The sequence below is a fragment of the Harpia harpyja genome, chromosome 6 (assembly GCF_026419915.1).
Source record: "Harpia harpyja isolate bHarHar1 chromosome 6, bHarHar1 primary haplotype, whole genome shotgun sequence".
NCBI classification, from domain to species: domain Eukaryota; kingdom Metazoa; phylum Chordata; class Aves; order Accipitriformes; family Accipitridae; genus Harpia; species Harpia harpyja.
Genome location: NC_068945.1, coordinates 19,112,831 through 19,184,919, shown reverse-complemented (window position 1 = coordinate 19,184,919; position 72,089 = coordinate 19,112,831). Strand labels below are relative to the sequence as shown.

At 39.8% G+C, this 72,089-nt stretch overlaps 1 protein-coding gene across 1 annotated transcript; it reads left to right on the top strand.

Annotated features, from left to right (window-relative positions):
* The first annotated feature begins 27,132 nt into the window (after window positions 1-27,132).
* Window positions 27,133-71,799, top strand: PKP2 (plakophilin 2). Its single transcript, XM_052790378.1, has 13 exons — window positions 27,133-27,406; window positions 34,862-34,974; window positions 37,517-38,211; window positions 44,150-44,288; window positions 47,315-47,522; window positions 52,756-52,933; window positions 61,298-61,415; window positions 62,885-63,046; window positions 63,896-64,069; window positions 64,670-64,823; window positions 67,123-67,312; window positions 68,288-68,375; window positions 69,963-71,799. Exons 1-13 carry the CDS (start codon window positions 27,193-27,195, stop codon window positions 70,029-70,031), a joined length of 2,502 nt encoding a protein of 833 aa, XP_052646338.1. The 5' UTR covers window positions 27,133-27,192; the 3' UTR covers window positions 70,032-71,799.
* Window positions 71,800-72,089: the final 290 nt, after the last annotated feature.

Here is a 72,089-nt window from a genome sequence, read left to right as displayed (position 1 = left end):
TATATTCTCTTCCCCACATTATTAAATGGATCCTGAGTCTAAGATTGCTGTAAAACTATTATTGTGTCAGTGGTTCTAGGAAAAAAAGATGAAATAGCATTTAAAATTTTATCGCTGTATTTGAAAAATATCTCATAAAATATGCAGCAGCCTCTCTTTCACTTTCAATATTTAGATGGCTTCGGAAAGACATTATTAAATCTTTAAAAGACTTGTGAAATAGTGACTTCAGCTGAAACAGCTTACAGGAATGTGTGTGATCATCCACATTCCAGCATCCATCTGCCTTACAATCTCTGCCAGGGCACTTAACCTCTTTGAAATAGTTTCTCCCCATCCCTGATGAAGAGATAACATATGCTAAAAATCTGGAGGAGAAAGGTTCTTAGACAGAGTTTTACCAGATTGTTCCTTGTTAAGGTGGAGATCTGCTTCATTCTTGGGGAAATCTGGGGACAAAAGCCATCCACTCCGTATTCTGTAGGGAACACAGGGAAGTAGCTGTGAGTTCCACAGCAACTCACAGGCTCTTACACAACAGGTATTTCGGCTCAAACCCACAGCACAGATTTCCATAAAAATGACCTAACCATGTCAGAGTGAGACAGAGGCAAGCTGTGGTGCTCCTGTCTCAGTCATTCTCAGAGCTGAGGATGTCCAAGCTAGCTCTGGGAAGAATTGTGTTGCCTGCATTAGTACAGCAGTGGACTTACGTCTGTATTTATGTATTAACTGAGGCCTTTCTAAAGATAACTCGTAAGCATCTTCATATTCTCCGGTTTTTGCCCTGTGATGGCTCCACCTTTGTCCCACAGCTTCCATTTTGAGGTATTGTGTACTGCCACATAGAACAGGCTCTCCACAATCCACCATACCATCCAGCCAAAATATTTGGAACCATTTAGATTTTTTTGGATCTTGTGCTTGCTTACTGCTTTGTCTTAAATGGTTTATGTATCCCAAAGTTTACTGGAATTTAAAAAAAATTATTTAAAAATGCCCACAAAGTAATGTGACATTTCACTTATCATTTATCAGGTATTAGATTTTCTCCCTTATGGCTTCCTGTTCCAGTAAGACATTTTAAGTAATCCCTTTAAGGATTATTTTGTGTTAGTGCATTTCAACAGGAAAGGAACTGTGACCCCCGTTGAAGTCCATAGATATCTGTAAGTGTGTAAAGTTTCCAAAGTATCATACTTGTATACAGGGTATCTGTGTGTATAATATAAAAAAGTAAGTATTTTGAGTCTGCAGGAGTTAAAGTTATAATGCAATTATCATCACAAAAAGCATTTTTCAACCTGTTTATAGATTCTGAGAGACATTTCCTTTTCAATTCATTTTTTCCTGGGAAATATCCTTTCAAAGGAAACATGAAACAATTTTCCACAGTCTTACTATTGTTTTTGTTATGGATGTTACTACAATAATAATTGTTGCTGTAATGATAATATTATTAATATTGAGAGGAGGAGGAGGAGGAGGAGTAACAATGGCAATAATAAGGACTTACGCTCCCAAATGTTTTTTGCTGCCCAATCATGTGAAAAAAGCAACCCTTTGCATTTTGGCCAACACTTTTGCTACCATGAAGATTCATTTAGCATGGAGAATACACAGATTATGCAAAAAGTGAGCAGATTTCATTACCCCTTTATAAGATGTCATGTACAATAAATCTACAAAGGTACTAGATGACATTTAAATCAAAGCAACTTGAGACCTCGAGATGCAGACATCTTTAGTCATGTAGACTTTTTTTTTTTGCTTTGCAGTGTCTGCATGTGCTAAGAAGCCCTGAGAAAGGTGCCTTTTTCTTTCTGTGGGAACACCTGAGGGGACCTAGAGTCCTCCAGTGCTTCTGGTGGGAACAGAGTTGCACAGCATTGCACCAGGGACTGGAAGAATTTCTTGAGGAACATATTTCTGGCAAGAACAGGATCTTGGGTTAAGACATGCCATGCCACAGAGACACTGACAGTAACTGTGTGAAAAGCAGCTAGCAAAGGACTCCTTTGGGAATGGTTTTGGCATCGGTTTTGTTTTGGTGGTATTATCAGTTAAAGTCCCAGCAGACAGAGGAACAGACCAGATTACTAAGAAATGGGGCAGGCAAGGCAGTATTTCATGCAGCTGAGGAAGATGTTTGTGGCCATGCTGGCACAAGTATTTGGGCATATTGATAAGACAGACACAGCCCTCATGTTTTACAGGAACAGATGGCTTCCAGACCACTCTTTCTTCCCTCGAGCTGAGCCCATGGTCTGTGTCTGTCACAGGTTACAAAAGCATGGCCTGGCTGATCTCCATACTGTTACACCTGGTCTAGGTGGATCAGCTCCCTGATAGCTCCTCGGAGTTTCAGGAATACTCAACAAGCTGTGATTATCCAGACTGCATTTGAAATATTAATACCAAGTCAGTCCCTTAAGGGAGGACATTTTGCAGATAGCTCAACATCACATTATGCCACTGCTACCTGCCAGAAACACAGTATCCAGCGAGATCACCCAGGAATCCATATAATTATTCTGGTAAGATATGTAACTTGGGACAGCAGGAAATATGTAGCATCCCTCACTGTTTGGATTAGTGCAATGACACTGATGTTCCTGTCAGCTGAAGGAAAGATGTTGGCTGTCCTTAAAACATCTAGCATTGCAGAAAATGCGGGCATCATGCATTTGGCCACTGTGGTTAGTGATGGTGTTCATGAACTTGTATTTGTGATAAGCCAAAACTCGCACAATCAGAGATTGCTATTTCTTTCACAAATACCTTCTTACACAGCCAAAGACTCATTCAGGTGGGTATCAGATGGGGATATGAATCCTATTTGCCGTGCTGTGCTGCACGGGTGGCTGTGCTGAGATCACCTGCAAGCAGATAGCAGGTCCCAGGAGCTGCAATACGTAAAAAAGAGCAAGCGGAAACGACTGGAGACAACAGCAGTTCAATCTGCTCTTAAAAACCCGCAAGTCCGTCAGAGTCCTGAAGCACCCCCAAGGGGTAATCCAAAATATGTATGCTGCATTCAAACCTCTCGAGAGGTTTGTTGGTGAAGGAAATGCAAAGCATTGGAGAATGTTCATATAAACACCCCTGCACTGGAAATGAAGTGCCTGAGTTGGGGTTGCCAGAAGGAGCCATCTGAAAGTCTAGTGTCCTGTCCTGTGGGAAGAAGTGAGTACAGCTTGTAGTTTGGTGGGGAGGCTGCTGCCACCTGTCTTTATTAAGATTTAATTTAATCTTCCCTCTGTTTCCTGAGTGCCCTAACTAGTTAAGCTCCCTCCTTTGTAAGTTTAATTTCCTGCTTCAGAACAGCCTACAGGACAAGAAGTCCATTAAGGCTCATCCTTCCAAATGCACGTGAGCTTTCCAGGGCTCCCACAATCTCCACCAGTATAATAAACACATCCCGTGTGCTTGTATAATGCTTAGCTCAGACAGTACTACTTTAACGTGTATAACTAAAAATCTACCCTTTTCAGAAAGGCTGGTTAATGCATTTAAAAATTATTCTATAAAAGCCACACATGAAGAATTTTCAAGTCCCTTGCATTTTGCAGGGTTCCAAAACAGCTTCTTGCTTCTGAAAATGTATATTTTAAACCTATTTCAACTTCCTATCAAAATATTAGTTTATGAAAAAAAACCCCAGTTTTCAGTGCAAAATTGACAGGAAGATTAAAATTTTGATGGTATATTTGAAAATCACTTCAGTGTTTTTTTATAAATATCTCAAATATTTCAATGGCATAAGTTTTATTTATCCCAAAGTTTCACTTATAATTAAAAAGGGCGGGGGGGGGGGGGTGTCCCTTTTTTTTGTAGGAGTTACTCCAACATGCTCTAACGTGCACTGCTTTTTTATACAGATTTCAAGAGAAAAAGATCCTATACTAAAGTCCTGCTCCAAGCTCAGCGGGAGAGAGGCTCCCTCCTGTGGAATGTGAGGTCTCCATAATTTTCACTTACACGTTAAAAATCCCCTACGGAAGTAAGCCATGCTTTATTTAGTTATAAATTAGTTACATTTTTTGAGGCAATCAAGAAAATAGGATAGTTAGACAAAAAGCTGTTATCGAAATCTTTGAGGTTAAAAAATCTGGGCATTAAACTCTCAGTGAAATCTCAGCACAATCCTTTGCTGAATTTACTTCCATGGAGCTGAAGTTTCTCCTTTTATTTGAAAAGATTGGTCTAGAAACGTTACTAAAGGATGCTGTTTTCAAATTTTCTAAGAGAAGGTCAAGCAGATATGAAGAAACACATGGAAAAGCAGAGTGGTTCAGGAATTTCCAATTCAGAATATTTCCCATTTAAGAAGGGTGCCATTCAATAGCTATGAAGACAAATAGCTCAAGAAGAATAAATCAGAAAGCTCCCCTGATGTCACCCTCTCTTTGTTTTTCTTTCCTGTTTAAAAAAAAAAGCAAACAAATAGACTGTGTATTTGGAGATCTGCAAAAAAAGATTTGCAAATGGCTGATGCTGACTTTAGTTAATATTTTCCCATTTTTTCTCAGGAAAAGGAACACAAGTCTCTTACTTAAATACTAAACAAGTAGTAGTTCTTAGGTATATATCTAAAGCATGATATTAAAGACTTGTTTACCTTATCATCAAAATTCTATAGATTAAAATGCTTGTTCGACATCATTGTCTCTCTCTTCATTTTCTCCTTTTACCCTCACATGCTTTAAAAATGCTTGGAGCATTCTTAGGGCAGTAGGACATTCATTGAAGAAAAGAAAATGGTGTTGATCTAATACCATTAAAGAAATTTTAAAACAATTCTGCATTTTTAATTACATTTTGCTTTTAGGTCCTTTTTAATGAATGGTATATATGTAATATCATTGCTACATTTCCAAAGTTCCATTTCTTGCTGTGCATCACATTTTTAAAGAGCCTGGTGTGTTCTGGTTGTATAAGATAATCAGAAAATTCAATGAAGGAGAAATATTTGTCTGAGTTTTTGATTAGTCTCGTTAGATTTTTTATTTTGCATTGCAACATTACCTAGACATTAAAATATACAAAAGAAGCCAAATAAGCAATATGGTACATCCATTATATTGTTTCAATTTTTAACAACCTATTTCAGCTTACATGAGCAAATTGCTGTGCATTTTATCCTAGATATATAAGAGCTACCGCAATGAGGATAAGCAAAACGCTCCTTTAATTTTAGCAGGCATATCTATTAGGCTTGCAGGAATATAGTTTATAAATAATTATAGACAATGGGTGTTTCAGTTACAGAACTCTTGTAAAGAATTGGTTTAGCAATTTGAAATACATATACTATGCTGGATCTTGCTTTTGAAAGTTGATTATTTGCTTTCATTCTGAGGCCAATTGTTGTGTCGAATAGGTTAGTCCTATTCAGATGGTTTTGGTTTATAGAGCCAATACCCCCTGGATAATAAAGTTTAGTTTCTGTTCTCAGTGGCTATGTTCCATTAATTTCATCACTGGTGCACCGTAGACACTGGCCAATTTGTTCTTTAAATTATTGTATTAGTTCTTAATAAAGTAATCATAGTGTACATTTTGTCTCTTAACTAGAGTGACCTAGAAAGAACTAGTATGGGGAGAGAACGGCAGCCTCGGTTCTGTTCTTCCCCTGAGCATTGCCGTGCCACCAGCCCCTGATCAGCTGATCCGGCACTTACCTTGTTCTTTTCCTTTTCACCAGAATAATTTTTAAAAACACAATTCCATCTACTTAGACATCAACTTTGATATCAGTCTCATATTGCAGGTTGAGGTTGATGTGTATATTAGCAGATATTTTTACAACTCTTTAGAGCTTTTAATTTCTATATATCACCTCTGATTGTAAGATGAAAATTTATATTTTACTAAGATAGAAACACCTACTTTTATTTAGCAGATAAAGGGCTGAACCTGTTTTATTTAGGCAAACTAAACCATATTTTTAAACAGTTAACATTTTTAATGAAACATGTAATATGCATTTATAAATAGACAAAACCAGTTGTATTAGTATGAGAGAACAATTTCCTTACGTGAAAGATACTGAACCCATGCCCACTGATTTCAATATGCTTGTACCCTGTTCAAATGATAAGTGTCCTATTTCTCAGCTGAACAGATATTTCCGTATGTGCCCCGGATAAGCCAGTGGTACATGTATATATTTATAAAATGATTATTCTAATACTATTCAGAGAAAGGACAGTAACATAAGCTAAGTGTGTATTTACAACACAACTAGCTCCTCAGCTTAAATTCCATCTCGCCATGGTAAAGTAGCAAATTATCTCACTCTTGATCAAAATGTCTCTAGAAAGTCTCAGTAATTACACACAACATAAGTAATTTCATTTTAGAAACTATACAAGAAGGAAGATGAGCATCCACATATTAAAATCCAGTACTGCAAAATCAAATGCAGCTGTAAAATTAGAGCTCAAGTAAATAATCTGCTCAGTGTAGCAGGTCTGACTGCAAGCATAATTACTTCTTTTGTAATTAATTTTAATTAGGTGAGAAGAAAATAGGTAGACCAGTTTAGTAAACAAATCTTAATAAACATAATCAAGAATGGCATTGCCTCAAAATCACCTGGTAACACTTTCTTATTAGGTACTTACATTCATCTATTTTCTCTTAAAATATGTATATTTAATTGAGTTTCTGCAAGAATAAGAGTGTTTGTGAGATATGATTTGTATTACAGACATAACTTTTTGCCATTATAATTACTATATGCATTTGCCCATGCCTTGAACAGGTGGGTCAGAAATTAAATTCCAAGCAAATTATACCTCGAGATTAGACAATATTATTCAATTACTTTTTGGAATTTGATTTGGGCATGCAGATACCTGGACTGTCAGAATCACAGAGTCACAGAATAGTTGAGGTTGGAAGGGACCTCGGGAGATCACCTAGTCCAACCCCCTGCTCAGAGCAAGGTCAGCTAGAGCAGGTTGCTCTGGGCTGTGTCGAGCCAGGTTTTGCATACCCCCAAGGATGGGAGCCCCACAACCTGTTCCAGTGGATGATCACCCTCACAGTATTCTTTCACTGGATACCACTGAGTGACAAAAGTGGCAGTGGCAGAGTCTGTATCGGAGACTCTTGGCACAGGCTCAGTGAAAACCAACAAGATCTGCGATGCCACCTTTTCCCCCCTCATCCAGAGTGGACGGGAAGGATTTCACCACATTTGGGGCTGGAGCAGGGGGGTTGCTCTTTGCCAATGTGTCTTGGCTTCCAGACCCTCAGCTGTGCTCAAGGCAGGGTGGGTACCACACAGATATTTTCCACTCCTTGCTGCCCAGTTGAGACAGGACATCAAAGTGAAGTCCCTCCCAGCTGTACATGGCACCTTCATTGTGCAAAGCTCTTTTGGCCCCCGTGTCCCTTTCCTGGTGCCAAAGGTTATGTGGCGGGGGTGGTCTCAGCCTGTTCCTTTAGTATAAAGCGTGCAACACCTACACGCCTTTGCCACATTGCTGTCTCACCTGAGCTCTGGCGTCACCGTAAAGTCTCCTCAGCTTTGGCTACACATGGACGCATCGCCTGCACATAAACACACCCATGCAAGCCATATTCCTCTGTGAGCACCTTCCAATACTATAATGTGCTCAGCTGGGGGATTTTCCTTCTGTCCAGGACTGAAGCAGGTATTTCTGCTGCCCCATGGACATCTCATACCAGCACTTCCAAGTGTGCAGGGTGAGGCTGCCCCACTCCCAATTCTCCCAGCTGGAGGGGAGACCAACCCAGGGATCCTTTTTCCCTTACTTTATATTAGCCTGCATCTTGTTGATGGAGCAGATGGTTACTTGGTCTCTAACAGTAGTTTACTCCTGGAAAATAAAATCCATAGTGAAATGAAGAACAGAAGTAGTTCAGGAATATGCCGAAAGACTCTATTAATACTGACTTGGCACAAACCAAAGGAAGGCTTGATAAAATGAAAGGGAAAATGTCTGTCTGGACAGTACTTCATCTGCTTACAAGTGAGTGCTAGGCCAGTTTGCAACTTGTACTTTTGAATTCCAGAGAGATTTGTTCAGCTCTTTTTTTCTTACTCAGGTGAGGATAAGTGCATTTGAGAAAATGTATCACTCCTGGTATTAGTTAATACTTTGAGGGAACATGAAGCTGGATTTATTTTATCACTGAAATTTTAAATTTTGACTTTTTCTAATTACTCATGACAGTGACACAATTAGGTGCTTTTAAGATCAGGATCCCTGCTTTATCACAGAAATGTTGTGGCAGATGGAACTGAAGTGTAAGATAGTCCAACATTACAATTTTGTCATCTGACTTAACCAAGGTTTAGAGGATTTTGGTTCCAAAGAAAAGAGTGTAAATAAAGCTGTGATGGTCCATTGCATTTTTGGTCTCTGCTGAGGCTGAGAATAAAGGTCACTTACAATGATTTGTGAAAATTACCCTGGTCATTTAAAAATTGGCCTCATGGCCTCATCTTATCTCACACAAACAGCCTAATGCAACAGAGCAATAAATTCCAGTCCCTGAGAGGCCAGCACTGGGATTTGAACTGGTATTATAAATTCCTTAAATTGTCAGCCCTAGACAGTTTTGATTTCCCCCTTCTCTTGCCTCATGACGGTCACCACAGCTTGGAGGACACATAAATGAACAGATCTCCAACTCCTGGGTCAGCATCTGTAACAACAAAAGCGAAAGGCCTTTCCTCAGCCTTGGCCATCTCCTTGTTTTACCCTAGACATAAGATGCAGTTTCTGTAGTATCCTTTTCTGGAAGCCTGTGGTAGAAGAGCTGTGACTGACTTTTGAACCTCAACAATATCTATATCGCCTTTCCTAACTGTGTTTTATCTTTTTTTTACCATACCCTTGGATAGCACATGGCAATATTTAACTGATCTCAAACCTTTCATGGAAAAAGAGAAGACTAAAAAGGGTTGTACAGAGGGATCATGACCCATGACCATATACCACTTCTTCCAGAGCACTTTTTGTGCCATGTTCACTATACAGACCAGTATTCACCTGAAAAGCTGCTTTCCTTTGCTTAGGAGTACATTGGTTTTTCTTCCATATGACACATGTTAAATTATATTTTTGACATAAGCATTTGCAAGTTTAGTGACATCAGTTATCCACATGGCAATCTTAACATCATCTCCCTCTGCCCACAGGCTCCTCCAGGATCCTCTTTTGAGCTCCTCCTAATTTTAATCTTTTATTTTTTAACTACAGTTTTGTTGACAACCATAGCAGTACACACGTGAGCCAAAGTCTGTTACAGCTAATTGAGATTTTTCATTAGTATGATTTTGGATTGTATGCTCCACTTCTTTTTACTTGACAATTACGAAGTTAATTAAATAATTCTGAACACAATTAAAAATTATAACTAGGCAACATATGAATTGATACTAGCTTGTACATCCCACATAATACTCGTAAAATGCTTTTTTATTTGTATTCTGCAGGGCAATTAGTGTATCTGTGATTGTCAGATGATAGTTTAATAATCTTTGAGCATGAGATTAAATTGGTGTTTAAATCAGCCTCACGCTTTGGTTTGGTTTTTAATACAGTACAACCTGTGTAGGTTTGAAATACCTAGAGCAAGAAACTAAAACAAAAAATAATATGAAGAAAGACCTAATTTAACCTAGGAAATCAGATTTAGAGTTAATTCCACCAAAAAAAAGTGTACGGTAGAAAGAGCCTAAGTTTATAAGATACCTGTTTTTCTGCCTTCTCAAGTTTCTTTATGCTCATCACTTAAGTATGGGACTCAGCACTGGGACAAAAAACATTCCCTGTTTTATGAGCATAAAAGCCTTGACAGAGTATGCGCCACTGTTCATATTCAAAGCAGATTTCTTTTTAAAAGAAAAAGAAAAAAAAAAAGAAAAAGGTGGGCTGCAGCAGTCCCTTAATCTTTTAGTTCATTCCCCGCAAAGCGCCATCTTTCTATGCCTTTACCAACAAAACGAATTGGAAAGAGAGATAACATATTTCTCTTGCTATCTTTAAAAACCTGTAGGATTCAACTATCTTTCAAAATTACAGGGCATCTTGTTGGAAGAACAAGCAAGCAATTGTTTATTTGATATCAAACGAAAGTCCTAAGTAATCAATGTTTTAAGACCTATGAATCTTCAGAAATTAAATATGCTGATGGCTTCTCTGTTCTCAAGTAATTAAAGTACCCTGCCCTCTCTCTTTATTTGCAAAAAATATTAACACTCCTTCAGACACTCCTGATGTTACTGTGGGTTACACTACTGAAAAATCAGCTACAGCAGGCATCAGGCAGAAGATAGTCTAAAGCACTATAAATCAGAACATGAAAGCATAGCTGACAACACAAGAGTGCTGGAGATAGGAAGTGTTATTTCAGCTAATATTACTATCCAGCCAAAGCAGAACTATGTAGAACAGCAAAATGAAAGAGTTGTTTTACAAATGCTGCCAGCACACATTAAGACACAAAGAATATAATAAAATGACTTCCTTTTAGCATTGCTCTTAGCAAGTGCTACATACAATATTGAGATTTTTACTCACACTGTTTTGAAATAGCTTCTTTAAGATTTCACACATGTAAGAAAACAGAATTGTGTCTCCATTTTATATTTAATTCCCCAAAAATGTTGTGAGATTACAAAGAAATACTACAGGTCAATTATTATTCATAGGAATAAAATCAGATTTGTGATTTATACTTTCCAGTTGATGGCCAAGATGGATATTGAGAACAGCCCCTTGGGCACTCAGTTACCTCCAAGTGACATGGAAAATACACACAGAATGTTCACACTCAACATTTTTTGGCAAAGCCATTTTAATTCTTCAATTCCAATTCCTTCATATTGTAGTTTCTTTTCTTCTCTCCAGTTTTATTTGGGGAATAAAAATGTACTTGCAAGATTAATATCACAGCATTAAAGTCTTACTTCCTAAAGAAGCTGGAGTTTATTGCTGAGATTGGACAACCCTTCATTTGAGTACTTTTGAAAATTCAGCTTAATGCAGTCAGGTTCATACAAGGTTCCTTCTGTTGTATGTACTGATCAAAATCTAAAGTTCTTATCATATCAACAGGCATTTAAACAACAGATGAGTCATTCTGCAATATTTTGGAATAGCCATTCACTGCCCTATGCTGTTTCTCTTTCCACTGTTTGCTCTCTTGCCTCTTACAGCTGAAAAGTACCTCTGCCCTTAGTTGTTTACTTTGACCTTTCCTATTGCAAATTTTCCTTTAAGTTATTTATTACCAGTTCTGTGTTAGCCAGGCTAGAACTGGACATGTTCTATGTGTCTTAGTTCTGACATTTCCTTAACTCAAAATCCTTGAATTTATAACCTTGGTCTGTAGTCCTTTTAATTTAAGCTGCAAGCTCTAATTTACGTCATCTGTTGATGATTTGAGAACTTTTATGCCAGGTACTAATTCCCAAGGCAAAGGACCTTTCAATGATGTTAACTGTCTCCTGTGATTAGAAGTGGTGATTTCAAGTCCTCTTTCCTCTGGCAGTTTCACAGAAAAGTCTCAAGAAAGGAGAGAAGCGAAATCCAGCAAGCACCGTCTCCAGTCCTAATATCGTGAGCACTCTTGCCTTATTTCAGCAATTAGTCCTCAGTAACGAAGTCAGAAAAAACAAACACCAGAAGCTGACAAGTATTTTTGTGTTCACAGAGCTGGGTCGCCTCCTCCCCGTCTCCCTTTGCACTCCCACCCTGCTTGTCTCTTTTTCCCTTTCCGCTGAGCCATCCAGGCCAGCCATAGCGCCGTTCTCGCATCTTTTCCGCTCAGCGTGACTGGTCCCCTGTCGCTTTTTTTCTTTCAGCAGATGGCATATGCATGGCTAATAAACACTAACACATGTGCCCAACCAGCCGTTCCTCACAGTCTCAGTCACCCTGCTGCTCCCTTTGGAGCTTCTCATCCCTGCCGGTCATCCTTTTACAAAATAAAACCGTCAAAACCACCACATCCTAGCCTTTTGGTTTAATACCGACCTGCAAAGATGGAAGAGTCACACGCAAACTATGTGACATTCTTGTGACCCACACTGTACACACAAAGCAGAAAATTAAATGCTCAGCAGCCTGCAAGAACTTGCTTTCTTATGTTGCTTTTCTGGGAAGTTCAGGGGAATGCCATCCTGTCATAGACTTTACAGACTGGAGAGGGGTAAAATCTAATAAAAGCTAGCTAGCCAACAACTCCCAGAGAAGAAATCCCATGTTTTGAAAAGACCCAAAAGAGTGCAGAAAGTCATGCAGGCACTGTGTGGCAGCACAGGAAGAACAAAGAGCAGCAGAAAGTCCTGAGGAAGAACTGTGTGTATAACACTACTAGCATGGATTTGAAATCTCTATGCCATGGCTCAGCCTGATTCTCCTTAAATGTGCTTGAGAATAACTCAGTAGTTCTTCTGATTTCAAGGACTATAGTTTCATTTTTACTTCAGTGGCTCCTAACCTAATCTGATATAAAGAAAGAATGAAGGCTGATCCCCCACTCTCTACCTTGCTATCACTTTAGCTTGCCTCCAGCACTGTAACACAAGCAGTTACTTGGTAATGATAATCTTGCTAATTTCTATATATTCTTATATCTTCTTTACTGTCTAGTGCTTGCATCAAATAGAAGCCTACTTGAGGGTTATTTTTAAGGATTCATTCAATTATTTGAATTGGAGTTTTCCATACTACCCATCAATATTTCAAGCAAGATGGTACCTTTCATTCTTGACTTAGCTCAATTTAGCTTGCCTCTGACACAGTACAGGTTATTTCTGTGAACTGAAGCATCTCTGATAGATGAATGACCAAAGTCAAATGACCCTTTCATTTTTCTCTGTAGAAGCCATCTACCTTTGTGAGAGATTTTTAAACCATTCATGATTACTTCCCTCATCTCAAATGCATCTCATGGAGGCTAAAAGTAAAGCTAAAAGCTCTCCTGATGGTCATGGTTAAAGCTCACATCTTTCAATCCATCATTTTGTCTGACATGCAAGAAATGTCATTATTTCAGCCATGACTTATCACTGCTACTTCAATGCAAAAAAAAAGATGGTATTGCTGCTCAAAATAAATCATACAGCAATCTTTCCACCTTCAGTGGCCTCCAGGTCACACTACCCAGTCATTACTTAATAACCATCATATTTTATCCTTATTTCTCCTGAAGTGTTGTACTTATGCAGAAATCCCTTTCTAGAGGTGTAAGCTCCTGGATGCCTTATAATATCTCTGAGTGTAAATGTCTTTTTTTACTTCCATGTTATATTGAAAGGATACTGCAATCTATGTGTTCTTCAGGCCTCGACCCCATAGCATATAGCAAAAGGTGAACCTGCAATTCCTTACGGAAATTGTGTCAGTATCAACTTGGTCTCAGCAGGAGAGAAGACCCCACAATGCAACCTTCTGTTTCTGGAGAATATAGTACAGTGGATATGAAACATGCAAATTCATTGGTACTTTATGAATCTCCATTTCAGTTTATAGTGTGATAGCTTCAACCCACCCTTCATTCTTTCTTATATAAAACAACTTCCTTAGAACTTTTAGTAGCCTGTGTGACCAACCAGAACTTGCCATTTTTCTTTATTATTTGTCTCATTAAAAAAGTATGGAAGTGGAAATCTGAAAATAAAGTATCCAAATTTTTAATGAGACATTTTATGTTATCTCAACATATTTCTGCTTTCAGAAACTTATTTTACATTTTCAGATTTATGTTTATTACAACAGTTCAGTGTATTTATAGTCTCATTACTATGTTTATTGTAACATGTAACTTGCCTATATTTCCAATCTTTTATTTTTTTCCATTAAAGAGGTGCTAACAACACAGAGGCACAATTCAAAGTTCATTAAAGTTTGGAGCAGATTTATTCAACCCAAGTTCAAATATTTTCTTGCTATTATTACACAGCATATGAAGGTTCTATTTTCAGCATGAATAAAAACTAGCACCTCTTCCCATCTCTTTTTTTTATTCTTTCTTCTTTCTTTCCTAGCTTATTTCCTCTTAATGAGAACAGAAAATGTTAGTCTTTCCCTGTCTACATGCTGGAAGCAGATTCCACCTTGCTCAAGGTAAGCCATAGCTCCTCCTCTCCTTACCTCTTGGTCTTTGGTGCTGCCTAACAGACACTGCCTGTTTGAAGTCAAGAAGCTGACATGCTTCTCAGCTAAAAAGAGGACATCAAAGTAAAAATGTCCCCTTCCAGAACATATGGAACTCCAATATCCCTTGAACCCTGACCACCACTGATAGGGCCAATGATGCTATCTTTTTTCTTCTTTCTTTCTGAGGACTACGTCAATAGCTCTTGTCTTCAGTTCTCAGTGGGCATCCCCTAAGATATCCCTAAATATACAGAACCTTTCTTTGCTCCAATTAGCTATTTCCATGTGGAATTCACCCAGTAACTTGAAAGCTATCCCTTGCGCTTACCTTAGTTCTTACTTTTATTCTGGTAGCCCTATAACACCTCTTGCATTTACTTCAGCTGGACTTCAGATGTCATGAAACATACTCCTCACAACAAAGCAATAAATTCCTATTGACTGATCTTTCAGTGATGACTTTTAACCCTCAGCTGTGCTTTTCTCAGTCTGGTCCTCTTCTGTCTCATCAAGAGCATGACAGCTGCTGTTGATACAAAGAATAGACGGTGCTGACCATGAGTCAGTTCCTCTCTTTCTGCCAGGTCTGCCCTGTCTGATGATTGTTTCTGCCGGTGTCCCTCCAGCAGAACTCTACTTTGTCATCAGCAGAAATTTCACCAAGTATTCAGTCTCCACTCACATTTTGCTGCCGTTTCTTTTGACAACAGTATTATAGCAGTGCAGCTCCAAATGTCTGAGTGGAATTATACATAAGTGGGAAAGGAGAATAAGGTCTCTAATCTGCATATAAAGAAACATAATGAACTAAAGAGTATAGTGAGTCTCACAGAACTTAATTGCAAGGTTTCCATGTGATTTTGAAGTCAAGTATTATATAAGCACATTTTCTTCTAACTCCATCAAAAATGTCACTACCCATATTCTAAGTAGCCTTTTTCTGAGTTTGTAAAAGGAAAATAAACAATACTTTGAGCAATCGTAAATTCAACTGGAGATTCAAATCAGGGAATAAATCTCAGTGCTTTTTAATTTACTTCTCAGTAGGCTACAAGGTTGTATAATTTCTGAAAAGGAATATCACTGTGTAGGTAAAGTGGCTGAGAAGTGCAGTCACACTTTTTTTCCATGTACAGTAATCGCCAAGAAATAATCTCAGCAATTATAAACCAGTCTTTGAAAAAGAACACAGACAAGACCTGACAACTGTAGTTGTGTTTAAGCAAAATAGTGTTTGATGCATAGATTCCTTCTTTTTGTTAATCACATTTATTTCACACTGAAGCCTGTAAAATATATACAATTACCCTTTATAAAATAGAAGATACTATTTATCTTCTCAAGTACTTCTCCTTCTGGAAAAGGAGAAGCCAAAAATAAAGATAGAAGATTCTCTTACCTAGCTGAACAGCATTATTGCTACAAGATAAGGAGGCATTTGATAATAAATACAACAGAAATGGCTCAAAGAATGAAGGAAATTCATAATTAGAACAAAGAAATTTCCAGCAGAAGGGTTAAAGTCCTGGACTGGAGCTCAGGATTCAAGACCTGTATGACTTTAGGCAAAATGAAGTAGAAGATCTCCTAGAGATTTCTATTCTCTCCATTTTCTAACTGGCAAGCTGGGAGTTGTCATACAGCTTTTCACTGCCCTGTCTGCTGGACTGACTTACTGTGGCTATTTCTGAACTGATGGACTCCAGAGTGTTTCTGAGGCAGACACAGACAGTGCCCTGGCCAAATCCCAGCTCATAAAAGAATGCATCACACGGTAGCCCCACCTTCTCACTCCCCCTCCTCAAGCCTTGGCTTTCAGAGGAAGGAAGTGTGGCCACACGAAGCTAAACATTATACAGTGCAGCTGTGTTATTCTGTGGCCAAATTCCCTATCAAATTATCAGAACACCAGGACACCAGGCAGCAACCCAAGACATTTTTGTCCCCCACCCCCAGGGCAAACGGCAATCCATGAGAAGATATAACAATGAGCTCTATACTGCTATGGTTTGGGAAATATGTTAATAAAAAAGGGTGAAACTTCTACACTGGTTTGGATAAAACATGCATTCCTTGGTCCCACATACAAAAAATGAATGCATAAATCTGTGTCCTTCACTTCATAAATCATTTGTTCTTTGGTCTTTTGTCCATGTGAAATTGCAACTGATTAAAAGCTCGACGTCTCTGGAAAACTATTTGCAGTCCTGTTCCATAGCTATGAAGTAGACAGGAAATACAGTTCCTTCCTCCCCAGTGAAATCCCCTGGACAGAAGAATGAGAGCATTAGTCTGTGCTTGTCTGTGCATACCTCTGTGTGCTCATACACAAAAAAGAAGAGTCACATCACTTATTACTAACATACAGCCATACCTCATAGCAGAACACAGCCCAGCACTGAATAGTAGTTCAAAAAGCTCAGAGCAGCTTGCACAATGGGGTAGGAGAGAAGGCAGAGAAAAAAATAATCCTAGAAAGCTGATATAGCACCAGAGATCTATATAAACAGTATTCAGCTTTCTTGATCTGGAATATTGCCAAGATCTTGTTTCAGAGCTGTGGAATATAGTATATATCCTGTGAAGACAGAGCCTTTTTTCAAACATTTCCCTATGATGGAGAAAAGAGGAGCTAAATTACTCAGAGCAGAAAGGAATAAACAACCTGTTGATGATGGATCCCTGTAGTGAGAGGAAAGCTAATGGAAAGTAACTCATGCATGTTTTCCAACTGTCTGCAGCTTCTACACAGACACTAATTTTCATCTTTTTCATCTAAAATGCATACAATTACGTGTATGCATTTTACATATATGTATGCCTATATATTTTTGATGAAACTATTTAATTTCCTTCCAATACTTTGCATTCTCTTATGTTTGCAAGACAGTACGGTCTGTCTCATCTGGGCTACTGCACTCTGAGTTATACGGAACTCTTTGGAGAGAGGGAGAAAGGAGAAAAAGGCATGAAGGGGCAACAGGGACTCAGAGACTCCAAGAGAAGTGAGGGGCAGCCTGCAGGGGGGAGCAGACCCATAGCTGTGCAGTTCAAGTCACCTGTCTGCTACTGCCAGAAGATGTGATCCTGCTCCTTCATCTGCCAATCTCACAGAAAACTAACCCAACAAAAAAGAAATTTCTAGTTTTTCGGCAGCACCAAGGTAAGTTCTTTCACCCTGTGGCCAGACTACTGCACCCAGCACAAAGGAAAAAGCAGAAGCATTTAATTGAAAGTGCGAGGGAAGAAGTGGGAACTATCATTTTAGCGGCAACGCATGTGAGAGGTGGCATGAAACGGTACCCTGAGACAGACGCTTCCTTAGCAATCCAGAAGAGGCTGTATGGGTTTGTTCAATGACACTTGAGGGACAAGGGGAAACAACCAGACCTGCAAGAATCAGAGGGGGCAAGGGAGGAGATCTATTATATTTCACCTGTTTTAAACATAAAAACATCTTAAATAACTGTCATGCCCTGATTTATTATTTTATATTCTAAATGAAACATTGATTTAATAACTGGAAGCCTTTGGTGTCCTTTCTATGTTAAAAAACAGATTTGGGGGAAGAAATTCCATTCCTTGGCTGCTCGCGATTCCAGGTCTAGTGAGGAAAACTTTCAGCAGGGCTTTTAGAAAGGGCTGGAAGGAGGCCTGTCAGTAACAGAAGACACCCACAGTGATCTTTCCAGTTAAATTACTGGCCGCTGCATTCCCAGGAACTGGCAGGCACCACTTAACTTTGTGCAGTCCCTTCTTCCAGCTAAGATCTAGACAGAAAATGTCCTTGTCTGCTTAGACTGCTCTTCAGCTGAATATTCCAGTTTAAATTGCCTATTGAGATATGGGGTTTTTGCAGCAGCAGGAAATAAGTTATCATCAACAGCATGTCTAGGGATCAATTAAGTTTCATCAATGTCAGAAAAAGTGCAACTGGAATAAGAATAGCCAGCCTGGATTCAGATTATGGTGAGACTGACTGATTCATTTAAAACAAACTCATAAGCGTATTGCCAAAACTAAATGAAAAAGATTTAGTGGACACCGAGGCAGTATTCATTCTTGCTGTATCTCTGTTACTGCCAGTGGCTTCACATGAGGGAGATATTTGGCTGGATTACTTCAGATTTTCAGGAAGTGCTTTACAAAGCTCCCATATCCCATTCCGAGTTATTGTCTGGAGTTGACAAAGAGGAGTGAAATCCAGTGGCTGCTGGCACAGTATGTCAGAGTAATCTAAAGTGTACAAGAGAAGGAAATTCCTATAGTTACAATTTTCATCAAGCTAAAAGTGAAATAGGATACAACAGAGACCAAAATGGGACTGCATACATTTCTGTAATTTATCTAAAAGATTCCACAAACTGCCAAAGGAAGTAACAACATCCAAATCTCCTGTTAATATTAAAATGATACTTAACTTCAGAGACATAGCACATAGCAAGGAACAGTCCACTGGCACAGAGAACTCCTACTGTTTAGACCTAGCACCTGGATTAACAGATGGCAGATGCTGTGATACTGATAAATATACATGAATTTATTATGCAACAAAGGAGCAAGAGCAGGGAGGATGTAAAAGTGCTTGAGCATATTGATCAAGCCACAGCTAGAGCATGTTTGTAGAAAAATCCCCAAAGTTTAATTTCATTTTGCAGATGGCTGCAAAACGGAACTAGTTGCCAAATATTCTGTTTTGGTGATGTTGTCAAGTTTAGTTCATGAATACATGTAAAACATTTTACAGCCTTTGGAACAAAGCAAGCAATTCAACTTTGGATTTCTTCCATTGTTTACTCTCTACAGGTGAGGACTATGTTACTCTTGAATATTTTGTTTTAGTTCCTTTTGACCTGTGGCTCTTTTTGACAAATTAAAACTATGTGTTTGTCTGTGTGTTTACACACTTGACATTCCTCGTTAAAGCTGACGTGTATTCTACAGCACCATGGACACCTTATGAGGCCACCAAAACTAGAACAGTGGTTGGATGTCCAATTGCAAATCTCAGCTCTCATACAGAAGTGTCAGGCAAAATATTTAAAAACAACTCTCAAGGCAAAGTATATACATTACCACCAATCAGGTCAAGATAAGGACAGTTAACAATAGTGACAAGCTAGGGAAAAGTCAGATTCAGAGAGACTGCAAGGACTGGAAATACCATAATAATATAATTTAATGACTCTTATGTAGATTTAAATGTCACACTGGGGTATTTTTAGACACTGTACATGAATGTTTCATGGATAAGCTAGTCAGGCAACTCAAAGGGAAGAGCCCTGTTTTGACTCTCTTCCCAGTGGTATTTCTGGCTTGTGTCACAATGTTCCTATCAAGGACTAACTCTGTAATAGTAACTAAAATGTGTTTATATTCAACATCCTTGCAGCAAGCGTGAAGGCCAAAGAAGAATCCTCCGCATTAGTGTTTGACTTCAAAACGTCACCTCAGAAGCAGTAAAAAAACTAACTGAACATAAAGGAATTATGAGATGCAGAATAAGGAAGAAAACAGGAAATAATGAATATATCACTGTACAAATCCAAGGTGTCTCAGAACCTCAAATACTGTGTGCAGTTCTGCTGTCCCATTTTAAAAACGGTAGAGCCGAGGTAGAAAAGTGAAGGCTGATAAAGACGATCTACAGTCTGAAGCAATTTGCATGCAAAGAGCGATTAAATGGTTAAAACTTTTCAGCCTGGAAAACCAGCTGCAGAGGAACATAATAGTGAACTGTATCATCAGTAGCACAGAGAGGATGAATAAGAAACTCTTATTCACTTTTTTTCATAATACCAAAAATAGATGACATCAAGTGAAATTATCATCTAGCATATTCAAAAAACACAAAAGGGAATATATCTTCTCATACCCTATAATTAAGCTATATAACCCATTACAAAAGGGCAATAGTGATGCAAAAAGATGTTATTCAAATTCATGGGGAAAAATCATTAAAGACAATTAAACACAAAGGTACTGCCTCACACTAAAGATATCCCTGAGCTGCACATTGCTGTAAGCTGCAGAAGTATACTAAGGGAGTACTATTTCACCTTTGTGCTGTTTTTATACCAGGCATCCACTGTTGGTCACCATGACAGCATGGCAGGCTACCTAGATCTTTGGTCTGATCCAGGACAGACATTTTTCTGTTCTTATGTCACTCCCTAAACTGCTGGAAATGCCTAGCATACGAACTTTTTCATTGTATTATACCCAGTGCTTCCTATGCTAACAGCAATACCTAAAAAAAGAGAAAGAGATATAAAAATCAAAAAGTATAGGAAACAAGGCAGTTATTTATACTGCAGAACTGGTTACATTTATTGTGAGCCAGGATCAGATGGGACTGTACTTTTCCTGACCTGGCTTACCCATGGCAAATTACTACCAAAAATGCGCCTATAAGAAGCTAATCAGTCTGACTTACCCCAAAAAAAGAAAGAAAAGAAAAGGAAAAGAAAAAGAAAAGACTATTGGGAAATCATTGTGTTCATAGAGCAGCTCTCGACAGTAGTTCTTGCTGGCCAGCTGGACCTGCTGCTTTTAAACACAGATTGCTTCTAAACTGTTCTGGCAACTTCAGGTTATCTGAGATTTTCCTTTCCCAAGGCAACAGGCCAGCCAGCTTTGTGACTGCTTTGTGCACAAAGCCGCTAAAGAAGAGTTAAGGATCCAACCCAAAATTAATATGCATGTACACTTTGGTTTTCTTCCAACTTAATCTCCGGTATGTTTTAGTGCATTCTGTCATTTTCTTATGGTGACTGGTTTGGGTGCATTAATTTGGCATTATGCAGATGAGTCTCTATTATAACAGATCTTTCATGTGTGCGTCCTCAGGTTGTGGAAAAACAGTATGATATAGAAATAGCCTCCCATCATGCATTAAATAACATATTAAAAGCAGATTAGATAGATATCTGTGATATTTTAGATACCATTAATCCTACTTTACAGCAGGAAATGAGTAGATGCCCTCCTCAAGTCCCTTTAGCCCCAACTTCACTAAATATAATAGGAAAATAAATTAGGATATTTAAATGAAACTAGTAATTTTATTTCTGCCTGGAGGAGGGGTGTTGACAGCTCTTATTTTAAAAAAAATCCGCAAAATGTTAGTTTTTATCTCAAAAGATGCTTTGATGGGGGAAATATGATCAATAAGAACCTTTCCACTAGCACTAGAAAAAAGAGTGTTTTAAAATGTTGCTCCACCATTGTCCTCAATAACCACATCTCATACATCTCAAAATTAGGAGCCAAAAAATAAAAAATGGTTTTCAATTTCTGGGTTACCACATTTCTTCAGGAATAGTATTTAATTCCTCCATCCCTAACTTGTATATAAAGATGAAACATCAGTCATTCGGATGTATTGTTTCCTCGTACCATAAGGTGAAGACAAAAATCTCTCACATGCAGGCCCTAACAAAAGAGAGCCCTCATAAAATTCACAGCCTCTAGATGATACTGCCTGCAATAACAACTCAAATAAACACTGGTGTTGTGCTCCTGTGTCAACAGTTCAAGAGTATTTATACCTCCACCTACATATACAACACTTTCTTTTACTAGTGACCAAAATGCTAATGCAGGGAAAAACAACCACGCCTGAGACAACTGAATAAGCAGCTTACTGAAATTAGCTCTGCTTCATTCCTTTCATTCCAAACCTTGCAAACAAGTCACATTACATTGTTGCTCTTTTTAGCATAGCATCTGATAAGACCATTTGAATATGTTTTCCTAGATCTTTCCTGGCTGTCTCCACAGTGCCCAGATGACTCCAGAACTGACAGATGCAGAGCACAACCTTTGTTCCAGTAACTGGTTGTGTGCATCTCTGAGCGTAAAAAGAAGAAGAAAGGGGGGAAAAAAATCACACTTTTAAAGTATTATACTCGATTACTAAAGAGAGAGACTTGGAATAGTAGGATAAAATGGCAAAGGGACCTGGAAAGAAAAGAAATGAGGACAAGAGAGTAAGCCTTAGGCATAGGCAATTGCCTAGGGCAGCAGCTACTTGGGCAGCAAACAGTCCAATACACAGACAAGCTATGCTGTTACTTTATCAGTGCTTAAATGCAGCATTACCAACTTCGCCGGTGCCTCCCTACTGCTCAGTTTTGCCTGCTTTGCTAGCAAGCCTTGAGCCAGCTGTGATAAACTGTGTAAGAAGTGAGCAGTCAAGGGAATGTTATACACAAGATATTGACTGGCTAGGACAGAATGGGCTTCACCACCTTCCTCCAGAACTTCGTCCCCCCGCTCCAGTTCACGGCGTGCAGCTGGTCCTGTGGAACGCAAAGGATCTGTAGGGAGACAGAAAATCTAGACTAACCCTCTCTCCTCTGCTCTTGCTCACTGAAAAATATTTTCCCAATGGAACTGTGCAGCCAGGCTCTTTCCTACCTGCAGTGCAAAGAGAAGCCCACTAACACGTAAAACAGGTCTGGACCCCGCTGGGGAATCTCCACAGAGGTGATTCATAGTCAGGCCTGTTAAAAACCTTCTCGGTTCTCTCTGTTCCTGCTGTCTCCTCCACTGCATCAAAACCATTACAAAGGACAGATACCACCATATACAACGGCAGGCACACACACACGCACACCCCCCTTTCTCTTGGAGACTGCTCTATCTACTTCGTGTATCAGAGTATGTTCTAACCCCACAACTTGTGCTGAGCATAGCATCCAAAAATAACCCCAGGCTGAGTGCAACCCAATGTAGATAGATCTCTAGCAGATCTCTAGCAATAGCATCCCATTCCCATCAGACCAAGCTCCATGTGGTAGTGACAGCATGCAAAGCTGCTCAACAGTCTGTGTCTCAAGCAGAGATTTTACCTGAGGGCTACAGCATCGGCCAACATCAGCTGCCTGGTGCAGGTGGGCTAGGTAACCAACACCTCCAGCTGCAGGAGGAAACAAATTGAGGCAAGACTGATGAAATGAACATTGCTTTATCACCCAGGGCAGGATGCAAGTTAGTCCTGCCCTACTACACAACAAAAAAGCCATAAGCCTGAGGAGCCACTGTTATCTGCAGCTTCAGGACCATCCTGAATTCCTGCAGCCCTTGACTCTCTTGAGACATAAAGCAAGGCTCATGGCCATATGGCAGTTTTGATATGACATTTCTCAAGTCTGGACGTTCAGTCAGCTCTAAGCTATGGCCTGGATTTCCAAAACCACCAGTTGCACACTCACCTCATCAAAGTGAATGAAGGTTTTTGATGTTCTCGTGAGGATCATTGTCAGTATGTGTGTGTGTGTGCGCGCCTGTGTGTGTGTGTTTTCTTTCCTTAGGCAATTTGCTGCTCCCTTGAACTCTGTCTAGGTCAGGTAGAGAGCCCCAATCACAGCTCTTACTGTTTTTATTGCTGCATCTCTGTCAAGCACAGAACTGCTGTCACACTCATTTTACCACTGCAAAAGTAGCATTTTTCCCCGATATGGGTCTGAAAAAAATCTTTACTTTAAATTATCTTACAGGACAAAATAGATGATCTTCTGTTTCTCTGCTTCCAAAAATGATGCTAGGATGAAAGGAATGTATATGTTACTATGAGAAAATTCAGGATACCAGAGCCTGGTTCAAAAGACAGATGTATTGAACTTCAGTTCTATCTCCTATGGCAAACAAAATTGCAATAAAATGCCGATCTCAGATTTTTAAGCACGGAGTTAACTCCTTCCCGGGTACTCTGCAAGTCTGCTTTGCAAGTTTTACTTTCCTAGGAGCAGCGACAGGGAGCAGGCTTGGTGGTGCCGTTCCAGCAAGGGAACACGCGGTGGCAGTGTGGCCGCTCGCTCCTCGCAGGGTTTCCCTCACGGGCGAGGAAGAATTGGTTCTGGCCCTCGGCGAGGGGGGCTCACATGAAACCAGAAGGAAGAGGACAGATCTAGTCCTGACTAACCTGCACGTGCATGTAACACCTGCAACCATGGGATGAAAATAAAAAAGGGAAAAAAAAAAAAAAAAGACCTGAGCAAACGGCACTTCATTTTCCATGTGGTCCTAGAGATACACATAGGAATAACGTGTGTATTTAAGATGAAGCCCTTGTTGTCTAGCTGTTTCACATTTAAACTGAACACCTCAATGCTCATACTTACACCTGTTTCCTCTAAGGTTCCTGCAGCTGAAAATAATCTGTTTCCAGGGTACAAACCAACCGTTCCGTTAAGTCCTAATGGGGGAGCGGAAGAAGAGTGAAAGGACCAACTACCACAACTTTAATATAAATATTATTTGTGGGGGACTTCTGATTGAGAAAGGTTACATGGTTTAGGCCAAGCACATCTGGTCAGAATAGAAATAAGTCTTATAAAGAAATTTCTGGTTTTCTGATCTGCTTGACTCCATCAGACACTGGACAGAAAGCAAATGTTTTTGTATGTGATTCCTCATCCCTAATCACTATATGCATCATAATTAAATCTATTTTTCAAAAATCTAATGAGAAATTATCCATCACAAATTGCAATCCTTTCAGGGATAATCCCAGCTATGTTGCTTTGCATCTGCAAATGGCACTGATAAAGTATTTCCCTCTCAAAAGACTCAGGGGTTTTTGTTGCAATTCAGTCGAGAAGAGGTGTTAACCGAAAGTCAGTCAGCTTGAAGGAATTGCTATCGATGGGACAATCAGTTACATGGTATTTTCTTATTTTCTTCAGGTAAGAAAAAACCTTAATTCATTTCTGTTTCAGATCTTGGCTAAGCATTGTCTGAACTGCTGTGCAGGCAAAATTCTTTCTCTCTCCCCTCCTCCCAACCCCCCAAACTTTCCAGTCAGCATTCCTAGTTACAAGGAGAGAAATCTGTCTCAGAAATCTCATTAAAGATTTTAAAGCCCAGAGAAAACTGCCATTTCGTTTGCCATGGATCTCAGAAGCACAAATAAATGTACATACTTGCAAAATAAAGTTAATAAAAATTTAACATTTCTTCCAACAGAAGCAATGCCAATGTGCCAAGATCTTGTAAACCTATACATGGTGTCCGAGGCATCTGAGGACACACACTGCAAGAGTATTTTCTAAATCCTGAATCCATTTCAGGTATATTTTATGTATGAAACCAAATTGGCTTCAACTATAAAAACTATCCAGAATTCATGTTTGTGCTAAAGTTTGGGAACAGAGAAGAGGACAGGGAAAAGGAAGAGGGGAGGAAATGTTTCACATTTTTTAAACTATTTTGTAATCTCCTCAATAGTCCTTACTCATATGTGTGGAGAATGTAGTATCTACTGTTTACTGGAAATGCTTTTGTGACTGTCTGTGTGGCAAGCAAAAGGGTCTAACATAGTTTCTAACATAGTTTACATTCCTTCCTAGCTGTGATGTGTCTTCCCCATTGTTTTTCCTGCCTTATACTGCCCATTCTTTCATTTTTTTATCCTTCCACTTTTCTGTTACATTTTTTCCCTGCCTGTCGCAGTTCCGCCACATACCTCTACCTTCCTCCTCTCCATAAATTTGTGCTCCTCTTTCCCAGCTGGTACCCCCACAGCTTATCTCCAACCTTTATGCTCCCACACATAACCTTTCCCCGTTTATAAGGAAGGAGTCTGTCACTCCATTTCTCTTAACCAGTGAAACTATTCTCACGTATCATTAACGTGACCTCTCCTCTGATATGCCACATTAGAACAAAAGGGGATGACATTAGCCAGACCAAGTGACAAGAAAGGCCAGAGCTCCCTCCCCCTCTTAAAGAAAAAAATGGAAGAGAGACAAAGAGTAAATCAGGGGCAAAAGGATTCTGGACTCCTCAGCATAGAGCCAGTGCCTCCCCTCATCCTGAGTTTTCCGAGAATAAAGGAGGTACCCCAGTTTCTTATGTTACAGTATACCCTAAGGGAAGGATGGCCCTAGTTTCTCTCCAGTCACCCTGTACCCTCACTGCTGTCTGAAATTCTGGTAACAAACAAGCTGCACCAGCTCATGTTGAGTCCCAGAGTGCCTCTGAAATAGCAACACATGAAGTTAAAAGCCACATTAATTTTCATTTGCTTTTAAGAAACATTAGCTTTTCTGTTAAAACACCTACATTTCATTTGCTAAGGATTTTTTTTTTTTTGAATCGTGCAACTCTGGATCACCTACTTCTTTTTCTAAAGACTGCCCTTTCCTTTCCCCAAGCCATGCTATGTTCCCTCTTTCCTCCTCCTTTCAGCCCACCGTGAGTGGAGCGTTTGTTTAAACAGTAACTCCAAGCTGTGTCCTGAGATAGTGTGAGAACTTCAGCCTTCCCCCGGCTCACACTCACTGTCTTTCACTGTGTAAGAAGCCACTCACGACCGTGCAGGCAGGCACGGACCTTTGCAGGGACAGAGCCAGGCTGAGGTTTTTCAACCTTTAATTGCGCAATTCCCTCAGCACCTCTTTACAACGAAACGGAGAGAAGGCGGCTTCAATTCATCTCTCTGCAAATCCTCAGGACAGCCTAAAAAAAAAACCCCGAGAGCAGGAAAACCTCCCAGACCTGCAGCCCTACACCCACCCCCCCGACACAATCCCGCCTGAAAGTTGGATCTTCACAGCCGGGCCCACTATATTTAAAGCAGTTTCGCCTTTTATGTTTTAGGTTGAAACTCCCATACGCACGCACAAAATGCAGCTACATGCAAAACATAGAAGTATCTAAAGTATGTAAGACGACGCAAAGGAGCTATAAGGGAAAAGGCACGAGGACGGAAACGCGCGTGTGTTTGCTCCCGCTGCCCCGGGGCCGGATCCTTCACCCCGGCGGGAAGGGAAGGGAACGGGAGGGGAGCGGGAAGGGGAGGGGGCGCCCCGACCCTGCCCCGCCCCGCCCCACTCCGCCCGCCGCGGCCAGCCGGGGCGGGGCGGGGCGGGGCGCGGGCCGTGCCTGGCACCTGCGCGGCGGGCGGGGCAGAGCCCGGGGCGGTGCTGGGTGCGGGGCGCGGCCCGGCCCAGCCCTCGGCGGCTCAGCCCCGGCGCTGGGGTAGGCGGCGGCGGCGCAACAGGTTATCGGAGCGGAGCGGCGCCCGGCTGTGCCCATGGCCGGCCGCGGCCCCGTCTCCGAGCAGGGCTACATCCGCACCGTGCTGGGCCAGCAGATCCTGGGGGAGTTGGACAGCTCCAGCCTGGCGCTGCCCTCCGAGGCCAGGCTCAAGCTCTCGGGCGGCCGGGCCGGGGAGGAGAAGGCGCTGCGGATCCACCGGCAGGTCCAGCAGACGCTGGCCAGGAAGAGCCGGGGCTCGCTGCATAACGGTGAGTGCCCGGCCCCGGCCCCTCGGTGCTGTCTGGTGCTGTCGGTGGTGGTTTCGGCGGCGGCGGGAGCACGGGAAGGGGCTCCGGGGCGGCGGCCCCGGGGTGAGACCCGAGCCGCTCGGGGCAGCCGCCGGTACTACCGATCGTTGGCCTTTACCGGCTCTGACAGAAAAGCGTGGCCCTGTCGCCTTTTCCCTTTCTTGTTTCCCCACCCAAGCGAGTCAGAAGTTTCTCCCTCCCGACGGCCGGACCGTGGGTGAGCGGCGGGGGCTGCCCCGGGCAAGAATCGAGCCGAAATTTTCCTCATCCAGCTACCGCTCACTGTGCTTATTTGAATACCTTCACTTTACCCACTGGCCCTGTTTGCAAAATAAACCGGGAAGAAACGTAGGAAATGTTTTTCCTTGTTTCACCTCGAAATAAAAAAAAAAAAAAAACCAAAAAAACCCAACCAAAACCAACAACTAAAAGGTGGTTTGGAAAAGTCACTCTAGGAAAGGTGTGAATGGGAAACATGGAACGATATCGCTACCAGACATTATTTACCCTGTTCTTTGATGTGCATGTTACAAACTGACATCAGTCAGTCCTTGCTTCTAAGACCTTGTAGCCCGAAGGCCAGATCCGTCAGCCAGGTCCGCACAGTCGTGCCTTTTGGCCCAACCAGGGTCTGACTGCAGCGTCGGGCACCCACAGAGTGACTTTGTCAGGTGCTGAGGGTTAAAGGCAAGCTGCTCGAGGGGTTTAGTCTTAACTATTAATGGCCAAGAGATGTGTTGTTTTCAAAGTAAATTGAAAAAAAGCAGCCCTTACCATGAAAACTTTAATCCTGTTTTTAAATAGGAAGACATGACTGACTTGCAGGCTATATACCCTGTTGCTCGGTTGTCATTAAAGAAGTTGCCACCTTTCATTTGCAAAAAGCTGTGAGCCAAAGGTCTTTAAATTTATAACTATACTTCACTCGTCTATCTTGTCAGGCAGAGAAATGTTTCCTTGTACTTCATCTGGCTTCTATCTAAAACATGCCCTATGGTGAAAAATGCATACAATGCAGACACGGACATACTCTGCTCAGAAAAATCAGGTACACAAATCGCATAAACAGGTACACGCAGCTGTGCAATGTGCAGCTACACATGTGAGTCCTTAGCTCGGCTGCTCTCATTTAAATAAGATTTATAAACACTTTTAGAGTAACTTAATTTCTTTTTCTCTCAACAAAGAGCCTGGGAAAAGCTTTTTAAGAATAGTTAATAAATTATATGGTGTCATGAACGTGAGACCATGTCTCTAAACCATGCATAAAACACTATTAAGACAAAGTTCCCCTCCTCCTAACTCAACTTATCTGGAATATGTTAACAGACCTGATGGATTTGGAGATAGTTGTCTTGGTTTGCTTTGTTTTTCTAAAGGTCGAGTATTTGATCCCTTTGCATTTCTGAGATAGCAAAACTTTTAAGCTTCAGGATCGGGAGTGGCAAATGACATGTCTGTTACATGTATTGTTCAAGCATAAAATGAACTTTTCTTCTTTCAAATGTATTCTTGTGCCCAACTCACCATACATTTTTTTAGTCCCACTGCAAAGCTCAGAAAAAATAAATGTACCTGGAATGTATTCCACGTATTTTTATATATATATATGTATAATGTATATGTATATCTATCAATATCTTAAATATGTATAATGTGAATCAAATGCCTATCATGCATTTAACATGCTGACATTCTTGAAAAATATACATATATATGCATGTGTATCCCAATGTGCTTCCTATATAGACTTGCTCAAAATTTGACTATGCTTTGAGAACATTTGCAGCGAAGATGATACAAAGATTTAGAAGGAGCAGGAGCAGGCCTCTGTAAGATAACTGTCCTATCTGTAGGAGTATTTCAGACTCTGTTCAGCAAGGTACTTAGCACATACCTAACCAGAGTATTCACATACATGCCTAAGTACATAACCACTGGGTATGAAAAATCAGTGGTAGTAAAGGTCCTGCCTAGTATCGTCTGTGCACACCTATTTTCCACTGACTGTACTTGAAGCTTTGAAGCTGCAAGAAGTACTCTGTCAGGCAGCATAATTTCTCCTTAGAGTTTCAAATTAAAGGTGTCTGCTTAGCCTTGAGCATTACCTTTAAATGGAAAAACATCCTTTTGCTTCCTACCCCCTTATTGTTTGCTGTTTCATGCCCTTTCCTCACCTTTTTGAGGGTGTATTTCTTCTTTTTTATAATAGAAATTCAGGTTGTTCTCAGATTTGAGGATTCCACTGGCTGCCAAATGATTGAAGTCACATACTGCCGTGACTTTTCAAGACATTGTCAAATATTGTTAGTAGTTTTTCAAGCAGTAGTTTAACAACAGCTGCAACTTTTCCAGTTCATCTGATACTGAACCTTTATAAATTAAAGATTATGCTGCCCTTAAAAATTATGAACAACTAAAGAAGCTGTATGAAATGTCTGAATACTTTTTAAGGATGGAAATGGAATGATAGATGGTTCAGCCTTATCAAAGAAAGATGTCATTCAGAATCATATACCTTAATAACTGGTGTTTTTCAGCTCACATATGATGCAACACTATTGATTATTTTATGTGCACTTTAGGAGTCTGTTAAACTTTATTCTCTTTATAAGTCCACTTGCTTCTGATCTTGTTCAATTTGGATTTTGATTGGCTTTTTAAATTAATTTGTGGTATTTCTGTTTCTTTAGTATAATCCCTGGACTAAAGTCTACTTTCCTGTACATCCTGTACATCCTTATCAGTTCCTATGTAAAAATTGAGGGCAGAATTGAGTACAGTATCATAAAAACCAGTCTGATGAACTGCTGTCTGTGTAGAGATTCCTTCTCTAGCACAGAGTTTTATAAACACAGTGTGTTTATAAAAAACAGAATTATAACAACGTGATTTCCAAATCAACAGCATCAGATACAAGACTGTTACAATCAGAGCCTTATTTATTCTTTGCGCTTCTTCATTTCTAAAATTCTTAGTAGTATTTTTTGTTAAACTTGCTTTTAGGGGTTTAGGGGAGTGTTCTATCCTTAGCCTTCTGTTTTGCAGAATTCTGACTGTGTTAACCGCTTCGTAGTGATTTTCTGTTTATATCTTTTTGGGAAAAGGCAGTAGAAAAAATTCCTTGTTGGTGACTTCCACTTTTTATTGGTTTCATTAAATTCCTCACCTCTGCTTCCAGAGCCAGAAGAAATCTTTTTCTTAAATTTGAGTACTTGTGTAAATGTACTGACCAGCACAAAGTAAAAAACGCTAGAAAAACTCCTTTGGGACCAGGCATGTGCTGGCAGAGTGATGGCAGCACATGATCAAAAAGAAGGCTCTTTGATCTCTAGATGAAGTGATTCAGTGAAGTTTTTGATATGCCATTCTTAAATGTCACCATCTCAGTCCATCGTGAGTGGTGGAGTGTAAGAAAGGATTAAAAGATGATAGTCCAGGAACACTTGGGAGTCTCTGTTGGGGATATAATCACCCACCTGCTCTAAGCAAGAGTGGACAGTGGGTACTTAGCAGGTGGGCACTCAGGATGCATGAAAATATCATGGTCCTTACAGCTGCATTGATGCCTGCAGTGGGGGGTTTAAAGCCAAAATTTGGTTTTCATGGTAACCATTCAAATACAAAAGCGTTGAAAAAACCTGACAACTGAGAGTTAACACTGTACATGATTTAAGGGGAATTTGATACACCTAACTCCTAATGGAGAATGATTGTCTTTCTCATATATCGTATATCTTAGAGATGCCTCTTGTCATTGTTGCTTTTGAAAGCCAAGCAAACAGGTGATTGATCTGTCTGCAGCCATAGGCAGTGATTGCTGGGGAGGAACTTCCAAGGCCTTTGGAGGCGTTGGACTTGTCACATCCCAGGGAACAAAGGGACCTTGAGAAGAGCCTCTGTGAAGACGGATGGGGGTTTTGCTCAGTCATCTGTACAGTCTCCCTCCTGATTTTTTCAGGACTCAAAATTTTGTCACAACTGTTGCAAAATCAGGTGATTTTTATACAGCTTTTATTTTAGGCATGGAGAAGAGCAAAGGGGTTTAGTTTTCCTCCTCCACCGACCACATCCAAAGCATTCCTGGGCTGCTTTAGTTCATACTGACAGGGGAGAGGGGAGACTGTGATAAACGGTTCCGCTCAATTGCCCGCACATGGGTGTCTGCTGCTGTCTGAGATGCCTGAGTTTTCCAAAATATCCTCCTGGGTTGACAGACATGATGCAGGGCCTCTAGGAAACCCATCCTTTTTTTGACTGCCTGCTAGAAATCAAGTATGGTATCCTATGGCCTCTCAAATAGCATTTGTCCCTTACGGATGAGTAACTGAATCATGTGCATATTTACTCAAGAGTTTTTGTGAGACTTAAAACACTGAGTCTCACAGTTAGAAAATTTTAATCCTAACAATAAATGAACCCATATTTTTTTTTTTTTTAAATCAGTCATGGCTTTTTTTTTTTTTTTAAACCATTGCACTGAGTGTATAGGGACTGCCTAATGATTTTTGAATATATGCAATACTGAGCAAATCTGAGAGGTGGGAAAGACATACAGGTTTTTGTAGTATGGTGAAAATAAGCTGAAGGAAGCCTCGCTGGCAGAGGCAAGTTTTGATCAGATCACCTATTCTGCATCTCATAACTAATGGAAAGACACAGCATTTCAGTTACCACTTTTTCCTTTAACACACTGGCTTTTGGCAGAAGTAAACAACATGCAATAAAAACACATACATTTTATGTCTACCTAATAAATCTACAGGTGAAATGCTAGCAAAATAATTTACTGATACGGTAAGAGCAAGCAAGAGATACTGTAAATGCAAGTGAAATTCCGTAAGCTAACATATACTGTGTTTATCTCTGAAAGACATAAAAAAAAAAGAGGACTACCTGAAGATAACTGACTTACAATTTCTGATTGATTGTATTTTGCTTTTGCAAAGAGGGACTGTTAGATATGTAGTTTATCCTCAGTTAGTTCATGGACAGCCTTGTTATTTTTAATTTATTGTTATTTTTTTTTATTTGTTTAGTAAAGACAGGGAGTTTAGAGTTACCTAAAACATGCGCACATTACTTGCTCAAATGATCTTTATGACCTAAGTAGAAAAATAACTGAGAGTAATTTCTCACTTAGTAAACTGGACAAAAAATACTAACTATAAAGAAACAGAAATGTATGTGTATTTGTATTTAAAGACTTATATGAAAGTACTTTAATATGCAGCAATGCATAAAGTGAATCTTTAAAAAGCAAGCACAGGTGATAGGCTAAGATGGAGTCTTATTGGGCACCTGAAATAGTACATTGATATGGGAATAATATCACACAAATGAGAGATTTGTATGAATTTGTAGATTTTGGATGTCAGTGTACATTGGCAGGATTTTTTTGCAGTATAAAAAAACAGTTTGCTTTTACTGCTTTCTCATGTACTTGGATAACCTTTGGGCAATGGTAACCTTGTAATGTCACAAAGGAATTATTACAATCCAAATCATGAGTTTGACCAAGCTGCATCATTCCACTCTCATGACGCAAAGTTACCATGAATGTGTCTTAACAAATCACCTAATACATGTTTAAATCTGTCTGTCGTGGCCAAAATGAAAGAATTGGAAAGTATGATTAAAGCAAAATAACTGCAAAGTATGATTGAATTAGGCCTCAAATTATTGCAGTCTGCTATTATATTGTATATAATATAGTATAACACAATAATATATTATATTATGCACAAATTTGGACTTATCCAGGTAGCTACGTGCTAGTGAGAATCATTCATAAATTATTCTTGTTACATGAGTCTCTTGTTTATTTTCATCCTTGTCGAGCCCTTTACTAGCTATGGACGCTAAGGATCAAAGATACAGGTGTACTGAAGTTCCTAGGGATACCCGTGTGCACCTAATGAAGCCCAGAGTCTAACTGCACAAACTGAAAACCTCAGCTGTTTGGCACACGTACACCAGCTGCTTTCAAAGATCCCAACAGGCACTCGCCTGCATGGTTTTGGCACCTGAATTCCCATGGGCATATGACTCCTACTATTTTTAGAAGTGGAGACTTCAGCAGTTTGACCAAGTTAATGATTGGTTCTTTAGATTTCTGTAGTATCTTAGGTAGTATCTGCTATTTTGAAAATTCATGGCCGATTAAATTCTTTATTGACTGCTGTTATCTCTTCAGCCTAAACTTCTGCAGCACCCACTGGCCCCATTTATGACCGATTTGAGGTATATCATGCTTTCAACTTCTGCTTCACCTCTTTAAACCCATCTTTGTTATTTATATTCCTGTACGCTGATTCTCATAGTAACATGGGAATATCATGGATAATTATTTCAGCAGTATCTGTTGCTTAAAAAAAATTAATAGAAGCACTTTTTCTTTGACAATACATTGTACCAGTGAAAAAGAAACAGCCTGAAGTTTTTGCTTGGTTGGTTTGTTTGTTTTTAATTAAAAGAAGAATGCTGTTTTAGTGAAAGAAATAATCATAGTGCACTGTTCTATTTTCAAAGCTGGGTCATGGAAAAAAAGAATTGGAGCTGATGATACGCTGTGGATCATCTTCTACATTATTTGTAGGATTAGTGAACCTTTCAGATGCAGATTTATAGTGTCATTAAGCAACCCTACTTTACAGCATCATATGCAACATGCCTCCATAAGCCATGAATTTGTTCGTAGATACTTTGTGCTCTTCGGGTGAAGCACTGAGAAGGTTAGTGAAGCACTACTTGCTCCAATATCTTATCTTTATACTAGCGCCTAAGGGAGAAGAAACATCAGCAGTTGAGGTAGATGACTATGAAATAAACAGTCTATACTCAGTGTATGCTATTTGTTTACAGTGGTACATTGTGAAAATTGCCTCTCTAGGGTGCACAGTAACAGAGGTATACACAGCAACCCATGTTTCTCATCGACAATCTACAGCTGCAATATTTTAATTTCTTGTGTACTGTGCATGTTATAGTCAGCCTCTAACGTAAACCATGCATATATATTCTGAGTGGTTACAGTGGAAAATAAGTGTTCTTAGTCACTGTTCAGTGATACCATTTCTCAGTACTTAATCATCTGTCATTATCTGGGATATTTAAAATATCAGCTTGCTTTGTTAAAACATTTTCATTAAATAGCTGCATGAACAACAACACTTCTAAAAGTTAAAAATATGTCATAAATAGGAAACTGAAAAACTGGCTTGTATCCTCAGAAAGCTTTGCTTAGCAATGTTTTGAATGTGATACACCGAATGCAAATGTATTTACATCATTTCCCATTGTTTTCAGCTTATATATATTAGTGGCAGTGTAGACTGGGACATTTTCCTAGTACTGTAAATTGTCCTTTATAACAGTATCATGTTTTGTTAAAATCTTGCTGATATTTGGTTATAGGCAGTTTGCACCGTGCATCCAGTGTTCCAGAGCATGTCTATAACATGGGGATTACTGAAAATGATTCTGCACTAAGAACTCCCTATGGTTTTTCATATTACCAGTCAAACCAGGTGAGGAAAAGAAGACAATGAATAGAAATTAATATATCACATGCATAGTTTATTGATTTTGTTACCACAAATAATAGCATGTAGATGGTGTTTCAAGGTTTGTTTGCTTGCTTGCTTGCTTTTTAAAGCCTGATTTCTAGAAAATGAGGTTTTTACAGCTGAGATCTGTTAACGTTTTACCCCCTTCCAGTGACTTCTGAGCCCAGTGGCTAAATTCAACTCAGTCGTACAGACAGGCTTTTTGCAATCCTGTTGGTTTTGTGAGAATTGGCATCAGGGTAGAAAATTAAAAACCATATGAACACCCCACTAAAGCGAAGGCTGTGACAAGACAGATCTTCATCCATCCCACCAGGCAGCCGGTCAGTCTTCACATCTGTAGCTCAAAGCGGCCGGAGGCCACGCTGCCACTCACAAGAGTTGGAGGTTGCTAGAGGAAGTTCAGCAATCCCGTGGGGTAACAAATGACATGGGTAGGAGCTGGGAATGTGGTGAAAGAGGTTAGGGAATTAAGCATCCAAAACCACAGGAAAGCAGATTGCTTTAGTTTCACAAGGACAGGTAGAGTGTTCCTTATCATTTAAAATAATCCTGTTGTAACCTGTTTTAGCATTATAAGAATTTGAGCAGTACAGTCCTTGCAATACAATGGTGTTTCTAAACTGTCTAATCATAAATTCCCTTGTTATTTTGACCAACTTTTCTTGGGTCATGGCCTGAATGCTAAGATAAATAATTGGTTTCCTGCAGGGTTTGTGACACAGCTCATAACTGGTATGAACCTATTCGAGGGAGCAACCATATGACTTGGAAATCAACACACAGCTCAATAGCAATGCTGCTGCATGATCAACATCAGTAAACTGAAAGCAATTCAGCCTGAGAACAGAAATATTTATTTAATAACCATATACGGAGGGGCCGATTCTTTCTTAATTTTAGATTACTCAGGAATGGCTTATTGTCATTAAAGGAAATAGCCCAGCTTCTGGCCAGTTAGTGAAGCAGCTCTGGTTCTGTACGGGGAGAGTTAGAACCATTTACTTAAATACATTTCCTTTTCTGTCCTCCTATCCTCTGTTCTCACCTATCGTCCAGTCCATAATATTTAATGTGAATCCCTTCTCTCTAGAGGAGAGCAACAAGAGGGAAACTGGAGGTGACATAGGAACTGCAAGAAAATACTACAGTTTTCCAGGTGGGGGTGGGGGGAGAATTAAAAAATAAGAGAGAGAGACTATTTGTCCTGTGTGAGAGCCAGAAAAAGCCACAAGGTCTAGTATTTCACTAAAACATGAATTTCCTTGTCCCCAAACAAAACATAAAGATATCCTTGCATAGCTTCCGTAGAATAAACAGATGTATCCAGTGATCCTTGCCTCAGCCTACTAGTTTCAGCAACCTTTACTCCTTTTGTGAGTTGATTATCACCCTCAGTAACTCCTCAACAGTGAAATTAAGGGATTTCAGTCTGGCAACTATCTGCTAAGCACTGTCCCTTCAATTAATAAATTGTGTAAGCTTCTCAGTTTACCTTAAAAAATGCCTTTAATATTACAAAACTTTAATACAACATGGAAATGGAATATACGGGGCTTTGATTAATGGCTGGATGCCACTGTGCTTACTGATCTTAAAAAAAAATTGGGCCTTGACTCTTCTATTTCAAGGCCAGAGAGTCTCCCAAGTTGATTTAGTTCTGAAAGGTCTTCAATGGAGTACAATGTCCAATTTAGAGCATAAGAAAAAGGTAGAAAAATTGGAGAGGCCCCAAATGGCACCTAAACAGTAAGAATCTTGAAGGCACATCCTACAAAGAAAGGTTGAAGGAAGTGGGTTTGTTGACTTTAGAAAAGATAAAATTATAAAGCAAGATGATGATCCATTACTGTCCATGCCCATTAGGAACAGGAAAAGAAAAATCATCTTAAATTGCAACTGTAGAACTAGGGAAACCATTGGGATGGTTTTCTTAGAATGTTATGTAATCTCCTTCATTTTTAAGAGGTTAGATAAACAGGGAAGGGACTATCTCTTTTTACTAGATCCTACCACAAAGTGAACAAGAGGGCTTAATAACCTTATATTAATAAGGTTAATAGCAATATGCAGACACTTTAGTATAATATTTTAATATCTGATTAATTTTCTTCTGTCTATTGGAAAACCTTGAATTTAATTTTAGTAGCAGATGTGGGTGTTAATCCCTGAGGAGTTTCAAACTGAAACTAAAATCTCCATTAATAAGCAGACTGTTCGCTACCAGGCACAATTGACTTGTGCACCTATTTTGAGTTAATGACAGAAGACTAGCTGCTTAGACTTTGTCTCCTAATGTTTAGACCTTTGTTAGGCAGATACAAAGAAGTGTTGCAGAATCCCATTTAATGCACAATTTTGGTGATGTTCACATTTTGTTTTCTGATTCTGAGAGCAGACCTTAGAATTTTTATCTTTACTTTTTTGGTTTGGTTTCTTTGCTATTAGTCCTAAATGCTGTGATCTTACTGAGACTCCTGTTCTCTTATGCACCCTTGAACAGGTGGCCTCACCATCCTCTTATACAAATGGCTGGGGGACGAGAATTACTTACAAGACAATGGAAGAGAGAGCTCAAAGGCAGCCTCTGAAGAGACTAGAGGTTTCACCCCAACGAAGTCCTGAAAGATTGGCATATGTGTCCAATGATTTTCACTATGACGGAGGGATTTCAACTGGATTCTCCATGAGGCATGGAGATAGCAGGAGATCCAGCGGGACCATCCCACCAAGATATGCTCGGTCTGAGATTGTTGGGTACACTCTTCGTGATTCAGTGAACAGGGGACGCTTCTTTAAGAGACACTCCCACATGGGCCCTATTAATGATGCCGTCCTTGATGGTGTCTACCCAAGCCCCACTGTCCCTCTGTACCATCAAGCAGGCAACAGTCACAGTATGACCAACCTTTTGGAGAAGGAGAACTACGTGACCTCAGGCAGTGCGATGGGACAAGTGAGATCACCAATTGCTTCCCGTTTGGGGTCTCAGAACAGGCAATCTTTAAGGCCCAGCTGGTACCAAACTACTTTCAGAAGCACACAGACCAGGAGGGAAGCTTCCCAACCAGCTTCAATAACCAGTGTCGCTGCAGAAACGGATGGGAAGAGGATGCCATTGACAGCTGCTGTGGCAGCAGCAGGGAGAAATTGTTTCCTGCAGAGTGAACAAGTCACCATCAATGGATCTCAGCTAGGGTAAGCACAAGGCAGGACCTGCTTTGGTTCTGGGGTGTCACAGCTGAAAGGAACCTGTTTGTTTAAAAATAGAAAGTAAACTGACAGCTTAGAAAGTAAACTGACAGCTTATGGTTCAGCAGCCAACACAGTGTATGAAATGTCAGTGCAGAGGATGCAGAATGTAGATCCACTTTTAAAAATCCACTTCCAGTGCAACAGAGGAAAGGGAGAAAAAAATGTATGTGTATGTACATACTGCAGGGTCCACACCTTCTGCTCAGGTTTGGGGCCCCCTATTGCCAAGAGTTAATCAATTTTATAAGGAGACATGTAGTAGGCACTGAGTAATTTACAACTTAAGTCACAATACACGGTAATGTATTGGCAAATTTTGTTCTCATAAGAGACCGGATGATTTCAGCACTGGTTCTCATGAGAATAGGTCAGAAATCTACCAGTGAAGCAGCTTTTGGCAGATTGACAATTTCCAGTTAAAAATCCTTCATGGTTTCAAGGAAACTTTTTAGTTTTGATAAACTTCAGTTAAAATACAGGCAGGAATTTCTCTTAGCTCTGTAGCACTATCCATCCCTGGAACGAATACAAACTGCTCTGAATTTCAGGGCTTTTTAATACCATGAGATCCTACGTGCTCTGAGGACGCTATCTTAATTTGAAGCCCGGTTAGCTCCATGGCAGAAATTGCCAAAGCTGCCCCCCATCTCAGGAAAATTGTTTAAAATCTTAGAAGCACTTTTTTTTTTTTTTTTGAAAATTACTTCTTTTTTCCCTGAAATTCCCTTCCAGAGAAGATTTCAGAATGTCTAAGATCAGTTCCATTTTCAAAAGAGAAAATTTATCAGTTCTGAAATTCCCCTCAGAAGTGAATATTTTTTTTCATTTTAGAATAATCCTGAATGGTTCCAGAGCTCTTAAGGTTCAATGGACAGAACAAACCACTTGGTAAAGAGGGGATGGTTACTTGCAGTGTTTACTATGGTTTCTGTTTTTTCATAACCCAAATAGGATCCCAAGGTTTCTTATGTAAGTTAATCACGGTGTAATTTACAACAGTGTTATTAAGAAATGTCTCTTTTTCCATAACTGTGTAGCTGTTATGTTCATTTTTCTGAAGGCCACCTTTCTTCTTTTTCTAAATTTGTTGCTGTGTGAGATGAGATATCATCTGATATCACTGCTGTGTACAGATCAGTTATTTTCTGTCATCAACTACATGTTGTGTTTTATGACTAGATTTACAAATATATACAGTCTTGTGCCCACATCTGATCTGGATCAAAATTTTCACCTCTGGGTGATGCAGGAGTTAAGAGATCTGGTATTAATGATGTGACTCTTAAGTATTCAGTCTTTACCGCAAGTAAGTCCAGAAAAAACAGCTAAAGATCTGGGAGTAGTAGTGTTGAAAATAGGTGCCTGGGAGGAATTTGTTTCTCAGTAAGACAATTTACAAACAGGCATATATCCCATTGACTGAATCATTTACTTAACTTTAAGCACATCCTTGAGTGCATTTCTGAGCCACAACCAGCAATTTTGATATTTAATTTTGTGTAGGAGCAATTTTGGTTCTTCTTTGGCAGGTGCAGACACTGGAGTCTGGTTGTCTGCCTGCACAAAAATCAACCAAAGTGGTTTTCATACCTGCAGATGTAAACATCTATCTTCAGTCATTGTGCAAGTGGTTTGCTTGAGACCATGCTGAACTCAGGTGGAAGATTTGTGACCTAATGGAAACCTTTTTGACAGCATAATTCCTTAAGTGCTAGTTTTTAAGTTCAGCTTTTGCTGGAAATTACAGAGGAAAACAACTGGAAGTGCTGTGAAAGCCTCTAAAGTTCTTTTTGCAGATGTTCACAAATTTCATTTATCTCAGCGCTTCTATTTAATTTACTTGTACAAATCTTGTTCAGATTTTTAAATACCCTTGGTTCTAGTTTAGTTTCATAGCTACATTTTGGGGGGAGTAAGGGGCTCTTTATTTTACCCAAAGTTTAAAAAATTCTCTGTAAAATATAATAGCTTATATTAGTGAAGAGGCTGATGAAAAGCAGCATGTAAGATACAATTCCGGAAGAGATTTGCACCGCTAGATTCTTAAATGATGAGGAAGAAACGGTAGCCATTTTAGCTGACTGAAGTAAGTATTTGTTACACATGCTTATGTAATGATGTGTGTATGGTATCGAAATACATTATTACTGTTTTCAGACATCTAAAATACACATGTAATAAATCCCCTTGTAATTCTAACCACTGGAAGGGCTTCATGCAGAAGCCCTATTGTTATTGTAGTACATTTTTGTTCATCCACATCTAGCTGCTGCACAGTTTAATGTAGAATTAAGTATTTAAAATGTAATAGACAACCTTTTGCTTTGGGGTATACACTGCTGTCAAATCAGAGCTATTTCTCTCAAGTCCATCATTCCACCAGTAGTGCAATAATTTCTTTTGACAAGACTTCTCAGTTTAAGAAGTTAGTAGGGACTTTCACATTTCTTGTCATTTCCCATTCTCTTTGATTTTAAGATTGCATTATCTGATATACTGCTCCCTTACCTCTTGCTCCCTTAATAATGGAAGGGGGAAAAAAAGGTCAGCCTGTTTTCTGAGTAATTTGATTTTTTCCAGAAATTTATACTTTCTTATGCAAATCAAAATTTAGGTCTTTCCAAGGTTAATTAAGAGGATGTAAAGTAGTTCTGTAACATTAAAGAGAGGCAGTGGACTAGCTGCGTATAGTATTTGAAATGTATATAAAAGCATTTTCAAACTTTCTGTAGAAGAATTAGCTCATGCTCTGAAATCAAAGTAGAAAAATCAGAGTATAGAGATGCTGTCTCTGTATCTTCTGGTAAAGTGAAGCAGTTAAAAGCATCCTCATATCAAGGGCTTAGGAAAGAGAGAGATTCAACCTGAAGCTGTCTGAAAAACAGCTGCTCACAGAATCTGACTTCTAAATGTATTGAGAGCTGTCACAAAATGATTAGGCAACACAGTGTATATATCTCAAAAATGTTACATTCTGGCAATTAAGGTGAAGTCAGAACTTGTCAAATCATTGTTCTGTTTAACAACCGCTGCCTGCATATCCATTTGTTTGTTGTCATTGCACATGCTGATCAGCCACATGGCTATTAAGTTTGCCTGTAAATGTTCTGAGGGTAGGATGGAATCATTGCATCAAATTCTATTTTGACAAGAGTTAGGGTGCTGCAACTTTATGAATACCATTGAGGGTCAAAGATGATATTGTATCCTTTATTACTGTCAGATAAAACATTAGTGAAAGTTATTTTTATCCAGTGAAGAGCAATCCTAGTATGGCAGTGAACAACAGAAGAGAAAGATTTTGGCTACTGCATGTGAAGGAGTATCAGCCATGAAGGGGTAACTCTGGTGAATGGTGGGCTGCTCCCGGTCACAATGCAGATCCACACACCCAGCACTTAGAAATTTGGTCTCTGGTTGCACATGTGTTTATCTCAGCGTGATAGTGACTGCTGATGGACCTTTACTACTCTGGGACGTCCTTGGTATCCTGAGGCTGAGCTCCCATGTGGATTCTCTGGTGTCCCAGGAGGGATCAGCTCATGCAGCAGTCTTGACCTTGGCAAGGGCGTGGATAGAGTCCTTCTCTGCTGTTAGTCACTGAAATGACTCACAATTTAATACATCAGAGATGTCTGCCGCTCTGTAGAAGGTGACTGAATTTGGTCAAAGGGCTCCAAAGGTACTGCAGTGACTAAGAGGCAGGTAGGCATGCTCACATGTGCACATATATAACATGGTCACAAACCCCTTGTTGATTGAAGAAACCTGACTAAAACCCAAGCTTGAAATACCTGTTCTTCTGTTCCACTTAGAGAGAGCAAGAAGAAATGTGATGTGGCTTTTTTCCATTACTCATTGTTCAAGATGTTTAAGTAGGTTTCTGATCAGTACATTCCACTTGCAACTTAAGAGTAACTTACTAGCTCCTTTGTTTTAAATCCTGACTGAGGTAAACTCTGAAAATCTGGAAGCTGTAAGCGTTGCCAGACCAGAGCCCAAGGCACTAGAGATACTAACCATAGTTCTGTCTAATTTCACTTTGATTTAACCTTTCCATTGACATCCTCAACACACTGTCCCCTTCATTTCATCTTTGTCTTGCACAAGCGTGCCTCAGCACCTATAGATGCAGCGTATTTGCTCAAAACACTATCTCAGAGGAGGGGAGAAGACAAGAAATAACATGATTTACACCAAAGGGAAATATAAAGGCAGGTGGAAACCTCAGGGTACGGGAGTATAATTTCAGTTGCAACAGGTGCATCGAAATTCTTCTTCATTTCTTTGCTGTCCTTGGAGCCATACTAATTGTCTTTTGCCTCAGCAAAAGCAAGCACCAGATGTTGATTTACAGTGTAGCTGGCAGGAAAAATTCCAACAAAATCCATTTTTGTCTCAGAGCTCATGAGTTCATCATAAATATTTTGGGGAAAAGAGTTGGATTTCAATGTATTTGTAGCAAGATTCCCTGTGAGAAATCTGCCTGACTTCTGCCTCGTTTGTCTACCTTGCTCCTCTGCAGCCCATTCTGGGCAAGCCTGGACTTCCAGACTCTTTCACTGCTGCCAGTCCATTACTGAGACAGTCTCAGAGCTGAAGAACTGAGTGACTCCTGGTGCAGTCCACAAACACATGCTTTAGAAATCTTTTTTTCTCAGTATCAAAACATTTCGTATTTCACGTTTCTGAACATTGTTTATTATTTAATATTTCTGCTTAGTTAAAAGAAAAAAAAAATCAAAATTTCAATTTAAACCAATTTATTTCCCAGGCACCTATTTTAACATAAAAGGTAATTGTGTCAAAATTTCTAATTTTAGATGCACTTACTGAGATGATTATCAGGTAAACCATTCTGATTCTGGTAGCTCTGAAGTAAGGAGTTATTGCCAATGACTGCTTGTTTCACTGTGGTTCACAGAATGTCCTCTCATCCCTGTCTGGCCAGCCTGGGATCTGGTTCTACAAAATTATTTGGTTTTAAAAAAATAGAATACTCATGATTTTGTCCACTGCTTCCTCCCCTCCCCCCCTTTTTTTTTCTCTAGGTGGAGAGTATTTGAAACAGAAAGTAAATAAAAAGTCTGGGGAACATAACCACCTGTCCCAGAGCTAGTGCACCTGATTGTGCCATGAATTGTTTTATGTTCCATTTGCTGGGGAAAAAATGGGTCTGGTGACCTCTCTTTCCAATTTCGTATATTGTTGTCTAACACAATTATAATTCAAGCAAACATGCTGGAAGTTGGGAGGAAAATAGCCATACATATTTTTAATCCTACCACAGGCGATGTACATCCTCAATTTAATGAGTGGTGTTTTTATTTCGTCCCACCTGAAAAAAAGCTTTGCCCATCTATTTCAAACTAGAACAACTTCTATAAGCTTGAAAAAAGCAGGTACTGAGCCTTGCATATATGTAGTCTGGGAACTGAGAAACTGAAAAAAGGCATGAAAACAAATATAAAAAAGCAATCATCACATTACTGAGAAAAACATCAAGGTATCTTCTTGATCAGTAAAAGACACTCTAATTTGGTTATGGCCTCCTTTGGATCTTAGTGCTTCGTCCACTGATGTTTCCATTTTGCTTTTATAATGTGAAGCATGACTTGCTTTGTCCAGAACCTCTCATTGTTGCAACACTTCCATTTATGATTTTCTCTTCCCCCAGAATTTTAGTATGTCTTAAAGCTTTTATAATATTTTCTGCTGCTGGAAAGGGAATAATTTTCTAAGAAAAGCTGAAGTTACTTGAAAAATACAAAAATCCTGGTATTACAAGAAATTTCACAGGCTAAATGATTTTTCTGCAGTCTTGCTTCACTATTTTTCTGCAGTCTTGCTTCTCTATATTTCCTCTGTCTATATTTTTAAGGAGCCCAGAAGGGGAGATGACTCTGGATCGTGCAGTAAGCATACTGAAGAGTGAAAATACACAGTCCACCCCTAGGATTCTTGCTGCGGTGACTTTTATACAGCATGAGTGCTTCCAGAAAGCAGATGCCAGAAGAAAAGTAAGTAATTATTTTTATGCCAGTTACAATCAGGTAGAGCAAATAACTTTCTATACTGTATGGCACTGTGTGCCAACACGAAAAAAAAAAAAGACACTCCAAGAAACCTTGTAGGATACTGATGTTGAATATTTTCCCTAAAATATGCTGATGCTTTTTTGCTGCAGATTCTATTAAATCCATGGAATGGCACTGGTGTATGCTAGCAAAAATTTGGTCTTTATCATTTTGTGGTAGGAGACATAGAAATGTAGGGTAAGAATTCACCGAAACCATCTGTAATTACAGAATTTTGTGACCAACTTTTAAAAAACCCTATTGATTAGGATCCTACAAGCTCCTGCAGGCAAAGAGCTTTACTACCCTTACCAGTTATTCCAAAAGTATAACTTAAATCTCCCTTTTGCAAACTGAGTTGATTAATTTCTATCCTGTCTTGATGGATATGGAGAAAAATGTCTATTTTTCTGTCTCCTTGATAATGGTTTTTCATATATGTTAAGGCTGCTAAGTGTATACCCAATTAGTTTGCTCTTTTTCAGGCCAAACAAACATAGCTCTTTCAGCATTTGTAAGTTGTAGAGTCTGAACTTTTTGGTCAATATATTGGCTCCTGTGTCTCATTTTTGACTGGCATGCTTACATCGTTGGTACAGAAATATCCCAGAAAAGAAAACTCTGGGAGTACAGTGCAAACTTGTCCAAGCTTCAGGGTTTTCTAGGACTGCACAAATATGTTAATACAGTGTATGGATTAGCCAAACTGGTAAGGGCTTGTTGTGACTGCACAAATGCATTAATACATTGTTTGGATTAACCAAATTTGTTAAGTCTCTTACAAGAGACTTGTTAAGTCTCTTACAAGTTTTTTGAAAGGACATATTAAAAATATTCTCTCCATCCTTTTCTTTAAATTTCACTATCGAACACAATTATGGTCCCTTGCTGAACAGTTCTGTACATTAATGTGTAAGATGGTTGTTTATTTCAACCATTTAAAAAAAAAATTCTTACATCTGCTTTGTTTTGTAATATGCTTGGTATTATTCATACATAATCTCAGCCTTAACTCCATATTCATATATATGCAGTCCAGTTCAGTGACAGCCAAACATCACTCAGCCCTTTGGTAGTTTTAACTTGCTTCATGGTAGATCAAAGTCTGTTTTGGAAAAAACCACCAGTTCAATTAGAAGCCTTAACTTCAGTCTCAGGACAGAGCTTCAGAATTGAATGTTTGAAGGTGGTTTATTATTCAAACCTCTCTCAGGCAGCTTCCTGGAAAAACAAGTGGATGAGTAAAAGAGTTCAAATTGGAGCAGTTAGCCTGAAGCCTTCTTTATTTTCCTGTCTATCCCACATATCCTAGCTGAGTTTTTCTGTTTGGTGCCCATCAGACTTGTTCACATGGGCATTGTCTTGTTTCCCCTTTTTAGCCTTTTAGCCTGCATTCCTTTTCTTTGTCTCCCGATGCTTTGTTGCCTGCTACTTCATAGTCTGTGGGTCTAGTGGCTTTTCTTTTTCTCGTGAACTTGTGGTCTTACAGTATTTTGGTGAATTTTGTCTAGCGATGAAAATTTAGAAAGACCAATCAGTAGCTTTTGTAAATTCTCCTCTGCACATTAGGTGGAAATAGCACCACTTCTTTTACAAGAGCTATAAATCCCTTGAAATTACCAACAGAAAGTCTGCATAAATGTTTTAAAAAAACAACTAGCTACAGTATCGGTGTCAAAAGGGTTTTTATCTACTGTAATAAAATAGGTCGATGTGCCTTCAGCATGCTCTATGCTCCACTTACCTCAAGATATATATTTCTGTATTTTGTTCTGCTAGCATCTAGATGATTGCTGAATGAATGCAGGGGGAATCAGGTCAGCAGAGCAGCAGCAAGAAAACTGTGCCTTTTGTACAACTGAATCAGAGGAAAGGCAGGCAGGCGGTGTAGTTTGCCAGGGCATGAAGGGCAAAAGGCTTTGTGATGTTTCATTTCTTCGTGTTGCCAACACCTGTCGGTCGTATTGAATTCTTTATCATTAAACTCTGCACTACTCAAAACAGTTGTATCAGATTTCTAAGTCTTTCACATGCTGTTGGTTCTACACAAGGATGAGTTTATCCACAAAACCATATGGCATTCTGAGATGCTGGAGGAAACTGTCCTCAATTGTACATGAATGTGAAGTATTTTCCATAGTAAACTCATTCCTAAATGAGCCAAGGCTTGCTTATACCACATCACAGCTCATATGGGATTCATCATTTGCCACAACATGTAGAACTTGGAAACTATTTGTTTCCATACAGCTGCTGTAAAATAACATCTTCTTAATTCTTCATTCATTTGGGGCCAAAACCTCATTTTCTAAAGAGTTAGACACTGAAGAGTAGTTTTTGTTAAATATGGGTGGTTCAGTAGTTAACTAGCTTACAATGTTTAATGGTCTACATTTCGAAGTTTACTAGTTTACTATTTTTTTCTCAGTATGCCACAGATAAGAAGTACTAAGTATAATGTATTCTTATTTAATACACCTTCAATACATGCACAGAAGTTAACAGAGAAAAATATTGTCTTTCCATCAGGCTGGCTGCTGAGGAAAAAAAACAAACTTGGCATATCAGGAACATTTTACATCAAGAAATCTCAAAGCAGTTTATAAACATTCCAGAGTTAAAGCTCAAATATCCATTTCACCAACATGGAAGCTAAAATACAGAGCAATTAAATGTCTTGTCAGAGAGTACAAATGTGCAGCAAAGCTGGAAGAGATTTAGTTTCATTCTCTGACATTAATTATTAAAATATGATGCCTCCCTTAGTTGTGGATTTTAACTATGACTCATATGAAAGCCCAGAAGTTAACAGTCATGTCCAAATGATTAATGTTCTCTGCTTCATGTCTTTCAAATAGGAGCAAACGAAAAAAGTCCCTGTGACTATTTAAAGGTTTGCTGGGGGGGTGGGGGGAGTTTTTCATTTACAGTATCTAACTATTCTCTGCTGTGTTTTGTTTTTCTCGCAGGTTTTCTCACTTGGTGGTATCCCCAAACTTTTACAGCTTCTTGACGTTCAGAATGAGGACATTCAGCGGGCAGCAAGTGGTGCTCTGAGAAACTTGGTGTTTGAGGACAATGACAACAAACTGGAAGTGTCAGAGCAGAAAGGGATCCCACTCTTGCTCCGCCTGCTCCGCCACACCAGGGATGTAGAGACTAAAAAGCAAATAACAGGTAGTGTTTTCTGTGCAGTTGAGCATGAAGTGCTTTAAGTAGCGCACAAGCTTTCCATGTGAGGTACATGATTGTTTACTTAGGCCATGTTTAGTGACTAAATACAAGAATATTGTCACCTATTCTAAGCTCTTCCCTTAGGGTGAAATTCCAAGGTCCTTACTCAAGACCAGTCCTTAAGACAGTAAGAAGACACTAGGAACTAACTGCAACTTCCTCTCTTAAAGCATCTTCAGAAATGACACGAGTCTATTTGTTTGCAGGAAGCTCGAAGTCCTAGATATTCCAGAAAAGAAAGTGAGGCTCCAAATAGCAAACTCTGTAGAACCATTTTGGTGAGCAGTGATCGGAGCAGTCCCAGGGGTGCCTGGGACCATAATTAATGCCCGCTACTTGCACAGCAGCTCAGCCCTCGCTTTCTGACACTCTGCTGCCAGTGCATACTGCGAGCTCCTTGTTGAAGACCGTCCCCCAGAACAGTCAGGTGCTGTGGGTAGAGTGGTCATCCTACTCCCCACAAACCCTCCTGCCGCCAATTTCTACTCTGAGCTCTCTCACTTCTAGCTGTTCACACCCAAGTCTGTCTTCTCAGATCTGTGACAAGCAGCAAACTCTGCCACAGCAACAGCATGCTTCCTTTCTGTGTGCAGGGGAGAGAGCTCCTGCAGGACAGCCATTTGGCTGTAAAGATCATACGGCACCATCAGTGGAGTGACCTGCATTCTGGAATCAGTCTTTGCAGGGCTTATGTTCTCATGCTTTTATTTCCAATGTCCTTGAGGAAGAACTGTTGAAAAACGGTAGGGCCCATTGCAATTTTGAGGGAAGAGCCCTTTGGATCAGAAACCCCATATTACACCTCTTGTACATCAATGTAGTGGAAGGAACGTTGGGAAGAAATGTCCACCATTGCTCACAAAGAACCCTGCAGTTACTTCTCTGTTGGCTTTGCAGCAGCCAGTTAAGAAACACCCACCACTTTGTCCCTGCACTCCTGTTTGACCGTAGTGTGTCTCTAGGAGGTCAACTGCTTGTGACCCACATTCATTTTAGTTAGCATGCAAAGGAAGAGCAGGCTTATATTTTATAAATGGAAGAAAACATTATGAATAAATGAATGGGGATTTGGTTTAAGTGATCTTTAAAGATACCAGGAACGCAAGCTATTAAAATAACAGTGCTTGAAAAAATACAGAAGGTGTCGAGCAGCCCTGCCTTGAAGCAAAGGCATGTTGAGACCTTCTGTAATTCTGCATTCTTTTAAGTATTTGAAATACTGTGCTCCCTAAGCTGGAGAACAAAGCTTTGTCTTGTTGGGTCTTTTGGCTCAGTTCTACAGCTCTGCAACATGAAAATGGTTTAAAGTTTTTCACATTCATCAGATGCAGATTTGGGTCACTTAGTAACTTATTGTATAGTGTGTTGTCTCTCAGTGCTGTTACACACCAGTGAGGGAAACAGTGAAAATGGTGGTACAGTGGCCAGAAAGCTAATGCTCTTGTCTTGCTAGCAACTTCATCATTTCTGACAAAAGCTTTGACTGTGCAGGATAACTCATATAGATGTTGTGAATATTATTGTCTTCCCCTTCACTAGTGTGAAAATGGATGAAGGGGCACCTTCTTTCTGCAATTACTGCTGTCATTGAACATGAATATTTACTTACGAAACATACAAGACACCAACAAAATATTTAAGCGATATCAAGCAGGATGTTGTAGTTTGCATAAAGCAAAATACTCTGATACTTTCATGCCTATCAGTTGCAAGGGATGGCTTTAAAAATTCACTATTTCTCGCTTTGTTCAAGCCCAAACATGCAGTCAGGAGGAAGTACATTGGGTCCCTTGGTGAAAATGGCACTAGGGCATACTTTCTGCCATCACTTGAGCAATTCTTCCAGCTGCCTAGCAAGCTGCAAGGAGCCAACAGGGCAAAGGGCACCCTGGTTGAATGAATTTCTATGAGAATATTAACTTTGCTTCCAGCCACTTTCTTTCCCAGCCCGTGCTTCAAAGGCAGGCAAGGAGTGGGCTGCAGACAGGAGGTAGACAGTCACTGTTAAGCATATGTTTACTAAGGTCAGTGCTTCCAGATGATCTTGGCATGTGCAGTGATATCTAGGAAACACTGGAATTACAGCCCTGTACAGATTGACTATGTAGCCCGACAAGGGCTACAACATAGGCCTTTTCCAAGCACAATGCAAACCTCTGAGTGCCTTTCTACCAAAATGGTTAAACCCTGCTGAGCAACAGTTTCCCTGACTGACGGCTCACCTGCAAGTGTTGGTTCTCCTCTTGCATTGCCTTTAGCTTCCTACAGGACTAGTGGAATATCATAGCTATGCATGCAATCACACTGCAGTGTTGTAATACTTCCAGGAAAAGGTTAATGTAGAACCTTTGGGCTTCCACCTGGTCAGCATGAGTAGCCCATCTGTCTTTCCACGTCATACTTATTACTTGCCTACTTTGACTGTAAATTAGAGACTTCCAAATGTGTGATATGATAATTAACTGAATGTCTTCCCCCATAAAAGATTAGTAAAATAATCTTGGTACCTGGTAATACCACGCTGAATTCCAGTGAAAGACTTCTGGCCAAGGATCGAAAGCATGTGATACTCATTAATAAAGATGTCTAAGCTCAGCAGAGGAAAGCTTTTTGTTTCTACTGCTGCGTAGGAAGCATGGTACCAAAGCACTCCACCTGACAAAAATACACGAAGATAAGGAGGTTGTTGGAGAGAGGAAGTTAAAACTCCGAGACACAGAAGTTTTGTCATACCGTATTTCATTACCTGTCAGAAATATGATCTAATGCACAAGAGATAAGTACATCTCAGCCTTAGAAGCTTATCTTTAAGGTCACTGGCTTATTAGTACCAGCAGTGTTAATACAGACAAACACTTGCCTAATATTAAGCCATATCATATCATATCATGTCATATATTCTTAAAGAATATTTTGATGGCCTATATTTTGTTCAAGACCTAGGCTGAGGAATACAGTCTGAGCATAGTCATGCAGTCTGCCTTGTATCGTCCTATGAAAAGACTGAAAGCAATGAAAGTGGAGATAAACACTGATTATAGCAAGTGCTGTGTCCTGCCTCGCAGTCTGTGCATCCCAGGAGAACACACAAAAAGCGCCAAACCAGTACCCCCACCAAAGTAGCTTTGTGCTTATGACAGTGGTTTGAAAGCTGCTGTGGACCAGTTTACCTAATGCCTCTATGCAGAAAATAGCTGCCTGCTTTCTCTGTGCAATTTCTCTGCTTTTATGATCTCTTCTTAGGGGGAATGAGACCTCCTCAAGATCATCACATTGACTGAATTTGCTAGCTTCATAAAATCATTGATACAAATAAAGGAACCATAGGCTTTGTCCTTTGTTTGACGTACTAACAAACTTCTTGCAAATCTCTCAGGAAAGGAATGAGGTTACTCCTGAATAGTAGGAGAGGATGTCACTTGGAGACAATGCAGGAGCCAAGACAGGAATAGCATTTTGTAGTATTTGGAGAGCATACTGAGGAACAGAAATTAAAATAACTGTGGCATGAAAAAAAAACAAAAAAGATTAGCTTTTGAAGGTAAGCCAGATGAGCCTCCAGGGAGTATCTAACCTCTTGATCTTGTTATCATGCAGCATAAATCTAAGAAATGAAAGAAAATTTTTCCTGCAGGGAAGATTACAGTACAAACAGAACTGTCATTAAAAGAAACATAAATTTAAAAGGAGACCCCACCCATTTTCCCAAATAACCATCTAAGGGAAAACTATGCCCCTATGAATACATTATATCATAGCTGCAAGGAAAGGGCCCTCTCCTAAAGATCTTTTCTAATGTGAACAAATTCATCCACACCCAGAATGCCACTGAGAGAATTATTCTGAGCCCACTGAGAAAGTGCCTGTGGGTAAAGGTGGGATTTTTGCTGGAAAATTTACAGTGTGAGCAACATCTCAAATTCTGTTCTGACAATTCTATTCTAGGTATCTGTCTATAATTCAAAATGCACTTGTTCCTTTTAATATGATATTCTGTCCTCATGCCCTTGCATTTGTGCCATTCTGTCTTAACCTGGTTCCCTTAACAATGCCCTTTGGACTGCATGTCTGATTTCCTACACGCCTTGCTTATCCTTCGGGAAAGTACATTCTTCCTTTTATCCCCTAATTCAGAAGTTGAAGAGCTGATCCCAGAAGAAGGAATGAGCTGCTTCTGGCTGGCTTTTGTTTTGATTTTACTATTGCTCACAATAGCTGAAATTAAATTCAAAGTGTAAGGAGATACAAAAGAAACATTTTTTGTTGTGAACTGATGAAAGGAACATTCACTAATACTCTGCCAGTGTTTGGAGGAGGTCTGTGAAATTTAGAACAACAAGCTGGGGAAACAATGAATGCCTTTGTAGTGAAAAGCAGAAATATGTGTCTTTTTCTAGGGGAAGAGTACTTTAAAAAGAATTGCCGTCTGTTGGAATAGAACATAAGCAAACCAATCAATTATATGAGATTATATTTGATATTTGTTTTGGTGTTTGGAGATTGTGAGTAGATAAGGTGTGTAGAGTTACTTAATGATTTATTTAGCAACAAATGTCTGGGCAGTAATGGCCAAGCAGTGTTTAACAGCTTTCCCGCCTATGAGGAATTTTGCTATCAAGTGTTAGAGAAACTTGGTAACGGGTATCTCCTGTCTTCCAGCAGATTTCCAAAGACCTGGAAACTCACTCTCTGTAGCTCCCATCTACCCCCTTTGCATGCAAGTTTATTCTCCCACTCATTGGTCTTTACTTGGTACTTGGAAGTGCCAGGCATCCAGAAGAGATGAATTCCTCCCTGGAAGTGTGGAGAGTGATCACTGGCATCAGTGGTGTTAGCTCTGTTTAGCTTGTGTTGCTTTGGTAACAGAGAAGATGTTTGCTGTATATAGGCAATGCACACGCAAAGCCATGGAAAACTTCACTTCTCAGTCGGGCATTAGTCTGACGATATAGAAATCTGACTTTAATTAGGTGGATAATTGTGCCCCTTTTTTTTGACCCATTTCCATGTCCTCAGATCAGGGCTGGTGAACTCTTATCACCCCCTTCTGCTCCTCTTCAGGATATGGAGTGCCAGACAGGCTCCTTCACTCATTAACTTCAAGGAGTTTGAGATTAGGTCTTTCAAACCGTGGGGGAGTCTTTTTGCCACTCTGATTTTATTTTGGATATTGCAGGTTTGTTGTGGAATTTGTCCTCCAATGACCAGCTGAAGCACCTGTTGATTAGAGAAGCCCTGCAGACACTGACTGAAGCTGTTCTCATCCCTTACTCGGGCTGGCCAGATCGAGATTACCCGAAGTCAAGTGTTTTACCTGACCCTGATATCTTCTACAATGCCACAGGATGCTTGAGGTGAGCACTCAGTCCACAGGTACCCAAAACAACAGTGATGATAAAACAGGCCTGCACATTTATTTTCTTTCTTCCTTTGAACTTTGATGGCTCCAAGAGAAGAATTTGCATACAGATCATATTTTGAAATGCCTCATGTGCATCAGACCGGAAGAATTACTGCTCAATACAATGAAAAAAGGCTTCTATATGTTCATTTGATGGGTACTCCACAGACTAAATATATCCGTAACAGAAGATAGTAATCAGAGGCCTGGTTGCAGTGCATAGGTGCACTGAAGTCAAAGAGATCCTTCACTGAGTAACAGCTGTTGGTATGATGTATAGTATTAGCCCCTGACTGATGATGATAGTAGTAAGAACAAAGCTTTTTTAAATGGTTGTAGGAGTGGTATTACCAATTAGCACTGGAGAAAAGCTAACAGTAACTTAAAAGAAACTTTAAACCTGTGTGAGTCCTTTAAAGTTATTTTAAGACTCTAGTGCAGTGGTCTCCAAACTTTTTTGATCATACTTTTGAGATCACTCCCTTAGTATATGTATATTTATTTATTTATAAATCATATACATGTACTACTGTACTATTATATTATGTACATTTTAAAACATACATAAAACCAGAAATTTAAAAGGGTGATATAAAGATGAAATAAACAGTATTTTAATTTTTTAAATTTTATTTATTACTGGTACAAAAATATTTCCTTCCCACACCCCAATGGATGGTCTTGTGCACCCCTTGGGGAGACCAGTGCTCTAGTGGATGGCAACCTTTGAAGCCTAGGTCTAAAGTTGTATGGTCTGCTGATACAAATACAAGAGTGACATCTTCATAGGATGTGAAGTTCTTTGACCCATATAAGTATAGTTTATAACCACTTTATTAATACTTTTTTCATAAACAATTCCTGCTTCATTTTAATTTCTAAAATTTATGAAGCATAAGAAGTTACTATCTACTGGAGTCATATAAAAATACGCCTACTCTAGAAACTCAAAATAGTTAAGACTCTTCTTATACATAGCTTGAGTACGTGTCTATACTTTTGACTGGCCGAACAGATTTATGGTTGCGTTTGTTGAAAAGTAACAGTGCAAAACCCCATGAAGAGTCCTAGGCTATAGCAGGTAAAGCAGTAAGGTTTATTTCTTTGAAACACAATTTCTTAGTTGTGTCCAAGCAAAACACAGTTATAGGCAGTAATAAGATTTTTATCATCACATGCCTGCATTTAGAGAATTTGATTCTATATAAACAAGAAATTAGTCTGCTATGAAGAGTAAAGAAAATTCACTATATTCACATATCACTGTTTCAGGGTAGCCTCAACAGAAATTTGTTGTCATGTATGTTTTATTCAAGCAGCGATAATGCTGTTTACAGTGGATAACTCATTGTGGGCAGTTCCTCTGAGCAGGTGTCTCAGGTTCAGACACCCAGGAGTGTTAGCATTTCCTATAAGAACCACAAAGTTGGCAGCTTTCTCTCACAATTTCTTCCCTTTGCACTTTACTGTTGTATAGCCCTGTAAGTGCCATTTGGGCTACCGACAGACTAACATACTTGAAGGATTAGTGCTGTTGTCATAGGTCCATCAGTGGGACAACTGAAGTGCTTGTGTACCTGGAATTTTCTTTCAAGAGACTGAGCAAGTCATCTTCATCTACAGCAATATTAGGTATTAATGGGACCACAGTGTCTTCTGCCATTTGTGCTGGGTAAGTTCTGCTCACGTGCTGTAATACCTGCTGAGTCCTACCAGCTTTACTAGGCATGGGAGCAGTCCTTGGGGTAGTAAGCAGAACATGCTTGGCAGTGGCCAAGTCTCTCTTTTTTTCTACAGCACATAAACCACAACTCTTTCAGCATATAAACCACAACTAATAGGTACATTCAGTAACATCTCCAAGGACCCTTTGGGTAAATACATAGAGTTAATCTTGAGCCATAATCACTTCTCATCTAAATAGATGACTCGGAAAGGGGACATGGCCCCTACAAGCACAGAGAATTGTTCAGTTTTCAGCTGCTGCCAAAGATGCTTACTTTGATGTGTCATAATCTATAGCTAAACTGATTATAAAATGACTTTTAACCTAAATTAGGAAAAAGCCATTTTTTAAACCAAAGTAAGCCCTGTCCAACTTTTTGCACAAGTTCAAGTAAATTGAGGCCAGGCTGCAGCCATGGAGTGGATGAATAGATTTACAGTTGTGTATTTACTACTGCAATCAGCTAATAGCCTCATGAACAGAGTAGCAGCTACTACAGAGAAACACCAAAGGCCTCAGTAAACAAACCCTAAATAAGTGAAGTATAAAAATCACATCTTTAATAAAAACACCTTTAAAAATAACAGTCCATAAAACTGTGTTTGTATCTGTAAGTTCAAAGTCATTGCACATTAAGTAAATACAAGTATGAGTATCAGAGATGCATGTCTTTTGTTTACACAGTCAAAAATGCATGAAAAGACAGTCTGAAATAATTAATGAGTAATGTATGAGTGCAAAGGCATGTCCTGAGTTTTAACTCTTCTTAGTAAAGTACAAGGAATTAAGTTTGAAATTTAGAGGCTGGGAAGCTGCCCAGTTTTGCCTTATATGATGTCCATATTCTAGTCCTCCTCATTTTTAAGAGCTTGAACACTGAAAATTATAATTAGAACAAGAAGGACTTGTTAATTCACAGGTAAAGTTGATTTGCAGGATTGCCAACATACTTTCTGGCAGATAATAGTTTTTAATGAGGCTTACTATATTTGTACAGACCAAATATCTGAGATTTTTAAGATTAATCAGTTTGCGTCTCTACTGGAAATTAACACACCTCACAAATCAGGTCACTAGAAGCATTCCTTCCTTATGTATTAATTTAAAAAAAAATCTCTGCACAAAGAAGTGCTGAAAACCTAGAGATGAGTACACCACAAAGTAAAAAAACTGTGCACTGAGGGAATGATGTTACTAATGAAGATGTTTAAAGAATATATATATTTGCCAGAGTATAAATCTGTAATTAGTCTTCCCTTTTGTAATACTAACATGTTTGTTGTGCATGTTGATAAAGTCTATAGCCTGCAGCTTCTATTACAGGGTAAAAATAGTACTTTGAAGTGCAATATGTTATGCATGCTACAGTACTTAGTTATAGGAGAATGCCAAAACTACTTTTCAAAAATTTACATACACCTATTGACTGAAAGGGACACCCACAGTCCAAATCTAACACTATCATCTGACGTGGGCATATGCGCCATGCCACACAGTTACCAACTAGTAAATTAAAGCTCTCTTCATCCTCATTGACAGAATTTCAGTAGAAGTGAATCCACATCTAGCAGATAATATTGCAGATACTAACACTGGAATGAGTGAATGACCAGAACACTCCCCATTCTGCTAACCAGTTATTGCCAGAAGTTTTGTAGAGTCCTGGATCTCGGCTGCCTGCGTCAGTGTATGCAGTCACTGATAAGGAAGTCTGACGTTAGAAGCGTCTGTTAATCCCATTCTCTAGGTCTGGAATTTGTCTTAAAGCTTTGCTTCTGACACATTTTTACAGAAATCGCAGGTCACAAAACTTAACATAATAAAAAGAAGCTGGGTACACCACACAATTCTGCATTAGCAGCTAGAATAAGTAATGGTATTGTTCAGTCCTGAAATATGATAAAAAGCAGTGTGCCCTGAACAGGCAGAGTAAGACAAATCAAAAGGCTGGTTGCCTGACAACGAGCCGAACAAGTAAAATTGGTGTGTTAAACTATCTAGAGGAGTATTGCAGACTTTTGCAGTCAAGTCTTGCTGGATTTGAAAGGTAAAGTCACTTTTTCTTGGCCTGAAAGTCCTACACATAATAGTTCTGTCTCCAGTTCCAATAAAAATGGGTAGAAATCTTCAAGATACTTAGCCTCCTCCTCCATACTCCTTCTCTGAGCCTGAAAGGGTAAGATGCCAACAGCATGCAGAATATATAGTTTTGAATATTACTTACATACATAAGTGAATTTCTGGCATGACTCTTCCTCTGATTAAAAGGAAGGCTTCGTAGAAGTCTGTCTGTATTATACCTTGAAAGCTGATAATGATCTTGTTCCATTTTAACCTTGAAATACCTGTTCCCAAAAGTTCTACAATGCTGAACTTTCCAATATTTATGTTTAGTGGTCATATTTCTTCCTGCAAAACATTTCATTTAAGTGTTGGAGCTAGTGATCACAACTGCTGTGTTTCATTACAAAGTCCTCCTTTTTAATTGCGCTGTCATTGGAGCATCCTGTGGCCCTACGTATCCTAATTCTTCAAAACTTTCTAGACAACTATCTCCAGAGAAGTCAGCTAACCTTTCTGTTCCTGGTTCCCCAGCCAGTAAAATAGAAGTAACACTTCCTTCTTCAGTACTATTTTTCATGCTCTCTTTTAAGCTCTTTGTGAATTACAGAGTGACCCACAAGGACAGTGGAAAGCTGTAGTTGGGGGAAGTAGTATCATTGCACTTCAGACCAGGAGGCTCCATAAACATCTACTTCCATTTGCTCTGGAGAGGAGTGAAGCCAAAGTTCTCACCGTGTGTTCAAAAGTGTAATGGCAGCTCAATTTCATAATGGAAGCTTCTAAGAAAGACCATAAAACAAATGACTGATGATAACAAGTCTTTGAACTGAGGCCTCTTGCATAGCATTGCCATTCCTTTAAGTTTATTTCCATCCATTCTTATCTTCTCTTGCCTCCTCTTCAGTTTATCTGCTCCCCCAGTTCCTGAAAGGAATTGTGTTATTTCCAGCAAGCAGCTTGCAGCCTGGTGCCTGTAGTTAGTAAGTAGATCCCTGGATACCTTTCCCTCCCTGTTGCATTTTTGAACTGTGTAAGGCATGAAGGGAATAGAACTTCCCGAACTACCTCAGGAAATTGTTATCATGTAATTGAGTTAAATTCAAGTGATCAGTTTCAGCAGAAGGGGTCCCAGGAGCAAAAGCCCTCTTCTTATCAGTCATGTAGATCATTCACAGCAGTGCAAAAACTTTTTCCAACATAGTCGGTCAGTGTGTGACTCGGTGCTGTCTTAAAGGGAGTATCCCTTTCATTTGGTGCCATTTGCAATCTAACCAAACATGTATTATCATTCTGTTTCTTTCAAAATCACACTTGATTTTACTACGTTACTTTTCTTTGTATTTACCTCACATCTCTGGATCAAAACAATATTTCCCAGTAGGGAATTAGCTGATCGTCCACAAACGCCACAGGAACGTGGGCAAATAGCTATTTCAGTTACAGATATAGTTACACCGTGCATATGTGCAAGAGAGAACAGAAGCAGCAAGTACAGGATGAGATAAATGAGGCATGGAGATAGACACAATGCATTCACATTAGCATGTGGTATAGTTTGGGCATGTCACCAGGATTACCATATTTAAGCATGCTGGAAGTCAGAGATTTTTAATAGTTAGATGATGCCAAAACCTAAGTTCCAAGTCATTCAAAGGAGATCATCCCTACAAGCAGCAATCTCCCTAAGGCTGCATTCTCCCCATGCTGCATTCTCCCAACTATTCAATACCAGCACAGGGTAGAGATAGCAGAAATTGGGTAGCAGAAGAGTTTTCCTATGAGAAGACTCTTGATCTTGACTCCAGCTCATCTTTTTTTCCACAGATGTATTTGTCTCAGTGTACTTCTGATGAAAAGCAAGTAAAACAAACTGGCACAGCAGACTTGAAGATTTCTAGGGAGCCCTGAAGTCTAACCATGGGGGTTGCCATGAGCCACAATAGTGGACCAGTCCAATCGTGGCAATTGCCCAAGCACTGAGTATTTCAAGGCCTTCAGGAGCTCCACTACAAAAGAGTCCAGTTCCTGAGCTCAGAGAGAGGTCTTCCAGTTGTCAGGAACCTCAAATCTTGGGAAGCCAAGATGAAGTCAGTTTTGCAATTTTCTAAGCAAAATGTTGCCATTGTTTCAAAATTATTTATTTTTTTTAATTTACATTTCTGTGACAATTCTCAGAAACATTTCTTTTTTCCCAATCTAATAATATTTTTATTTCCTGGAATTTCTCAAGCTTCAATTAGCAAACAAACTTAAACTGTGAGCTGAGATGCTCTTCTCTGCCTTCAGACCAACTCTGACCCTATTCAGAGTAAGGTGGTTGCAACTGTAATTGGGCGAGTGGGAGAGCAGGAGCTCTTCCCTTCCCAGTCCATGTTGTGGTGATAAGGAAACAGAGAAAGGCGGAGAATAGAGTGGCCATATGTGTACAGACGTGCACACAGACACACACTGATATCTCTGACTGGATGAACAGTTGAGCATCAGCTTCTTAGTGAAACAGAGTTAAGTAATTCATTTCCTTTGCAGAACAGGACAGTGCCTCTGATTCAGGCTCTTCTCTGCCTCCTGAGCTATAAAGCAACGTGCCCCACCATATTCATGCTAGACAGCAAGGCTAGGTGATGGCCTCTCCTTGCACAGCCATCCAGCATGATTGTAGTTGTCAAAAGTTCAAGGATTTTTAGAATAATGTACTGTGACAAAACAAAATACTGTATCAGCTGAAGCGTCTTTGGCAAGGGAAATTCCACACTTATCTTTTAATAGTATTTTTAGTCTGTGTGCCTCAGGAACTATTTTTGCTATGCACTAGAAGGGCTGTAACATGTACATTTCTGTCAGCATAACCATAAATACATGAAAGGGTGACATGCCTCAAATGTGACAAATATAGGTAAAATTAAATTCTGAAGTGATGTCTATAGTAGGCCATATTGAGGAATCTGAATATTGAGTCTGTGATATATAATTCCATGAGAGAATAAATGAACTCATAAATATGGATACTGTTAACAGCATGACCTAAGGTAAAACTATAATTACAGTGCATTAGTATTTAATTTGAATATGCACTTCCCAGGGCAAAAAAAAAAAAACAGAACTGCATTGACAGCATATAAAACACAACATTCATTTTACAGTCATAAGCCACAGGAAGGTTTAAAGCTGTACCTTACTGGCTTTGTCATTAATAAAATTTTAAACCATTGTAGTTTCCAGTGGGTAAAGTAAGCATGCAAAATAACCACCCTGAAACTATCTAAAGGAACATATCCCTCTCTGTTTGTGATGGATGCTAAGATTGGGTTATATTTAATGTTATTTCAAACAAAGAAGCTGGAATGTGATACTGTGTGCAGCCTTTTGGCCAGCAGAGCTGTGGGAGTCCAAAATAATGAGGCCTAGTTTTATAATTCCAGCATTCCATAATTCAGAGTTTGTTCAGTTGTAAAAATAATTATACCCCAAACTTGTAAGTGTTGTTACTTCCCTGGAAATCAGTAGCTTATTTAGAGCCAAACTTCAAGCAGCAAGTGTGTGTTTGGCTTTTCAAGAGTTTTGAAATCACTTTCATAATTCGTTTTCAAGTTGTACTTGGGTTACCACAAAGCTCAGAATATGTTACTTGAAAGCCAGTGGCTTCCTTTGGGTCTGGAGGAAGCAGAAAGCATGCGGCGCAGTGTCTGAACGGCTGTGGTAGAACAGCAGAAGGCATCTGCAGAAGGCATCTGGCATTTCCCTCTCTGACTGAGCAGCCTCTACTGGCTTCAGCTTGCTTCTGCTTAGATGCCAGCAGCTTCTCTGGGAAGCTGGGAATCAGCTGAGCACGGTATATTTTTTCCTCTTCCTTGTCTCACGCTGCGCGTCGCGATTCATCCCCTCAGCCTCTCGCCCAGCGGTGGGGACGGGCTGCTGCTCGCCTCCCCTCCTGCCCACTAGCACCCCTCGGAGCATTTCCACCAGCACATGAATTGCCATGTGAATTTGGCCCCGTAACTGACATCGGTTATCTTCACGTGTTAATGTACAAATGTTGCTACAACTCTCAGAACCTGTGCCTGTTGATGGGTCATCTTGGATCAAGAACTGGTTTGGTGTAGGTAAATGCTAAAGGACATTTGTGTGCATGGATGTTTTTACAGGTATCTTTCCTCTGATATTTTGCCACAGCTACTGTCCTAAATATTAAAAATATATCTAAAAATGGAATAACAGAAAAAAAGCCCAGTTTGTTGGGCTGTTTAAAAAGGATTAATTGAATTTTGAGATGAAGATTTGAGTCAGGTCTTACCTTATCCATCCAAAGAGAACAGTTTGTTTTTCCGGAGCATTTGTTTTCATCTGGGAGTGCACTGAAGTGAAAGTTTTACGCAGCAGAGGCTCAGATTATTTTACAGCTCTGAAGAAAGGAAGCAGTCAGCCTTAACTTCAGTATCTTTATGATTTAGTTGGAAAAGTTTGTCGGAGGGGCACAAGGAAATATCTTTGACTAAATCTCTTCTCACCAACATATTCCTTCCTGCACAGAAACATGAGCTCTGCCGGCCCGGAAGGAAGGAAAAAAATGAGAGAATGCAACGGCTTGATTGATTCTCTTGTGTATTATATCCAAGGAGCTATTGCAGACCACGAGCCTAATGACAAGGTATTCTTTGAGATGAAAGGTCTTTTCCTAGGGGAAACTGCTAAGAGAACATTTCTTTTTTGTTTAGAAACCAGTGTTCAGAAACAGTTGTGATGTAACTACCAAACTTATACTTATTTCCAGGGCTTTTAGAACTGCCAGCAAAGATGAAAGTCCAGTAAGAAGCTTTTTGAAGTATTTTTATCCTGTAATCTAAAAGAATAACATACCTTAGCATTGGGAAAACATTTTCAGAAGCACCAGGGAGAGCTAGAAACTTCCATCCTTTTTTAAAAAGTGACATAAAGGCACAGCTTTCAGAGATCCTGAACACCTAAAGAGTCAGATATTCCCTTTTTAGGTGTCTCAGGGAGCTAGCTAGCTAGAAGCTTAAAAAATTAATCTGGTTACTCTCCTGTATATTTAGTGCTATATACCCCTTAGGAAATGAAGAACCTAAATCCCTTTGAGTGGCAGTGTAATTAAGGAGCTTGCATCATTTAGAATGGGATTCATTTTCCTAAGTTTTTTACAAGTTATACTTGCTGCCTGAGCCAGTAACTACAAGGACATGGACACCTAGAGAAGCCAGTTCCTCTACTGACTGCAGATGAACCCTGAACGTTGCTCAGACTAGATGCTTGTCTTTTAGCTGGGTGAAGTTGGGTGAGAAGATGAGCATCACTTATGAGAAGGTTAGCTGCAGCCTGTGGGACGCTTCTGGCGTGCCTGCTATAACTTGTGCTGTGTAGTGGTAATTACTGCACATTTACAGCTCTGTTCTAGGATTAGTTACTTGAGTTTCTCCATCTCCTTGTATTCAGTGCCATTAGCTTCAGGGAGAATCCAGCACATTACACTTGTGCCAATAGCTTGCTGCTGCATTTTGTCTTAAAACCACTCATTCCTTTTTTACTTTCAAAAAGGGAGGAACTGGTAATAAAGCTATTTGCCACTAGACTCGTCACTCAAATTGCAGACCCGACCTTAGCCGTGCCCAGAAAGGCACATCTAATTTACAAAAGCATTCTACCACAGAAAAGTGCTTCCTCCTTAGGAAAGATACAAAGCTTTTCTTTTGCTGACACTACGGCAAGGTGTGTACGTGATCATCTTTACTCTTAAGCCCTTAAACATTCCTTGGCACGCTTCTGGTCTGTGCCAAATAGCACTCGCCCAAACAATTCCCAGGCACAATTCAGGAATTAAAATGTCCCGGGACCATTTCCAACAGGCATGCACCCTGCTCCAAACGCAAGCCCTGTGTGCCAGTTGGCCTCGGTGCTCAGCAACATCCCAGGGCATGTTTAATTTATCACTGTAAATGCAGTCTTGTGGATTACTGGCATGAAGACTAGCTCTTCTGTAAGCCATTAGAAGCTCTGCAGTTATTTGCTGAAGATCCTAAAATGAAAGTTCTTCCTGTGTCTATACATGTCCCTTCATCACATGCCAAAGCTTTCAAGATTTCTATTCTTTTGTTATTTTAGGCCACAGAGAACTGTGTGTGCATTCTTCACAATCTTTCCTACCAGCTAGAGATAGAGCTCCCTGAGAGCTATGCCCAGAGCATATATATGCAAAGAAGAAATGTTTCTAACAATGATAAAACACCAGGCTGTTTTGGAACACGGAGCAGAAAAGTAAAAGAGGTAAAGCACATGTTTAGTTACATGTAATTTTGTTAATCAGTTGTAGCAGCTTCTGGAGAATAAGGCTGTAGTCTACTTAATCTGTTATTGATGTATCTGGTAGCGTGACACTTACTTGCCCCCAAAATGCAAATTTATTGATAGCCTTTCCTAACACTCATTGTCTTGTTCAGCTGCTGCTGCTGAAAATGACATAGCAATTCACTGTTTCATTAGTTGAGGAATACTGCCACTCAGTTTCATGCCCTCTGATGGAGCTAAGTGGTGTCTGTACCATGTACGGCAATTGTGCAAGTGCCCTACCGATGAGTGGGTGTTGTGATGGTTTCACCAGTGAAACCAGCACAAGGTGACTTGCCACTCCCATGACTTGCTGGCTTTTGGGCTATCTCAAGACCTCTTCTTTTGATGCCACATGGTACATATCACAAATATTCTGACAACTGGGAATTGTTGGAGGGAAAGCAGGTATTAGGGGAGGGCAAAAGCAAAAGAAAAGTATTGATGACCCTTCCCCATCTATTGGTTTTGCTGGAGCGTATTCTGCCTTCTCCTGTTCGATCCACAGTACAACTCTAGCTGGTCATTTCTGTTTCTCATTGGCGTCAGCCCCTAGTGCCGGTTGCTGAGAGATGAGAAGCAGCTTCCCCCACACGTATCTCCTCTTTTTGGATGGAGAGGCCAGTGTAATTAAATATTGAAATCTTACACGTTGTCATTTGAGTTCACGACTTGACAATCTGCAAATAATCTGGTCATAGAGAGTTACAAAATGGCTAGTTTGGCTTGTGATGCATTAAGTCATATAAGGTCACTGTTTCTAAGGGCTTGATCTGTTTGCATGTTTAGAAGCAGCAGGACACCCCACTACCTGAGGAAAAGAGCAATCCCAGAGGTGTTGAATCGCTCTGGCATTCCACACTGATTAGGATATATCTCTCCTTAATAGCAAAGAGTACCAGAAACTATACCCAGGAAGCATCCCTGGGAGCTCTTCAGAACCTCACAGCTGGCACTGGACCGGTAAGTCAGCTTTTTTCTTTTTCTTGTTGTTTAGTTCTTAATGTGAATGCAAAGAGTTTAGGGCTGCAGTGCAACATGCCCACCACACTGAGCTCAAATAACCACTGAGGAGTCACTGGCTCACAGACATGGTCAAGTAAATCGAAGAACACTGAAGGGAAAGTCATAACCAGTGGTGCAGCTATTTCTTGCTTGGCAAATATGGGGACTGCTTCTCCTCACTCTGTGTACACCTCCACGTGTGGAATTTGCTAATTCATTGCATAATGAGGGATGAGTAGATGTTAAAAGCACCAAAAAAGTGGGTTTGTGGAATGTAATCGGTCCTGTAGGGAGAGGAAGGCTCTAACAGAACTGCAGATCACTTTTGTGGTGAAGAAGCTGACGTCGTCTCTCTGAGGAACTGGCCAGAGAGCAGATGGGAGAAAGAGGGCTCGAAACTTCTTTTACATCACCTTCCTTTTCTGTTGCAACTCGTATGTAGCTCTGGATTTAAACCATTGTAAACGTGCTTAAATTGCTGTAGAGAACCTGCTGCATTTTTTTATGAGGCTATACATTCATGGTAATGACACACTATTGCCACATGCCTTATAACAGATGCCGTTTGCGGTGGCCCGGACTGTTGTTCAGAAGGCAAATGGCCTTCCAAGTATTCGAACTATGCTGCATGTAAGCCACCCGACAGTAAAAAAGACAGCAGTCTCACTGCTCAGGAACTTGTCTCGCAACACCTCTCTGCAAAGTGATATAGGTGAGCAAAGACTAACACTGTCTCTTGGTCTTTCTTTCTCTGCTCTCTTTATCTTAAAGTTTCCTTCTTTAAAAAAAGAAACATGCAAAAAACCTGATATGTGAGTATAGTCGATTTTTAGGTGAGATACTTGCAGTCATTATACAGGGTTGAAAATAAAGAGTTTTGCCTAAGAAAGACTCTAACCTCAAGTTTTCTCCAAATTGTGTATTCCTCATCAGATACTTCCATTGATGTTACTTTCAAAAAATACATAATGGAAGTAAAATCCACACAGATTTGGAGAGGGAGGGTTTTTTCTGCTTAAAATAGGGTAAAGAAAGGTGAGTGCCGAGTTTGTGCTGCCAAAGCTACGCAATCCTCTGTGAGAAATCTTAGAATATCTCTAAATCTTCTAGCAAAGATCGTATTTTCTTCTTCAAGACACAAAGCTTTGGAAGCTTGCAGCTCACACAGCTTTCCTGCATAGGTGTTTTGAGAACGGAAGCTAGAAGATGCTATAGCAAAAATAGTTCAGTCTTTTTAGAGGACCTTATTTCTAAAATGTTGTAATTATTTCCACATCAGAAGCTATTTCTATTCTGAGTATTCTCATTTCATTTTAATGTATATTTGAAATTTTTTCCTCCTGATAGGATAAAATGAATTCACATCATCTGTTGTCCTTTTCTGTGTTCCCACCAAAAGGCGAAAGGGAAATTACAGGCCTACAGCTGGTTCATGGGGCAGATTAACCTCCAGAATTCTGTAAACAGTCTCCTGGGCACTGTTTAATCCTTAGAGAACATTCCCTATTAATGAAAATATTAAAACATGTTCTTGGGCTGATTTCAAAGGGATAATCCATATGCTGTTAAAAATTGCAAGTGGTGAATCCCCCAGAAAGAGAAGGAATTAAAGTGAGGAGAAGGTGGGATTTCATCAGGAAAAACAATTTATGGAAGAATGCAGGAAGGACAGAATAGCACAAAGCTTTGGAGAAAGGTGCTTCATCTCGCACATTCACAGTTTTCTTGCTTTACCCGTGGTAGAGAGAACTGGGGGAATTTCAGGTGAACCTTTTCTCCATGAAAAGGTGTTCTTTTTGATTGACTGAAAACATGTGTGAATTCAGGTCAAATTCTTCAAATCATTTTGGCCAAAGGAAAACATTTGGAAGGCCATACTGTTTCCTAGATAAAAGTGTCTATATTTATCAAGCAAAATGAACCCTTGATATCAAATTGAGATAAATTTAATATAAAAATCTCAAAAAGTAAAATGATTGAAAAGCAGCAGAAAATTTCCTATTTTACTTGAAAAAATAGCACTTGTTCTGAACTGACATTTTCAAGATACTCCAGATGTACTTTCTGAAAATCGCCAGCCTTGATTTACCAACGGAAGGAAAAACAGACCCTCATGTCTGACATAATTGCTTTGACTGATACTTAGCATAGCAGGTGTTTCATTCAGTTTTAAAGGTCCTTTTCTAAATTGCAAGTAGTTTAATCTCAATATACATGAACCTCGTCACACACCCATCTGGAGGAATGACCAGAACTCACAGAGAGCAAAGCACTCTGTCCAAGTGAAACACAGGGTAGGGAGAAGACAATGGCCCGAAATGCCCCAAACTATTGCCCAGTGCTGCTTCTTACAGTGGGAGCAGCTGGCTACAAGCTCTTGCTGACTGCTGTGATTTTCTCCCTTAGCTCTGGTCCAGACAGCACAGATCTATCTCACAGTGTACAGTAGGGCCTCAGCTGCCGTCCAGAGCTCTTGTTTGCCATTTGATTGACCGGTAGGGTCGCATCCAGTGTGGTCCAAGTGATGAGGTGTTTCATGAGTAGGGATGGACTTCAGAAGATGACATTCTTCTTAAATAAATAGCTTACACCCTGGCTCAGAAGGTTGAGTGGGTGCATCCCCTTATAGCCAACCACTGGCAAGTGCAGCACTTACAGTTGTGCTGTAGTCACCCTTTCTCAGTTTGCTGTATATCGCTATACCCATGATTACCTATAGGACACACAGGGTTCCTCAGGAAGTGGCAGCCTGCTGCTAGCCCATGCTAATGACTCACTACAGTATGCACGGTGTTAATGTATCGTGTATGAGGCAAAATACGTACTGTCCAATTTAGGGCACAGCTTAACCTAAATCATGGGGATGTGATGCAGGTATGAAACCATGACTCTGTTGTGGGAGCACACAGCACCCCGATAGGTGATAATGGGAGGAATAAGGTCTTGTAGGATGCCTGGATAAATCTGCACCTGTTAGTAATGGAATTGCTTGTCTCTCTTCCAACTTGTAGCTAGAGAAGTTTTGCCTGATTTGGTCTCAATACTTCCTGAGTCTGTCCCGGGGTCTGATATTGCCTGTGAAACCACAGCGTCCATCTGCTACACACTGTACAATTTGACACAGAGCAATTCACACAATGCACGGCTTCTCCTGAGTGCTGATGGCCTACCGAGGATTATTACCATCAGCATGAACGACAGGTAAGATGGTTGAGAAGCCTTCCCCTCTCCCTTCTCCTTTCCCTGGGGAAAAAAGAAATGGCAACTTCTGCCACTTGGGGTGAAAAAACACTGCATCTCAAGGTACAGAACAGCTTAAACAAGTGACTGTGATGTGAATAGAATTGAACATATTGGGAAATACAGAAAAATCTCTTGTAACAACTGTTCTGTGCACAGCTAAATTTGTCACGTTCCAGCATTTTAAATAACTCCTCAGAAGATGACTGCACATTATCTGTATTCTGATAGATATAGTGGCTGAGCATCAGATCTTATCTGTCCCCCAAAAGTTTCTGTCTTTCCTGTTCCTTGTAACACAGCCCTGATAACCTTTAGCAGTAAAGCACAGGGATACATTTTATAGAACTTACAGAACTGTACTTAAAAATTGTTTTTAAAGTGGCATTTTAGATAATAGATTTTAAATTCCTTTAATCATTCTTTAACATGTAATCACATGCAACCAATATTTACTCAAAAGAGAATTAATTTATGAATAATTATTCTGTTTGCCTTCCTCTCTTTTTACAAAATGAAAGAGGAAATTCATCTTAGTAAAGGAGGCCTCATGAGGCTCTGAATAGTTTAAATCCTATCTAGCTAACCAGAGATTTTACCTGCTGGAAAGATCCTTTTGAATGCTTGTTATGCTGAGGTATTTTCCTCGGCTGAAAATGAATAGTATGATAGCTGCTCTAAGATGAAGGCTACGAAGTACTTAATTTCTCCGTAATTTTGAAGAATGAGTGAAGCAGGGAGACATGTTTCATTTGCTTCAGTAGTCAGGACAGCATGAAACGTGCTAGGATACCTAAAGGGCAGTAAAACAACATTTAGGAGGAAAGAGAGACAGAACAAATGCTACGAGGTTACATTTGCTGAAGTCTGCACATGCACCGTGATTATGAAGTGGGAATTTAAACATGTTTTATCATTCTTTTTGCAAAATTGCAGTAACATGTTCAGCAAAGCTAGTAGGGCTGCTTCAGTCCTCCTCTACTCCTTGTGGTCGCATACCGATCTCCACAGCGCTTACAAAAAGGTAAGATCTGTGTTAGAGCAAAGACATGTTTTTGTTAGAGCAAAGACATCCTTTCAGACCTAGAACCCTCTCATTTGTCCTCTGGGGCCCTGAGCACTTCTGCACTGTTAAGAAACAACCTATGATAGGATTTCAAGTGGCCTCTGAATTTGGTGTTTCTATTACTTGTGCATAATCCTGCATAAGTAATGCATGCCTTTAATTTTTGCACATCTGTGTTCATATTCTCTCCCTCTATGGTTTTATATCCACTGGCAAAGTTTATAAAAAATGTTGCTGCTGCCTGCCAGAGGTGTCAGATGGTGAGAAGTGATGCACAGTAGGTATCCGTCCACCACTGACTGAACCAACCTGACACAGAGGGACTGAGGGGCCACCAAAAGCAAAGGCAGGGCGAGGCAGCTTCGTGCTTTAAAACCAGAGCGGTTTTGTTCTCCTTGTTGTTTGTATGGTCTGGGAGCCCAGGTGTTAGTTACAGTCAGACAAAAAGCTAGGGCTGGGAAAGGTGTTGGCAAACATTTACTGCCACAGTCAAAATCAAACAAAAAAATAACCAGCGTGAATCAGCCAACAAGCCAGTTTGTTTCTTTCCTTTTGAAGCTCTATGACTGCTTTTTCAACACACAGCTAGGTTGACTTCAACCTACCTACCTTCAACCTGTATTTCAAACTGGTTTCATTCCTTGTTTTCTTGCTGTTCAGAATTTCTGTCACCTAAAATTCCCTATAACCTAAAACTATTCCATTTTTTCAAGCTCTAGCCTTTAGCATTTATTAGTCAGCTTGTTTCTTCTTGTAGATTTTTTGTTAAAATTTGCTCAAAAAAAGTTGCTTAGTGTATTATCCTTTAACAGTCTTGCATCACACTCAGCTGTATACTGCCCCACAAACCAGAAATCTGCGTTCAAGAATAAGGGTGCTGTACCCATATAAACTGTACCTGGATTTTGTTGTCTCTGTTTTTTTGCAACTGCATTCCTTATTTTACTGTACAGCTATATCCCTGATGGCATGAATTTTCTGAAGTCACTGGTACTTTGGGTATGCCTAAAAGACACATTTGTCAGATCAGAGTTTCAAAAAATGCTGATAACTTGCTGTTCCTGTGCAAATCGGGTCCCCTAGAGATACCGTAACTGGTACCGTACCAGCACTGAAAACTGCAGGCCACCTAATGCCTTGACATTTTTGAAAAGTCAGTCTAATATGCAACAGAAATCACTTGATCAAATGAGACTGATAAAATCCTGAGTCATTTTGGTGTTGCCCTGTACTCTTTGTTCAGATAGGGTTAATCTCAGCTAACATTAGTCACCTAAGAGTTAGGAGCCTGTAGAGCTGGGCTAGAAGAATAGGCTCCCGGTACAGTCAGTGGAGAGAGTTAAGCAACTCCAATGATTCACCTCGCCTATCTTAGACTGAACGGAGTCACTCCTTGGAGATGCCTGTTCTGTCTCTGTTGACTGGAGAGGACTGCCTACACCCCTACCATGGCTGCATATCTAACTTTTAGGCAGCTGAACCCATCCTTCCCTTGCAGAATCAGCACGGGAGATAATGAACTATTCTGTTTTTTTCATTCCAAAGGCTGACTTTAAGAAGACGGATTTCATCAATACACGAACCACAAAAGCCTATAACTCATTAAAGGATTGAATCAGAGCATAACACCACTGAAGACAAATGAGATTATACGTCAGTTAACGTAACTATCTTCACATGATTGGTGTTGCCATCATGAACCAGGAAGTATCTCAGAAGAAAGAGGCTGATTTTATGTAAGACTTGAGTGACCAGAGGGTAGCTGTTTTGTGTTTTTAATCCTAATCACCTTGTTGTCACTGTATATATTAATATAAGAATAACCAAAGATGCATTCTTCAGGATGTCTGAGGTGAAGTTTCATCCAGGTTTACCACTAGTCAGCGCTTCAGATGACTGCCTTTATTCTAACAGGCATTTATACAGAGAGGTTTGAAATGCTGATTGGCAGCAAATTCTTTTCAGACTATTTTATACAGATAGTTTTCTACAGTGGGTAAGCATCAAGTGCACTGCTCAGGACATAGTAGTTTTTCACATGCTGAATGAAAATCTCCAGGCTCTGTGAGTATACACAAGAAGCTGTTTCACTATCTGCATTATAAAAGCACCAATGAAGTTAAAATGATTATTTTTGTATTGCTTGTATTCATGTGCTCACTGGTTCTTAAGCCTCTTTCGTTTGAGATTTCATCAGCAACAGCAACAAAATGATTTTACATAGGTCTTATCATCCCTTCCTCCTCTCATCCTCCCTCACATGGCTGTTGGAATTTGTAACTGTGTCTAGAAAGGGTTTTAACTAGAACCACTATGTTTCAGACACTTTGGGGTGAACTTAGACCCATCATTCTTTGCTAGTTGCTGGAAGAGTTATTTGCTGGTGATTCAGTGATTATTTTAAGAAAAATGCATTTTCAAAATTATTCTGTTGATAATCTATATATAATAAAGGGAGTGGAGTCTTGCCTTTATTTTTGAAGTAGTAGATACACGCACACAAGAGGTTAGGGTCTGTGCAGCTTAAGGAATTCATCTGATCCTGTTTCATATTTTCTTACTTGAAGTCATCATACTCCCTAGAGCAATTACGTGCAATGTGATAACTGAAGGACTATGTCTGCACATGTAGGACTAGGTAACAGGAGGAGAAAAATTCTAAGCACCTAAAGGCAGTTCCCATGATACGATCCTCAGACAGGGGAAAGAAGCACTAAAAAACCCCATCTGATACCTTTAGTAAGTGAGATTTATCTCAACAAACCAGTAGGTAAATTGTCCATTAAACCAACAGGAAATTCATATATAAATATGAAAACTCTGTGGATTGGATTATCAGCTGACATGATCTGGCATTACTCTTCTGATACCAGGGGAGCTAAGCTACATTTATGGCAACCAAGACTTTGGCATATGTATTTACAAGCCTTCCTGCACGAACGGAGCCCGTCCTGTATCCCCATGCTGAACTGCTGGCACTGGAGCTATTACTGCTGTTCTTACCCAGAGGGGGATGTACAGTCCTTCGAGTAGAGCCCTCACAGAGGAGATCATCAGGCCTCTTCATTTCATCACTCCAGGCCAAAAGTCTAGCTCCTACCAGAAACTTAGAATGAGTGGATTGTGACATTGAGCTGTGTCCAAACATATTTCTGGATATCGGGGAGCTAAATTCTGCGGGTAGATGCACATAGTTCTCACAGGGTTCCCAAGAAGTCCCACACGTGCGTGCAGAACAGAATGTGTCCTGGGGAGGTGAGCAAACAACGTTGCTTTCCCATCACAGATCATTTTCATAGGTTTGTTAGTCCTCTGCATTTGCTTTGAATAACTGAGATCAAATGCATTCCACTAAGAGGTTTTAAAAATACTATTTTTTTTTTTTTAAGAGGTCATTTTCAAAATACTCCAGGTCCAAAAACAACACAGGGGAAGGGAACTTACAGCACTGCATGTTGAGGAAATTGTTTTTATAATTTTTTAAAATATGATAGAAAACAGACAATTAAAATCTAACTTTTTCTTCTAACAACTTGTTAACCCAAGTAACACTGCATATGCCATGAATGAATAAACAGCAGGAAACCTGGACAAGTCTACTTTTACTGCCCAAAAAGTAGCGGTAGGCAAAAGTAGTATAAAAAAAGTAAACCTGAATATGGAGTAGCATAG

Excerpts from the sequence above, each read along its gene's own strand:
- PKP2 (XM_052790378.1), top strand. The coding sequence starts at position 27,193 with ATGGCCGGCCGCGGCCCCGTCTCCGAGCAGGGCTACATCCGCACCGTG. Across the intron at positions 63,047-63,895 it reads GGAGCAGAAAAGTAAAAGAG|AAGCAGCAGGACACCCCACT; the intron begins GTAAAGCACATG and ends TTGCATGTTTAG. Across the intron at positions 64,824-67,122 it reads CTCTCTGCAAAGTGATATAG|CTAGAGAAGTTTTGCCTGAT; the intron begins GTGAGCAAAGAC and ends TCCAACTTGTAG.